Source organism: Dipodomys merriami, unplaced genomic scaffold, assembly GCF_024711535.1.
Source record: "Dipodomys merriami isolate MVZ:Mamm:240054 unplaced genomic scaffold, mDipMer1.0.p SCAF_12, whole genome shotgun sequence".
NCBI classification, from domain to species: Eukaryota; Metazoa; Chordata; class Mammalia; order Rodentia; family Heteromyidae; genus Dipodomys; species Dipodomys merriami.
The window spans coordinates 5882835-5954923 of record NW_027202493.1 but is presented as its reverse complement, the minus strand read 5'-3'; the positions used below and the strand labels follow the sequence as shown (position 1 = coordinate 5954923).

Here is a 72089-nt window from a genome sequence, read left to right as displayed (position 1 = left end):
GGCTCTCACAGGCCTATTGTTGTTGTAAGGATCTGGTTGGTTCAGCTTAAAACAACAATAAAGGAAAAAAAATATCAAACTGTAGGAAATTAAAAAGACAAAGTCGTCCACTGAATTGTGCCCAGATTCTGTGGATCTCTTGAGATTGTGGTGGTGTCTCGTGGGAAAGAGGAACAGAGTGCCGTGTCCTAGGAAGTCTGACACGACAGAATTTTGAAGTTGAAAAGGACTTTCAAGTTCAACTTCTAAGAGCAGAGGATAATAAAGACCACACTTGGAAAGCATTTTACAGGGTTCCCAAGCTTTTCTCTGTTCTCAATTGATCTTCCAGGCAATCAGTCCAGGTAAGCTATTATATTATCTCCTCATTACTAAATGATGGCTTTCCATTACAGTTCCACATTGGTTGAGTCGAAATTTCAGGTTGTTTCAGACACAGTGTTTAAAAGCACATGGAACTCAAAGAGATTGCTGAGGGTTGCCATCACTGCTTTTCCAGAAGCCTCAAACTCAAAAACAAATAAGGTTCTAGGAAGTCCAGTGACCCAAGAGTCTGGCAAGTCTCATGCTGAACGTCTGGGGACTTTACAGAGGTCCACAACACACTGCATTGTACTTGTACAGCATCCTTGACCTACCCTCTGAGGCTGCCTGGTTTAACACTGTTGCGGTTCATCCAGTTTGGTTATGTATGGTCCATGTCTTTATGACAACGAAGTTACAAAGTTACTGGACAGCATATGGAATCAGCACAAGTCACACTCCAACCTGTCTGTCTTCTGACATCTCTCTCCTTAGAGGCAATGATGCCTCCAAGTACCTGAATGTATAGGTCACCAAGGGCCAGCTAGTCTCCCAAACTGCCTCCCTGGAGGCCACCACAGCTGGAAGCCATGTCACAGAGAAGTGACAGTGAGAACAAAACAAACATATCCAAGAACGGGTTGCAAAGGTTCTACAAAGCCCCTGTCTCTGCACAGAGTACCTTCGAGCCCTGTTGCATGCCTTCCCATGACCTAGGAAGACCTTCCCGTGAAGAGGACACACAATCCCAAGCCTCCAGACTCTCAGCCAGGAAATATTCTGCCTGGATTTCTCACACTGGAAGGACCACCTAGAGCCCATGAAGAGGCCCCATCACCACCCACTCACCCTTCTGGGACAGGAATCTGCCATGAGACATTGAGAGGTCTTCACAGAACTCAGGCTACACTGTGCATACTTCAATTCCAAATTCAACTGCTTAAGCCAAGTGCTGGTGGTGCATGCCTATAATCCAAGCTATTTTCCAAGGGCTGAGGCCTGAGGATCAAGGTTCAAAGTCAGCCTAAGCAAGAAAGCCCATGACACTGTTATCTCTGATCAACCACCAAAAAGCTGGAAGTGAAGCTGTGACTCAATTGGTAGAGTACGAGCCTTGAGAAAAAAGAAAAAGAAATCTAGGGACAGCACCTAGGCTCTGAGTTCAAGCCCCAAGACTGGAACACATACCAAAAAGAAAAAAATTCAACTGCTATTTTTTCATTTGTTTTAGTCTAGTTTTTTTGTGCCAGTCCTAAGGCTTGAACTCAGGGCTTTTCATTCTCACTAGACTATGACACTCATGGCTGACACTCTACTTCTTGAGCCATGCGTCCACTTCTAGCTTTTTGCTGGTTAATTAGAGATAATAATCTCTTAGATTTTTTCCTGCCAGGGCCGGTTTCAAATTGTGATCTTTAGATCTCAGCCTCCTGAGTAACTAGAATTCTGGTTATGAGCCTCAGGTGCCTGACCCAACTGCTTTTTAACAATGAGATTTTCTGTCTATTTTGAGCCTCAGACATCAGCAAGAGTGAAAGAATCATCTTCTGTCTACCCAAATGTGGAAGGAAATGTAGCTGCTATAAAGAACTTCCTGTTTCCAGAATTACCTTTCTTTGTCCACATATTCTGAACACTCCCATTGCAAGCTCTCTTCCTTGGGAAAATTGGAAGCAAGTTGCTGTGCATGGCATAATTTTTTAAAGCAAGCTCACAGGGACATTTGGTGGGGATGGCCGGCTGGCTGGAGGTGTTTGTGGGCCACAAGCCAAACCCCCAACTAGCCACTCATTGCCTTTTCCTCCCTGAGTTTCCTGAAGTTCTGCTGAATGCACCCCAGAGGCTTGGCTCCTCCTCAATATCACATGGGCTCACATAGCAGCCCTGCGTGTGCGTTAGCTCAGCAGAAGAACCTCCACTGAGCCAGTGTGCCTGTCTACGGACAAGGAGACAGGCTGGGTTCCACCTTTTCACAAGACTTTTTCTCAAGCAATGTGACTGAGGGCTGGAGATGCCCCCTGCCCACTCTGCTTCTGCAGTATAAAAGAAAAAGAGTACTTGAGCCTGGAAAAGAGATTGTCACAGGCTAAAGCCAAGTCCAGACAGCAGACACCTAGGCATCCCTCCAGGTATATATTGACATATATTGTCTGTAGACAGAGGCTGCATCCAAAACTTGAGGTCATGAAGGACCCACCTCAAAGAAAAGTCTGGAAACATCACATTACCCGGGCAGAACATGCTTAAATCCCAGTCCCCATGCAAGAATGTTGCATGGGGACTGCACGCAACTGTATCTGACACACACAATCACATCAGCCACAAGATAAATGCGCCATCTCTATGGAAGAGCCTTTGGCCAATGGCTCTGAATAAGGAAAGCAACATCCCACACAGACATCGGCAAATTCAGTGAGTGGGGGTTGCATTGTCTTTGCAATGCAAACTGGCCTTTGGAAGACAGGAACCAAAGATGCTGAGCTTCCACTACAGCAGGAAATAACTGCACAAAGAATTGCCTTACCTAAAAATGCTAGTGGTGTCCTTGTTGAGAACACTGTTTGCCTACAATCCCTAATTCAGTGTAATTCTCAGCCCAGTATGGTACTTGTGAATACATTTTATGTTCTCCTGGGATTCATTAGCATACATGGGACAGCATTGTGATGCTGTGCCATACAGTGGTCATAGACTTCTAAGGTCAAAATCCTGCCTGTGAGACAGTGGTCATTTCCCCAGGGTACATGCAGATAGTCATTTGTCCTTCCCTCATAGAGTGGTTAAAAAGATTCAATGAGACTCTACGTATACAGTTTTGTGTTGTTGGATGTAGGGACTTCTACTATTTGGAAAGTATGAATGTTTGCCCAAGAATCTGGATTGAAATTTCTCAGTCACACGAACACAGAATGAAGACTGAGATTGAAAAGGCCAGAGCTGGAGCTAGAGTTTAAGTGGTAGAGCCCCAGCCTTAAGTGAAAAAGCTAAGGCCCTGAGTTCAAGCCCCAGCAATGAGTAAATAAAACTGAACTTCAGAGCTAGAAGCACAGCTCAGTAACAGAGCAAATGGCTAGCATACATGAGTCCCTGGACTCAATACCCAGCACACTCCCCAACGTTGAAAAACAAATAAGAAAGAGAAAATGGAGCTTCCGATCCCAGATCATCATTTCCACCTTTGATTGGTAGATCACTGGCCAGTTAGCTGACCTCCCTGCGCCCCATCTTTTCACACCTGAACATTATCAATAACAGTGAACCCTTGAAGGGGGCTGTGACTGTAGGAAGTACAGAGGTCTGACAGCTGTGCTGAGTGCCCCAAATACAAAGCATTCATCAAATGTTTGTCTGCAGAGGTGGAACCACTCACAGTAAAAATATCACGCCCATATGTCTGTGTTTCTCCTTCATTTAGGATGACATCATTTCCTCTGTGATTAAAAGTAATCAACACAATAACCTATCCAAAGCTGTGCAACCTCACTAATAATAAAAGATGCAAATTAAAATATCAAGAGACCATGTTTCACATAACACTGGCAAAGATTCAAAAGGCAGAGGATGCTCGGTATTGATTAGGGAAATGGGCTTCATACACACTGTGGGTGGGAATATTAATTGATACAATATTTCTAGATGACAGTATGGCAAGATATACCAAAAATATATGTATACATGCATGCATGTGTGTGTGTGTGTGTGTGTGTGTGTGTGTGTATATATATATATATATATATATATATACATGCATATGTTTAACTGTATACCTATACATACATATGCGAGAAACAATTAGGGCTTATGAAAACAAGGCTTTATCAAAATGTTTATTAAAGCATTCTTTATGATGAATAAAAATTGAAAATAGTTTAAATGTTCTTCAGTTGGAAATTGAGTGAATAAATCATGGCATATCCATACAGGGGAATATACACAGTCATTACAAGACATTAAGCGAGAGTTAAATATGGTCTCATAGAAAAACGCTGGTTAAATTATTACATAATAAATAGTAGATTACTGAACATTACTGTGACATGCTCCTGTTGTTGCAAATTTTAAAAACAACAGATATTTTATTGATACATGCCAAAAATGTGAAAATATATACATCAAACAGACTCTTAAGTCCCCATAGCTATTTCTGGAAAAAGGAAAGGCTTTGAAGAAAGAAGAGATTTTTCACTTTGTACATTAGAGGTACATTATAGCTAAATGTCAAATATACAAGTGTTGAAATTCAATGAGGAGGAAGCCAAAGCCAATGCAGAATTTTCAACAAAAACGGGACTAGGAAGTAGCTCAGTGGCAAAGTGCTTGCCTACCAACTGCAGTGTCCTGGGTTTGATGCCCAGTACCAAAGAAAAGATGACAAAAAAATCATTTTTTTACAAACAACTGTACTATGACAAATTTATGTTAAAACAACACTGAAATTTTAAGAACTGGCATAGGGTGCTAGGACAGCTTTTCTTCTCTTTTCTTTTCTTTTTTTTTTTTGGGGGGGGGGGTGGGGGTTCCGGTCGTGGGGCGTGAACTCTGGGCTGGGCCCTGTCCCTGAGCTCTTCAGCTCAAGACTAGCACTCTACCACTTAAGCCACAACGACACTTCCAGGTTTTTTATTCTTCTTATGTGGTGCTGAGGAATTGAACCCAGGGCCTCAAGTATGCAAGACAAGTGCTCCACCACTGAGCCACCTTCCCAGCCCTAGGACAGCTTTTCTGGACTGTATTCTACATCCCCTAAGCTACCTGCTGATATCATGAGACATGGTGGCCTTCATCCACGGTAGTCAAGGAGCAAGACATTTTGAGAGACGCCTTCTCTATGTTTCTCCATTCTTCAATTGTCTTGTATCGAGGAACATGATTTTGGATGCTGTATGTGTTTTCCACATGCTTCCTCTATTTGCAGTCTGAAGATGGCAAAATTGAATTGGTCTTTTTCTCCTCTTCCAGAGATATGGAAGATTCTGAGACAAGACTCAATCTTGAAAGATCTCTGGCCTAAGGAGAATTGAATATTTAAAAATTAAAACTAGTTTAAAAAGGTTGTTTCCTCTAACACCATGAATATGATTACAAAAATATAAAAAGTGACTTTTAATGGCATACTCTAATCTACTTTATATCTTGTTTTGTAATATTGTTGATTCCCAAACAGGATAAACAGATACAATGTTTTTCTTCAGGTGTTCAAGCTAACATAGTCTCCTAATCATGCACATTGCAGTCATCTTTTCTTCTGTTGGCTTAACTAGTTGAAAGTCCACAATGATTTTCATATACGGCATTTACAATTTTCACACTCATACCCATAGCCTTTCAGTCTTGCAGTTTTTTGTTTTTGTTTTTTTTTTTTTTTTTTGGGTCCGGTCGTGGGGGCCTGAACTCTGGGCCTGGGCGCTGTCCCTCAGCTCTTCAGCTCAAGGTTAGCGCTCTATCACTTGAGCCATAGCACCACTTCCGGCTTTTTTCTTTTTGCTTATGTGGTGCTGAGGAATCGAACCCAGGGCCTCATGCATGCAAGGCAAGCACTCTACCACTGAGCCACATTCCCAGCCCCCAGTCTTGCAGTTTAAAAAAAAATTGGTGGTACTGGGACCACTTGCTTGCAGGACAGGAATTCTACCACCTAAACCATGCTTCCAACTCAATATACAAACATTTTTAACTTGAACTAACTCGTGAAATTTCCACACAAAAGGATTCAATCCAAGTTTCACCTAGAAGGCTTGCTCCATTCCAGCATGAATGTCTAACTGTTAATAAATCTGAGTGCCATGCCTTGTTCCGATTACTGCTGCTGTTATAATGATTAGATACAGTGCCAACACATGACCGTTGATCACACACAAGTTCACAGATGCCAGCAATGGCAGACATTGGCATCAACATTGCAATCTTCCAGACCCAAAGTTGAAGCCAGATAGTGGATTGGGGCCAAAACAAAGGTCAAGGTTGGTATGTGGTCTACATTGAATTCTTCTATTATATTAAACAGATATTCCCTCTGTGTGTGTGTGTGTGTGTGTGTGTGTGTGTGTGCGTGTGTGTGTTTGAAACAAGATTTCCTTCAGTAATCCAGGCTGGTCTCTTAAGTGCTGGCATTACAGACAGGCATATGTCACCAAATTGGCATAAAAAGATATTTTTATTAAAATCACAGATTTTTAAAAATTAGTACCTCTTATGGGTTAGATCCTAAGTTCCCACCAAAGGCTCATGTGCCAAAGAATGGTCTCCAACTGATGGCACTGTGAGAAAGTGGTAGAAAGTTCAGCAGATGACCTAGTTGGAGGAAGTTGGGCTACAAAGGGATGTGCCATTGCAGAGATCCTGGGACCTACTCCCCAGGCTGCTTCCCAGCCACTCAATGTGACCAGCTGTGCTCTACCACACACTCCCTGCTATGATGTTTGGCCTTACCGTGGGCCCAAAGCATTAAGCCCAAGTGACTGTGGACTAAAACCTCTGAAACTGTGAGCCAAAACCAGCCTTTCCTCCTTTTAAGTTAATTGCCTCGGGTAGTATGTCACAGCAATGGAAAGCTGACTAACACAGTACTCAACTCTAAAAAGAAGAAGAGAGGCCAGCATCAGCAAGCTAGGCTCCTCAGCCCAGCTACATGGGAAGCTGAGTTCGCGAGGATGGTGCTTCCAGTCTGGGCAAAAAAGTTGATGTAACTCCCATCTTACAGAAAAACCTGGGCACAATGGTATACACCTGTTATCCTAACTGTGGCTGGAAATATAAATAGGTGGATCAAGGTCCAGGCTGGCCTGAGGGAAAAGGAAAACCCTATCTCAAAAATAACCAGAACAAAAAGCAGTAGAGTACCTGCCTAATACATAGGAGGCCCTGAGTTCAAACCCCATAACTGCCAGAGAGAGAGACAGACACAGACAGACAAAGAGAGAAGGTTGGAAACATTAGATTGGATCTCTAAAGAGTTTCCAGTCTTTTTGAATAGTGCTTCTTTTGTTTGATTATGGAGTGAATGTGATCAGCAAGTTTCAGGCTTTGCCATCCCTCCCAGAGGTACTGAGTCAGCTGAGACTCTGTCCCACATGGCTCCAAACATCCTGTGACATCTTCCAAAGGCCGCTGGTTGTGCCACCATTGCACTACATCCAGCCCCTGCACAAAGCTTTCTATGATTTCTTTTGATAAAACCTCACCCCTTGAGGTAACATTTAACATCCTCCAATATATGGTTTCGACCCATATTTATAGTCTTCTTTCAAGACACCCCCCCTTGCAACTCACACTCCTGGCATCTTGGACTTTGTCCGTTCTGTTCCTTCCACCTAAAGCACCCTTGCTGGTGAACTTGTACTTGGCCTTCCCTCTGTAGATCCCTTCTGTAAAGCTTAGCTTTTTTTGCTCAAGGCTGGTGTTCTACCACTTGGCCACACTTCCATTTCTAGCCTTTGACTGGTTTAATTGGAGATAAAAGTCTCTTGGGTTTGTCTACCTAGCCTGGCTTTGAACCATGATCCTCAGATCTCAGCTTCCTGAGAGTAGCTAGGATTACAGGCATGGGTCATTAGTGCCCTGTTCATTGTCCTTCTGCCAATACACAGAGTGACACTGTTATCAATTTTCCAGTACTTAAAAACAGAAACCACATCATCATATCTTCATCGTCATCATCATCACCATCAATCCCCAGACTCCTGAGCAGGTCTAAAAAAATTTCCTTTCCACAGGTAGAAGAAACTCAGCAAATAACAAAAGAGGAAACAATTATTCACAATTAGTTCCAAACTACTGTGTACATTTCATACCTACCTTTGATATGAATGCACTGTTCAGAATAGGTCATAAAGCCAGAGCTGGAAATGCATGGACTGGTGATTTTCTAATCTCATTCTCTGCAGAACTCAAGCTTGCAGGAGACCAAGACCATTCTGGGGTGCCAGGAAGGGCAGGGCCTTTCCCTACCCATGCTATAGTCAGTAAGTCCTTTATATCCCTTCACCCAGGTTCTGAAGGGAACTACAAAGAATTTAGGCCACCGGGAAGTGTTAAAGAGCAGTGCATCAGAACAGGACACCACCCACAGTGAGCAGGTCCAGTCTCAGAAAGCCACCATAAAGTGAAAATGTCACGAGATCGAACATGTTGGTTTGAGAATGGAACTGGAGTATCCTCTGATTTCCTTGGGCAAGCTGGAGCCTTGGTCTCCCCACTTGTGCAGCCAGGCTACAGTGACTACCCTCTGTGTATGACCATTGTAGGGGCAGGAGGGGGAGCTGAGGTGTAACAAATGCCAAGTTTGTAAACTGCACTAATCCTTAAATGCACAGCACAGTGGTTTTCACTTGTGGATACTCTGTGTTGCTTAGCATTCAGACCAAGGCATGGAGATTTTCTAGTCCCTGCTAGACACTCTCTCAACAACCCTCAGTCTTCTGCCTGCTGTCCCACAGGTACTTTCTGCCCCTCTTTACATCTTCCTACATGAATCCTACCCTGTGTGTTCTTTGCATCTGGTTCTTGCACTGAACATTAGAGCCTCATCCATGCTACTATGGGTTTCACTTAGTCATTGAAATAGGCAAATAAAATACTAGAAAAGGAAATCATTGAGAAAGCATAAAAGATAAACATGCATAAGGTGTCATATAATTAGCTAAGGCTCGGGCACTTGTGGACTACAAGGTTCTTGAAAGTAAAAAATCAGATTTAAGCACTGGCTTTTTGTTTTGTTTTTGTTTTTTCTGTTAGTCGTGGGGCTTGAACTCTAAGCCTGGGTGCTATCTCTGAGCTTTTTTGCTGAAGGCTAACACTCTACCGCTTTGAGCCACAGCACCACTTCCGGTTTTCTGATAGTTAATTGGAGATAAGACTTGCACAGACTTTCCTACCTGGGCTGGCTTCAAACCATGATCTTCAGATCTCAGCCTCCAGAGTAGCTAGGATTACAGGCATGAGCCACTGGCACCCAGCAACACTGGCATATTTCTAATCCTTAAATATGATACTTCATGCTTCATTACCTAGAAGGCTGAGATGCAAACTCTGAAAGACCTCCATCTCTTTAATAATGTAGCAAAAAGCAGGGTTGGGGGTGTGGCTCAAGTGGTAGAGCACCAGCCAAACAAACACAAGGCTTTGAGTTCAAACTCCAGCACCACTAAAAATAAACCCTAATAATGCAAATATTAATTAAATTAATAATACCCATATCAAATAGCAAGCCTTTTCTGCCCACCTATATGGCTGTGTGTGTAGGGGTGTGTGTGTGTGTGTGTGTGTGTGTGTGTGTGTGTGTGTGTGTGTGTGTGTGTGTGTAGGTGTGTGTGTGTATAGGTGTGTGTGTGTTGGTTTTATCCACAGCCTGCTTGGCCTCCCTCTCCATTCCCTGCTGAACTCTGCCCTTTCTCTCACCTCGCATTTTACCCACAAGGTCTGCCCAGTTTGTAACTCGGTTGCCTCCTCCTCTAGAGACTGGAATGAGTCACAGGGTGGAGAAAAGGAGCTGGAAGGGAGCAAGGCTGAATGCCTCAAAGACCTAGACAGAAAACTGTCAGAAAGGATGGTTCCCAGGCAAGGAAAAGAGCTTCATGCATCATGCCTAAACCCAAGGGTCAGAGAGGAACAGCAGCCTGCCCTGGGGGACACCGACCCGGACTGGAGACCTGAGAGCAGGAAGCCCACGAGTCCTGTCTGTAGCCCTTGACCTTCCCCACCCCCTTGGAGGTGCACTGGGGCCAAGTTATAGCTCACCCCAGCTGTCGGGGCACACTGTCACTCCAGCTGTTCCTGAGCAATGGATTCCTGTTGCCAAGATATGGATTTGGTTTTAATAACAGTTAGTACAAACACTGTAAATTTACTGCTGTGAGAGAGAGTTTTTGAAAACGTCCACTCTGGCTATAATTTTTCAGCCTCGCCAGCTGTTTGTGCTCAGTTCATACCTGACACGGTGCTTTGAAATAGCAATCACTGTATTTATAAGAAGGCAAGGACTCATAAATATGTCACAAGTGGAATATACAACGCCATATTTCACCATTTTCTATTTTAAAATTGTGAGTTATGGCTGCAGAAATGCACGCCCATTAAAGGTGATATGATGTATTTTCTGCCCTGTTCAGGAGTCCATCCATCATCGAGACAATAAAGAAAACCGCACTTACTTTTTTCCTGTCGTCTGTAATTTATGATCCCCAAAAAGCTGTAACCTTTTGGCAGGCTTTGCAGAAACCACTGCACTGTTAGCAACTAAATAACCTTTTATAAGGTTTTAAATGTGTTGCTACAGTCTCCATGCACTTGCTGTATTGATCCAAAGATCTTGGCTGGAGTGTAGGGGGGGAGAGAAAGGTAGGGGGAGGAATGGAAGAAGATCTATAACAAGATCGATAACAGCATATAGATTGTTGAAAGATGCTTCTAATGATTTTTGCCAGCCGTCATCTTTCAGCATGCCACACCCTATCTCTTAGGCTCAGTCTTGGCTCAAAATTGATTGACCTTGCTTTCCAGCTGCCTCCCTCTCCCTCCTCACCATCAGAGGGGAAACAGAGAATATATCGGCCGCCACAGGCAATCCACGGAAAAGCTCAGAGAAACCGCACAGCTGGAAGATATGCCTGAGACCATCTCCATGAAGAGAGGGAGAAACTGAGGCCCAGCCCACAGCTGTGATCTGCCCAAGGTCAAATGACAACTTAGGATCTTAACAGGCATCTGGAGGCCTAGTTTTACATCCACCATGTTTCCAACTCTAGTCACCCCATTTCTCTTGTTTGTCCCGAGAAAAGCGGTGGAACAGAGGAAGTCTTTCTGATGAGCTTTGCAGACCCAATAAAAGTGTCTGACGATGATGACAGTAGGAAGATAATGAGTTTGGGGATCCAAAAAGAAGGAAGTCAAATCCTGCCTCTACATCTTGCTGCCCTGGGCAGATAAGGAATCTCTCTGGGGCCCTGTTCCTGCACTTTAAGATGCCAGTGATCATCTAGCTAATAGGATGGAGGAGTTGAGATCTGTGTCACAAGCCAACAGGAACAAATGTCGCTTGTGCTGGAGGGATCCTCAGGAGATGTGACTGGCTGTGGTGAGACCCTATTCAATCACCTCCTTCCCTAGCATCTCTGGATTCTCTTCCTTTCCCTTTGCCCCTACCTTGACCCCAGGACCATAGCTAAAGACTCTCCACAAAGTGCCAGCTGCTGGGAAAAGTAGGCACACGATCTTTGGTGCAGAGGTTCTGCCTGGCTATGGCAGATGAGAACAACTTCGGAGAAGATGATTTCTTTTTTCCTTTCTAAGCAGAAGCTGAGCCAAGCTCCCAGGGTGGAGAGACCAGGCCTAAGCCGCTCCCTTTGGAGGCGCCCGCAGGAGGCCGTGTGTAATTGAGCTGGATCTCAGGAGTCATAATTTGCAGTTTGAAAGGAAAAAAAAAACAGTTCTGATGAAGCAACCAGACTGTGGCCCAGAGAATGTGTCTCAGCAGATCCATGGTTGAAGGATACTGCTACAAGACAGCCCCAAGATATCAAATCAGAACTGGGGTGCTGGGGGTGGGGGGAGACTAGAGGAAGGGCAGCAAACTGCAGCCTGCAAGACAAAGCTGGCCACAGTCTGTAGTGGTAAATAAAGTTGAAAACAGCCATGTTCACTCAGTTAGGTATTCCGTGAGGCTGCTTGCAATATGTGTCAGCATAGCTGAGTGGTTCCAACATAGAACTCATACCAGCCAAGCCAAAAATACACATGATGTGCCCTTTACCACTGTGCCAGCCACTGTTCCTAACTCCAGTGGCAATAGGGCAGAGGCCTCTCAGGAGGAAGCAAGCCATGGATACGCCAGGTGTGAAGGTTTCTGGTTTACAAGTGGCCCGGTGAATATGAGCATGGGGAGGTCAACCAGATATCCCTTGAAATGGTGATTCAACAAGAATCACCAGGCAAGGCAGCCCAAGAGCCCAGCTGTAACTAGTGTTACATCTTGGCATGACACGATTTTGTGTGGTGTGTGTGTGTGTGTGTGTGTGTGTGTGTGTGCGCGCGCACGCGCGCACGCGCACACGCCAGTACTAGGGCTTGAACTCAGGGCCTGGGTGCTGATTCTTAGCTCTTTAGCTCAAGGCTGTTGCTCTCTACCCCTTAAGCCATGCCTTCACTTCTGGCTTTCACAGGCTTTCCTGCCTGAGCTGGCTCTGAATCTTGATCATCAGATCCCAGCTTCCTCTCTAGGGGTCCAGATGTGAGTCACCAGCACCCAGCCACATCCTGACAAGAAAGAACCTTGTGTCTTCTGCAGAGCTACCACTTCTTCCTGCAAACAAGCCAAAGAGAAGTCGAGGAGGGAGGGAGGCAAATGGGAAGGGAGGAAGGAAAGAAGGAAGGAAGGAAGGAAGGAAGGAAGGAAGGAAGGAAGGAAGGAAGGAAGGAAGGAAGGAAGGAAGGAAGGAAGGAAGGAAGGAATGGAAAGGAAGGAATGGGAAGGAAGGAACCTGGATTGCTATTCCTGCATCAGGCCATGGACACATTCCTCATAGGAACAGAGAGGCTGCCCAGCACCTGGCAGGCAGCCCTGGTTCCTAGGTCCTCTGCCTCACTAGGGAGCCATCTACAGAACCACAGAAGGTCCCACCACCTCACTAGTTTGGCTCCCAAAGGGAGGCAAAGGGGCCAGGATCAGGTAGGAGGAGTTAGCCCCTCTGTGCTGATGTCATTTTCTCCCCTCCTTTCCTGTGCTCTTCCAGAGCACCCTGCCACCAAATCATTATTAACATTATAAATAAAAAGAGAAGCAAGTTATTAAATGTAAAATATGCAAAGTTCCTCCCAGAACTCGCCGGGCAGTTCATAAATGTGACGGCTTAATTTTGCTGCTGATTCAGGCAGCTGATGAAATGTCTCCAGCTCTTGGGCTAATTGAAGTTGTTAACGAAGTCAGGGAGAGGGATGAAGATGATGAGCAACTTCTCTGCAGGTTACAGGCTCAACATTGCAGCCAGGACCAAAGTGGAGCCCACAGTCCTCATCCCGTTAATGTGACTACCCATGCCAGGGCCCAGGACATTCCCTATGGGAACCCCTTCACTATACTCAATCCAGTTCTGAGCTTTCCTACAACCAAAGTCCCTGTGAATGACTGTCCCTCAAAGGCTTGTAGTCTTACTGGTGGGAGGTGGTAGAGCCTTTAGAGTTGGGTCCGGTAGGAGGAAGTTAGGTCATTGGATACGTCCTTGAAGTCTCTTTGCTTCCTGGCTGTCATCAGGTGAGCAGCTTCTTCTTCAGTGTGCTCCCATCCTGCTGCTCTACTTCACCTCAGGTCCAGAGCAGCAGGGGAATTCTACCACAGGTTGAGACCACCAAAACTATGAGCTAAGATAAATCTTAGCCCGGCTCATGCCTATCATCCTAGCTACTCAGGAAGCTGAGATCTGAGGATTACGGTTCAAAGGCAGCCTGGGCAAGAAAAGTCCATGAGACTCTTAGCTCCAATAAACCACCAGAAAACCGGAAGTGGTGCTGTAGCTCAAGTGGTAGAGCAACCACCTTGAGCTGAAGAGCTGAGGGACAGCGCCCAGAGTTCAAGCCCCATTACCGACAAAAAAAAAAAAAAAAAGATAAATTTTATCTCCTTTTAAGTTGATTCTCTAAAGTATTGTGTTATAGTTACACAAAATTGACCAACGCATCTAGAGAAAAAAAAATTCAGAGATAAGGACTGGGTCTAAAAAAGAGTTGATTTTAGGATGATTAAAAGGATTCTGGCTCTCAGAAATTTGGGCTGAGTAGAAATGACCCAAATGTTTATCAGTTCATGAATGGACAAATACATTAGGGCAGATACATACAATAAATGGAATATTATTCAGGTATGAAAAGGAATGACATCCAGACACATACTATAATGGATAAACCTTAAAAACATGGTGCTAAGTAAAAGCCAGGCATGAAAGGTCACATAGTATATGATATTCATGTATGAAATATACAGATCAGGTAAATCTATAGAGACAGAAAGTAGATAAGTGGTTGCCAGGGGTGGAGGAAGAATGAATACTTAATGACTGTAGGGTTTTATTTAGGAAGGTGAAAATATTTTGGAGCTTTGTAGGTGTTGGCTGTACAATATTGTGACTGACCAAATCTGCTGAACTGTTTGCTTTAAAATGCTTAATCTTAGCCAACCGCTGATGGCTCATGCCTATAATCCTAGCTACTCAGGAGATTGAGATCTAGGATTGAGGTTCAAAGCCAGATTGGGCAGAAAAGTCTCTGTGAGACTCTGATCTCCAATTAACCACTCAAAACCGGAAGTGGGATTGTGGCTCAAAGTGGTAGAGCACTAGACTTGAACAAAAGAGCTCAGAGACAATGCCGAAGCACTGGGAGTTGAAGCTCCATAAAAGATCCCCCCAAAAGGGCTTAATTTTGTTTTATATGAATTTCATCACAATTTAAAATAACACTTGGCAAATAAAAACTCACAACAAGTTTTATTTCATGTCTCCACCTCTTGTGAAGTTAAGCTTCTCTTTATGCACTTCTGACTTTTCCCCATCAGGAAGCATAGTCATGACACAGTTCTGTGAACTTGTCCCCGGATTTCTACCTCTTCAACCCATCCAAGGGGAAAAAGAGCTACCAGCCTCTGTCTCAATGGGGCAAGGGAGGGCAAAGGAGCAAAGCCAGCTTTAGGGAGAGAGCTCGGTGTAGCAGAAAGAAAACAGGAAGACCTGAAGTCAAAGGAGCTTTATTAAAATCCTAGTTCTGCCCATTTGGGGGTTTATTCTGAGTAAACCCACTAAATTCTCCAATCCCCACTTTCCTCATCTGAAACTGTAGTGATCATCACAGATTTGTTCTAAGCATCAAATGAGATACTCTCTATTGCCATTGCATAAGAATTAGCTTAAAAGTCCTCAAAAGTCCTCAAAGATCTCTCTAGTTTTAAAGGTCTGATATTACACAATATTAAAAGGCAAAACCAGAAAACTATTTTTAACAAACAAACTTGGTCTTAGATTTTAGCTGTACATGATGGTGCATGCCTATAATCTCAGCCCTCAAGAGGCTGAGGCAGAAGGATCATGAGTTCAAGGCCAGGCTGGGATGAATAGGGAGATCCTACCTCAAAGTATACAGAATTTTATTCATAAGTTTTCTTTCATTGAATACATTCTTTCTTTTTAAATTAAAAACAATCTAAACTCAAAGTAGAAAGAATTAGTTTTCATTTTACTCACAGGTTAATCCTATTACACAGGGATATGTAATTAAGGTTTTCATAGCATTAATGATAGAAGAAAGTATTCAAAATAAAAGAGTGAAATATGAAAAAAAAAACTCAGGATCCCAGTTTTGTTTTTGTTTTCTGAGACAAGGTCTTACTATATATCCCAGCCTGGCTAGGAGGAAGGGAAAGAGGGAGAGAGGGAAGGAGGGAAGGAAGGAGGGAGGGAAGGAGGGAAGGAAGGAGGGAGGGAAGGAGGGAAGGAAGGAGGGAGGGAAGGAGGGAAGGAAGGAGGGAGAGAGGAAGGGAAGGAAGGAAGGAAGGAAGGAAAGAAGGAGGAAGGAAGGAAGGAGGAAGGAAGGAGAAAAGAAGGGGAAAAGAAAAGAAAAGAAATTCATAGAGAGATAATGATAGGCAGAAGTTAACAAAAAGATCCATACCAAGAGTTCATACTAGGGGTTTCTGAGTATTGGTTAATCATCTCATTTCATTTCTCCTTTATAAAACTGTGATGTTTCTCTGTAACTGGCACATTGTTGTCTACTGTAGAATAAGTATATTTAATCTGTGATAACATAGAAAAGTAAATGTAGAGTTTTATATTCTGCTACATTAAAACTTAACCCTATCTTGTATACACATTTTTTTCTAATTTGAGTACGGGAAGGGAAATAACAAAATGCTGAAATAAGGATACAGGCTGACCCATTGTAACAATGAGATGTACAAGACACTATGTTGAAGATGAACTTTACAACTTGGGGGTAGGGTGAGAGGAGTTGGGGAAGTGAGAAGGGAAGAGATGGTAGGGGAAAAACAAAGGAGGAGGTAACAATGCTCCATAGAAAATGTACCCATTACCTTACTCATGTAATTATAACCCCTCTGTACAGTATTTTTACAATAAAAACTATATTAAAAAAGAGAAAAAAACTTGACCCTAACCCCAAAATAATTTAATAAATTTTAAAGGCAATTAAAGGTGATCTTTATTTTCCTGTATCTATCTTGATTAATTATTGATTAGCCTACCTATAGTCTCAATTCTACATGAAACCTAGTAGTATGTATTCACAGTTCCCAAATGCTGTAAGCAACACTCAATCATGTTTGTTGGTAAATGGAAAGAGCCAAAAGATGACTGGTCTGAAAGAATTGGGCAGGAGGTGGTCTTAAAGGATTGTAATTGTGAATATTTATAAGCTCTTCCTTCAATTTAGTGAACCTGCTTGACCTGTACTATACTGGGTACTTAGGGTCCTGAGCTAAAATGTCAGAAAGCCTCACTGTAAGAAAGGATGGAGCCAGATGTGCAAAATGTTGGAGATCAGGGGGGAGGGGGAGTAGGGAGGATGGGGAGGGATGGGAAGGGGAAACAAAGGAGGAAGCTACAATGCTTGATAAGAAATGTACTCATTATCTTGCCCATGTAATTGTAACCCCTCTGTACAGTATTTTCACAATAAAAAAAAATGTTGGAGATCAAATAGTCTAGTAGTCTCACTTCCCAGTTTCAATTATGTGTTGTCAACTGCAGTCCAAAAATAAGAAATGGAAATAACCCAAAAATAAAGAATTCAGGGAACTGAAATCATGATGATCAAGAGTTCAAGACACACTGGGCTATATAGGATGTTAGTCTGAGCAACGTAGAGTGTCCCTTCCTCCTGCTAGGACAAAAATCATACCTTGTGCAGTGTCCCTGCTGTATATGCTATCTGCCCATTTGTCACTTAGGGGCCATCCTGGTGATTAAATCAGCTGTTGCAGTGTTTCAGGGCATCTGTATTATATGGTGCGAGGCTTCAGTCATCTACCAAGGGCCTTGGAACATCTTTCTTTGGGTAGGGAGGCCAACCATGAAACTAGAAAAAGGCACAGAAGAAGAAGCAGGTCATCATGCTGGTACAAGAAGGCAGGAAGAGACACATAGGAGAAAGCATGAGACCATAAGAGAAGGAATAATAAAGGCTGCGATGCTGGGGCAAGAAGGTGGGGCGGGGAAGACAGACAGAGAAAGGGGCGGGGGCAGAAGAAGACAAAAATTCAGATTGCTCTAAACTTCCCCATCAAGCACTTCACACAGAGTTCACAAGGACAGAAGCCAGGACAGCTACTCATCCTCACACTTGAGCCCAATCTGGGGGCTGAAGTCCAGGCGACAAAGCCCAAAATGCTTTTCCTGTGACTAGTGTCTTAGACTTTAATCCCAAAGTCAGCAGGAATCACATGGCCAACTCCATCTGGGAACTGACTTTAACTTTGAGGAGAAATGGCCCTAAAATGAGGACTGTCTATGACACAATGCCATAATCAGTTTGGCTCCTTGATTACAAATGAAGGTTCCTATAGCTGGTGAGCTGGGGGCCCTTCCCCAGGGAGGCCCTTGAAAGCTCATGGTCTCTCCCTCCAGACACCAGAAAGAAATTTTGCCAATCTAGCTTAAGAAACACCAGCTTCTTACTTCTAGCTGTTGGGGTTCTGGTCTGGAAGGCATTATATGAGCACGGGAAAATGTAAATTAATGTATAGTCATCACATTTAGCTCCCTGGCAAGGTAAGAAAATGTTGACATGAGACTTAAAGTCAGGCGAAGCTCTGCATTATGTGGTGTGACTGGAGGTGTTGACACATCGGCGCTGGCCTTCCAACCTTCAGGAAAGAAAGTAGGTGATTGAGAACAGAACTCCTGACTTCCCAGACCATGAGAAGAGATGGGATGGAGAGAGGTCCAGGCAGGGCAGATTGTGGGGTGACATCATCCCTCCCCAGGGGCACAGGCAGGATGCTTTCAGTACTTCTGATGATGCACAGTCATGAGCTCCAGAGGCACAGCAGATAGAGAAGCAGCTATGAGGTCTGACAGGACCAGTGTCACCTCCAAAACCATCACCGGTTCCTCCTCACCTCCTCATCCTATTCCACAGCTCACTGAAGGCCACCACTGCCCAGCAAGAAGCACCAGAAAGTCGCCATGGCATCCAGGCTAGTGATGGGATCATTCCTCTTGTTAGCTGACCATCGAAGGCTGGCACTGTTAGTGAGATCACTACTTCTATTCACCCTGCTCTTATCTCTGTCATGACTCTTTTTCTAGTTTATTTGTTGGGCTGTTCACTTGTTTGCTTATTTATGGTAATAATGGAGTTGGAACTCAAGGCTTCACACTTACTGGGCAGGCATTCTACCACATAAGCTATGTCCCCCAGTCCTTTGTACTTTAGTTACTTTTGCAATCATATAACACCACACCTGCTTGTTTGTGGAGATGGAGTCTTACGAACAGTTTTTTCAGGTTGAATGAAGCCACAATCCTCCTATCTTCACTTCCTAAGTAGCTGGGATTATGGTCATATGCCACCATATCCAGCTTCTCCTATGGTTCTTGTACAACCTTTCCTGACATATACTTTCCCTTAAATTATTCAAATCTCCCCCAACTTTTACAACTGTGGAATCCAAACTGTTGACTAAACAAATAAAATACCTTTTTAAAAAAAAAAAATTTTATGTAGCAATGGTACTCACTGGACACTATGTTGAAAATGAACTTTACAATTTGTGAGTGGGATGGGAGGGATAAACTGGGAGAGAGTGAAGGAAGGGTGACACTACCCAAAAAAACATGTATTCTTACCTGACTTACATAACTGAAACCCTTCTGTATATCACCTTGATACTAACAATAAATTTTAAACCCTTTTCATGATCCAGCTTCTTCCAACCTCTCCAGAATCCTCTTCCTTCATTCTCCTCTCTTGGTACACAATTTACAACAACCCTATAATGTGTATAATACCCCCCGCAAGTCCTGTGCTGCCTCTTGCCACAGGTATGCCTGCCCCTTCCCTTGGACTTTCTGGTTATCCACCTGGTGACCTTCCCAGATCTTGAGAACCTACTCACTTACTGCTAGCCCCTCCCTCCTTATGCTGCATCCAGCCCTCCTGTGGGCTACCTCTGCTCTCAGGCCTGTGTTGTCACCATTTATGCCTTCCCACCTGGTTCTAAACCTCTAGAATATAGATTCCTCTCTTCATCTCCAACTCCAGGCCCAGGACCTGGAGCCTAATCCAATTTTTATAATATATTCTGAACACCTGAAGGAGTTTTTATATGTGTGTGCATATGTGTATAATATATACATATATATATATATATATATATATATATATATATATATATATATATATATATATATATATATATAAAATCTGTAGTCAACAGAACAAGTGCTTCCACAAATACAGTCCTGCTCCGGGAACTGCAATGTGTTCCAGTGCATAGCAAAGGCACTGGGGCTGCAGGGGACATGACTGAGGGCCATGAAACAGGGGCACACTCCAGACTATGCAGGTGGGCTCAGTCTATCATGTGTCTCCAATGTGGAGACACCCAAGCTATGGTTTTGAACAGACAACAATGGAAGACGAATCAAAGAAACACACTACTACTGGCTGAAAATGAAGGGACCACTAGCCAAGGAATGCAGGCAGCCTCAAGAAGGTGGATTCTCCCCTAAGCTTACAGAAGAACCAGCCCTAAGACCTCTTGATTTAGCCAGGAAGTCCATGTTGAACCTCTGGCCTATGGAACTCTAAAATAACACATTTCTATTAAGCCACTTGCTTGGTTATAATTTGTTTCAACAGCAATAGGAAAGCTAATACCAAACAAAAAAATGGGAGGGGGGGCATTATACAAAAACAAAGTGGCCAAAGCACATAGGTAAGATGCCAGGGGTTTGGAGCCTGGGCATGGCACATGCCTATAGTCCCAGATACTGGGGAGGCAGAGGGGAAAAGACCTCAGTCTGAGGCAGGCAGGGAAAAAAGAACAAGACCCTCATTGGAAAACAAACTATTTAAAAAAGAACTTGAGTGATGGAGTGTTTGCAGGCCTCTCCTTAATCTCTGGTTAGGTGCTGAACTTGAGAAGAGCAAAGGTTGTCCTAGGCTGTGGAGAGCAGGTCCAGTGTCCAAGTCTAGTTGTCAGGAAGTATTCAGAGGCCAGAAGAAAAAATGAATTCTCAGCATTTCTGAGGAAGTGGCAGGCTGGGGGGGTGGGGGTAGGGCCAGACTCAATGTTAGGCCTACACAATTTGAGCAAGTTCAGGTGACAAATAACTTTGACATGGTGGCCACAAGTCAGTGCATAAATAAAAGGCCAAATATCATGTTGATTAAATAAGACCAAAGTCCTCAGTTTGAAGCACACCAGTGGTTTATATCTATAATCCTAGTTATCAGGAGGCTGAGATCTAAGGATCACAGTTTGAAGCCAGCCCAAGCAGGAAAGTTTGTGAGACTCTTATCTCCAATTAATCACCAAAAAGCTAGAAGTAGAGCTGTGGCTCAAATGGAAGAGCACTAGTCTTGAGCAAAAAAGCTCAGGGACAGCACTCAGGCTCTAAGTCTAAGCCCTAGCACCAGCCAAAAAAAAGCAGGGGGAGGGGGGCAGGGGGCGGGGAGACTCTGCTTTTCTTTTACTTTCCATGTTGATGCATATCCTAGATTGGGCTTCGGCTTTCTTCTACTTGCACAGATAAACAGAACCATGACATATTCCCCAATGTAACTTACACAATGATTTCATGTGCCTTTGACTTTTGGAGCCTGGCATCCTGCTGCTGGACTATGTCCCTTTCTGGAAGAATGAAGAGCAGTACGGATCATTTGCACCAAAGGCAGTGGCCCCCGTTCTCCTGGCTGCTCCTTGGAGGCAGACAATACTAAGCGGTAAAAGCATGTACACCCTCAGGTCCCCCAAATCTCCAGGTGCAGAAGAACGGCCCCTCCTGGGACACCACCCTCTCACACCCTCCTCCAGACACCTAGAGAAGGCAAAACCCATGCTCTGACCAGAGGCCAGGTGACCAGATGGACTCTTGTAGGAACACAGGTAAGGCATGGGGGTAGGGGCTATGTGGAGAGCCCCAGGCATAGTGTTATGTTTGAAACCACATGCCGTTTCTCCAGACTGGGTTATTAAATTAATTCAGAACTTATGCTCACACTTAAAAGATTTCTGTCATATTTTATGAACACGATGATCTCAGAGTAATTTGCACTGGAAATGTGTCCTATTAAATCAGGGGCACTAATAAACTTTATGACTGAAACTCCACATGGATCAGACATGCCAGGTAAGCCATCTGACTTTGGTACTTACATTCATGCCTCTGAAATATGGCCCTTCCTGTGGAGGAAAATGGAATCAACTTGATAATATTTCCCCAGCCCCCACCAGGCATGTGCCCATCTGGGTAGAGGCCTCCCCTGACTGGCTACTGCCACACAAGGAAGCTGGATGCAGAGGAGGGAAAGATGAACCAGACAGAGATTTCTTCAGGACTTTAACACTGTTCCAGGCATGGTAGCTCACACCTATAATCCTAACTACTCAGGAGACTGAAATCTGAAGGTTGTGCTTCCAAGCCAGCCTGCACAGGTAGGGCTTATCTCTAATTAACCAGAAAAGGCCAGAAATGGGAGTTGTAGCTCAAGTGGCAGATCATTAGCATTGATCAAAAGCACTTAGGGACAGCATCCAGGACCTGAGTTCAAGCTCTGGGCCACACACACACACACACACATACACACACATACTCTCTCTCTCTCTCTCTCTCTCTCTCTCTCTCTCTCTCTCTCTCTCTCTCTCTCTCTCTCTCTCTGATTTTATGTCCTTATCTCTTTGCATTCACTGCTATGGCATAGCATAAGAAGTACTGGCTAGGCTAGGGGTGTAGCTCAGTAGTAGAATGCTTGCCTAGCATGTCCAGGGCCTTGTATTCCATCTCCATTCAACAGCTCACAGAGGCTGTCCGGTGTGGTAGCTCAAGCCTGTAATCCTAGCTACTTGGAAGGCAGAGATCATGGGATTACAGTTCAAGGACAGCCAAGGCATAAAAGTCTTCAAGACTCTGTATCAACAAATGGCTGAACACAGTTGTATGTGACTGTCATGCCGACTGGTACACAAAAGCACAAGTAGGAGGATCATTACCCAGCAAGGCTAACCATAAAGTAAAACCCTACCTAGAAAATAACCAACCCAGAAAAAGGGTTAGCAGTGTGATTCAAGTGGAAAGCACCTGCTTTGCAACTATGAGTTCCTGAGTTCAATTCCCAGGACTATCAAAAACAAAAACAAAAACAAAAAACAGGCATGGTGGCTCATACCTGTAATCCTAGCTACTCAGGAGGCTGAGATCAGAGGATCACCGTTCAAAGTTAGCCGGGGCAGGGAAAGTCCATGAGACTCTTATCTCCAATAAACCACTCAGAAAACCAGAAAAATGGCGCTGGGGCTCAAGTGGTAGAGTGCTAGCCTTGAGCTGAAGAGCTGAGGGACAGTGCCCAGACCCAGAGTTCAAATCCCACAACTGACCAAAAAAAAAAAAAGAATTGGCTGGCAACTGTGCTTGGTAGTGCCTGCCTGTAATCCCAGCACTTGGGAGGCTGAAGCATGGGGGTGCTAAGTTCAAGGCCAGTTTGGGCATTCTTGACTGCATAGTAAAATCTAGTCTCAAAAAGCAAACAAAACCAAAAAAAAAAAAAAAAAGAATCAGCAAAAGTACTGACAGACAAGTTATGAGACCCAAATTCATCCATTCTGCTACCAGCTAGCCTTGTGCTTAGAGCACAAATCTAACAAGACATTGGGATAGAAACATCATAACCATTGGAATCACAATCTTATTTCCATTTAACACATGTTTTTGGTGGGGGTTTTTTTTTTCTTGAAAACCTAACAGGATCCAGCCCCTTGGCAAGGCAGTAGAAATATAAAAATGAAAAAGAAATCAATTTGAATCCCAACAGGGCTATTTGGGACATTAAGTTAAATTATTATGAAGTATGCAGAGAGCTGTGCCATTCTACACAATTGAAATACCTTTGCAATTTTTTAATTCTTATTAAAAATGTCTAAGAAGAGCCGAGAAAATTAAGAATAGTGAGAAGAGACCTGACTCGCCAGATATTAAACTCAAATCCTGTGTGTTCAGATAGATTATGGTGTTGGCAAGCTCATAATCTCATTTAAAAAAAAATAAAAATAAAAAAAACAACTTCCTCCACCACCCCTATGGGCGTGCATCTTTGTATGCAGAGCAAGAGGCCTTCCCTGCAGACAAGCTTTCCACCTTTTCCAACTACTCAGGGAGACTGGAGGCCTTTTCCCAGGAAACACGAATAAATAAACCAGAGCTTCTGAACTCAAGGGAATGAGTCCATCAAAGGACAGGAGCCAAGAGTTGAAAGAGGGAATTCGGTGAGATGCGAGTCTGCAAGGTGAAGCATCAGAGCCTGTTAGGTGTGCCAGGGAGACCAGCCCCTCCCGCGTTCCTCTTCACCTGCCTGAAACCAGTAAAGGATCCCGGGCTCTGACATCACTTCCTCATCTGCTGAGGCCACTTCCTGAACCACCCCAGCCACGCCTCCCTTTGATAGTGAGAGGGTCCCCAGGGCTCTGAGGTCACTTCCGCATCCGCTCTGGCCCCGCCTCCTGCCTTTCCCTATATAATCCCGCTCAACAGGAACACCCTTTTCGCTTCTTCTCCTTCCGCTCTGTTCCATGTGCCTCTGTCTTGGGAGGTCTGCAGTTTGCCCTCCCTCCACCATCCCCACCCCGTCCTGCCGCCCCCAATAAACTCTTTTTCTGCCTGAACTATGTGGCGGTTTCCTTTCCCGCCAGTCTTACAGAGTTATCCTTCCCGTCTGTTTCCAGAAGGAAGTAGGAACACCACCAGATTCTCCAGCAGGTAGGAGACTGGGTGATGCTAAAGGGATGCTGATTGAAAAGCCACTTTGTTATCTCCCAGCTGAAGTCCCCCACCTCAATCTTCAATGAAGAAGGGATAGAGAGGCCAGGAACCTCAGATCCCGGAGGAAATAGCTTTCATCAAAGACAGAATGAAAACAAAACATCAGGAAAAGACTTTGGAACACAGGCAAGGTACTCAAAGAGAAAAAAATTATTTCTAAGTCACAAAAGAAAAAAACTATTAGAAATTTTTAAAAATGATAACCGGTCTGGGAATGTGGCTTCATGGTAGAGTACTTGTCTAGAATGCGCAAGGCCCTGGGTTCCATTCCCACTACCACATTTTAAAAAATAATAATAAGATTAAGGGCTGGGAAGGTGGCTCAGTGGTAGAGTGGTAGAGAGGTAAATAGGATTCCTCAGCACCACATAAGCAGAAAAAAAAAAAAAAAAAAACAAAGTAATACTATGGCTCAAGTGATAGAACGCTAGCCTTGAACTGAAGAGCTGAGGGACAGCACCTAGGCCCAGAGTTCAGGCCCCACAACTGACCCAAAAAAAAAAAAAAAAAAAAGATTAAAAGAAAAAAAAATTTAATGATAACCAAGCCAGGTGCCAGTGGCTTACATCTGTAATCCTAGCTCCTCAGGAGGCTAAGATTTCAAGACTGCAGTTGAAAGCCAGCCTAGGCAAGAAAGTCTATTGGACTCATCTCCAATAAACTAATAACAACAAGCCATATGCAGAGCTGTGGCTTAAGTGGTAGAGCACGTTTCTTGAGCACAAAAGCTCGAAGACAGCACCTAGGCCCTGAGTTCAAGTACCAGGACTAGCATTAAAAAAAAAAAAGATAACCAAAATAATATTACTCAAAGGGGTTAAACCTAAAAGTAAGGAAATCTCTTGTAAATTAGAACTAAATAATTCTAAATAGCTAGGAAAAATATCATTTCTTTGACACACACACACACACAAAAAGAGACAGCTCTCAGAAATTAAAAATGATAGACAAAAGAATGTTCTTCAAAGGGAGTAAACTTTAAAAAGGGAAAGAAATTTCTTATATAAATTAGAACTAAATGGCAACAAAATAGAAAACAGATGTAGGAAAGATTTAAAACCTATTGTGAATCCAAATGCCAAAATCTAAATGAGAATTTTCCAAAGGTGAAGAAAAGTAAGAAGGAAATGATTGATGGAAAAATTAAATATACTTTCCCAGAAGTAGAGGCCATGGGGTTCTTCAAGTAACGAGTATGGTGAATGAGGAACCAAGAACCTTCTACCGGAGGTCACTGGGATGTTTCAGACAGCCAAAGGTGGAGAAATGGGTTCCACACTTCCAGAGTCCTGAGACAAGGGAGGAGGTGCAGGCACTTTCAAAGTTAATGGAAAGGGAATGAAACAAAAGCCAGGATACAAACTCCAGACATCAAGTGAAAACAATGTCCTAAAAGCTATAAACACAAGAGAAAAATAGTAGCACTTCTCTGCAGGGACCATGAATAATCCAAAACAGAAATTAAGAAAACAATCCCATGAACAATAACATCAAAAAGGATAAAATTCTTAGGAATACATTTAATAAAAGGACATGTACCCTGGAAACTATAAAATGTTGCTAAAAATAAGCTGGGGCCAGCTGGCTCATCCTGTAATCCTAGCTACCAAGGAGGCTGGGAGCTGAGGATTGCAATTCGAAGCCAGTCTGGACAGGATAGCCTTTGAGACTCTTATCTCCAACACATTAACAAACAAAAACACATAGAAATAGAGCTTTGATTCAAGTAGTAGAGTACTAGCCTTGAGTAAAAGAAGCTTGGGGACAACATCTAGGCCAAGTTCAAGCCCCAAGACTGGCACTAAAAACAAAAACAATGTTTTAAAGAAACCTCAAAGTGAGGGCTGGGAAGGTGGCTTAGTGGCTTTCCCTGCATGAAGGAAGCCCTGGGTTCAATTCCTCAGTACCACATAAACAGAAAAGGCCAGATGTGGTGTTATGGCTCAAGTTGAGCAAAAGCAGCTCAGGGACAATGCCCAGGTCCTGAGTTCAAGCCCCTGAGTTCAAGCCCAGGAGTGGCAATTAAATAAACCTCAAAGTGATTTTAAAAAAAAAAAAAGCTTAACCATAGAGAGAAAACTATAAAGCTCTTAACAGAAATAGAAACTAGGCGCAGTGGCTTACATCTTTAATTCTAGCTACTCAAGAGGCACAGACCAAGAAGATGGCAATTTAAGAATAGTCCAGCTGGGTACTGGTGGCTCACACCTGTAATCCTAGTGATTCAGGAGGCTGAGATCTAAGGATCGAGGTTCAAAACCAGCCCGGGCAGGAAAGGCCATGAAACTCTTATCTCCAATAAACCAACAGAAAAGCAGAAGTAGCGCTGTGGCTCAAGTGGTAGAGCAATAGCCTTGAGCTGAAATGCTGAGGGACAGTGCCCAGGCCCAGAGCTGAAGCCCCATGACTAACCCCCCCCCAAAAAAAATAGTCCAGATAAAAAATTAGCAAGACCCATCTCAACAAATAAGCCAAGTGTGATGGCTCATAACTATACCCCCAGATACATAAGAGGCATAGCTAGAAAGATCATGGTGCCAAGACTTTTTCTGAGCAAAAAAAAAGAAGAGCCTGTCTGAAAAAATAATTAAAGCAAAAGGCTAGAGGTGTAGCTCAAATAGTAGAGCAGCTGACTGAAAATCATAGTGCCCTGTGTTCAAATTGCAGTAATAAAAAAAAAAAAAAAGGAGAAGGAAAGGGAGAAGAAAGGGAGAAAGAAGACATGCATCTTCATGGCATCAGAGATGTGGCAATGGTTTCTTAATGCAGCAAAGGACACGATCAACAAAGTAAAAACTCAATCCATAGAAGGAGAGAACATATTTGCAAGTCATTTATCTGATAAAGGATTGATATCTACAATACATAAAGAGCTCCTGTAACTCAACAACAAGAAATTTAACTTGAACTTCGTTGAAGTCAGGGCCTGAGCACTATCCTTGAGCTCTACGTGCTCAAGTCTGGTGTGCTACTTCTTAAGCCATGGCTCCACTTCTGGCTTTTTTGTTGGTTAATTGGAGATAAGTCTCATGGACTTTCCTGCCTGGGTTAGCTTTGAACCGCAATTCTTAGATCTCAGCCTACTGAGTAGTTAGGACTACATCACACCTGGCCCAACCTGACATTTTTAATTAACAAAGGACTTAAGCATTTCTCCAATCAATATATACAGTATGCATATGAAATAATGTTTATAATCATTAGAAAATTAAAGTCACAATGATATATGTATGATTTCCTACACACTAGGCAGATAAAAAAGAAAGAAAATAATAGATGTTGATGAGGATATAAGAGATGTTCAAACCAAAGTATAGAAAAATCAAAACACACCTATCAGCCTTGCTACTCAGAAAACCAGAGTAGCACTGTGGCTCAAAGTGGTAGGGAACTAACCTTGAACTGAAGAGCTCAGGGACAGCACCCAGGCCCAGAGTTCAAGCCCCATGACAGACAAAAAATGAAAACCATTTTTGTTTTGCCATGGAAAACAGAATGGTGACATTCAGAAATAATTAAACATAGAATCTTACTGTAAGATCCAGCAATTCTAATTCTAGATATTTACCTAAGAAAAGTGAAAGTAGAGATGGAAACAAATATTTTCTCATGTTCGTGCAGCACTGTTCACCATAACTAAAAAAAGCAACCCAAGTGTCTACAAAAGGATGAGAGTATAAACAAAATGGGATGTAGCTATACAGTGGAATACTATTCAGCAATGAAAAAGAGGAAAACATTGTCTTATGTAATGATTAGATGAATTTCAAAAAAATATGCTAAATGCAAGAAGCCAGGAAGAAGAGTGATATAAGATATTTCTGAAGAGGAGAGTCAATAGATATAGAAAGCAGGTGGGTGACAAGGTTATCATAAAGGCTGTGGCTGGTCGCCATGAGCATTTTGGGGCAAAAGAAATGTCTTAAAACCACCAAAGATAGCTGCACACATATGTAAGTTTTCTAACCTGCTCAATGTGCTTAAGATGAATATATATATATATAATCATAAATTTGGGTTCTTTAAAAAAAAGTAACTTGAATGTGTTATTTTTCCAACACTATATTACCTAAGACTTTGCTCTGAAACCCAGAAAGCGAACATGAGGAGTTGCATGGATGCAGCAGGCAGAATGAAAACAAGCACTTTGTCCACTGACGTGTTTGATGACTCCAGAATAAAGTCCCATGAGCTCTGAGAACGCTGTCACAATCAAAAAGTCTATAGAACACAGATCCCAAAGATCATTTTCTGCTCCCACTTCCTCAGTGGCTAGCACCATATCAGATTAGCCTGGTATTTGTGGAATTTCTGCCTTCCCACTATCCTCTGCAGACAAAGGGTGTGTTTAGTTTGTTTGGAGAAGGCTCACTGAAGCCAAGACCTACACATGTACCATGCATTACTTGGCCCAACTTTACCATGCAGAGTGTGATTCCTGCCTCTCAAGATGGCTCCAGGATTAAAGAATGCAATGTCTGCAAAGCACTTGTCATAAAGACCTCCAGAAAATGGTAGCTCTATTCCATATGATTCCATCCCAAACTCATTGTTCACCATTCTGCACATGCATACATACACATACACAATCATCACATACACATACACAATCATCACACACACTTCACAAGACTTTTTCTCAAAAGTATCACTATCATATCCCATGGAAAAAAATTAAAGGAATTGTTTTGAAAGACAGGGCTGGGGACATGTTTCAAATAGTAGAGTACCTGCTTAGCAAGGGCCAAGTCCTAAGTTCAAATCCAGTATTGCAATAATAACAATTTAATAATAATAATAATAAATCCCAGTGTACAAAGATGTCAAAGGGTGGGTGTCTCTTCTCTCAGGGAAGAATTGCTGGTTAGTGCAAGCAGCTATGAGACACCCACCTCCCACACTTACCTAGCAGAGCCCAGTTTTGTCTGAGCATCTGCGGCGGGAACTCAGCTTACCATGAGGTCATGATTGCATATTGAAGTTCTATAAGGAGATTGGTCCTGGCAACAAGCTCCCAGCCAAATAGCGGATATGTCCTGTCATCTTAGAGGACCTGTGTCAGGGTTGGGAAGGAATGAAAACTAAATACAACCCACCTTTATCATCATAAAAATAATAATTAAAATCTCAAAACATGAGTCATTTTGGGGTTGGGGTAGAACAGATGTCCACACCTAAGAAGGATTGCAAAGCTCAGGCTCTGGAACACCATAGAGAAGCATAAAGCTTAAGAACAACATGCAGTTGCTATAGCAGAAGTCAAAATAAGAGTGGCTTAAATGTGATCGTTTATCTCTCTCTCACATAAGAATTCAAGTATAAATAATCCAGGACAATACAGCCTTTTTCACCATACCAAGAACCCAGATTCCTGGAGATGTGGTTCCCATTTTGTAAGAGAGCTGCTGCAGCTCCAGCCTCTGAGATATATACATCCATCCAGAAGACAGGGGGGAAGCTAGGAAAAGATATCACCTTCCCTTTGAGTCAGAGACACAGCTAGAAAAATGTACAATAGCAATATACACCATAGCCAGAACACAGAACCAACTGAGGTATACATGGATAGATGAGAGAATAAATAACATTTTCATTTTGTGGAATATCATTCAGCCATAAAATAATTAATCGAGTTGGGCATCAGTAGTTTATGCTGATAACCCTAAATAATTCAAGAAACTGAGATCTGAGGATCTTGGTTCAAAGCTAGCATGGGCAGGAAAGTTTGTGAGACTTTTATCTCAAATTAACCTTCAAAACACTGAAAGTGGAGCTGTGGCTCAAGTGGAAGAGTGCTAGTCTTGAGTTAAAACAATCTCAGGATACTCAGGAAGCTGAAATCTGAGGATCCTAGTTCAAAGTAAGCCCACGCCAGAAAATCCATGAGCCTCTTATTTCCAGTAAACCACTCAGAAAACTGGAAGTGGTGCTGTGGCTCAAAGTGGTAGAGCACTAGCCTTTAGCCAAAGAGCTCAGAGACTGCACCTGTGCCCTGAGTTCAAGCCCTAGGATCTGAACAAAACAAATTATTAAGATGATTAATAATAATATTACTAAACAAAAATTTAGGTGTGGTGATTAGAGGCTGTAATTTTAGGTACTTGGAAGGTAGAGATCAGGAGATCAAAGTTCAAAGACAACCTGAACAAAAAGAACTTTGTGAGACTCTACATGCCTGTTGCATCATCCCTAACAATATGGGAAATCACAGGTAGGAGGATCTCAGCCAGGCCAACTTGGCATAAAGCAAGACCCTACATCAAAAATAACCAGTACAAAAAAAGGGCTGGGAGGCAAGACTCAAGTGGAAGAGTACCAGCTTAGCCAGCATAGATCCTTAGTTTAATTCCCAGTACTACCAAAAAAAATCTTGTCATTTATAACATAGTAAATGGAACTGAATATAATGGTATGTTAAAAGTAAGTCAGCTGCAAAAAGACAGAAAGATACTACTGCATAGTATCACCTATGTGTGGAAGGTATAAAAGTTAATCTCATACAAGTAGGAGAGCTAGCAGTACCACAGGCTGGGAGGAGAGGTAGAAGGGGATAGAATGAAGTTGGATACCATGAACCAAAATACAGTTAGACAGGAAGAGTAAATTCTAATATTCTGCAGTACAGTGAGGTGATTAGAATTCCCAATTTGCTATATATTTTTTCTAATTTGCTAATTGTTATTATAAAGGTCATATACACAATGGTTACTGTTATGTAAGTCAGGTAAAGAGTATATTTGTTTTTGGACAATGTCACCCCTCTATATGTTTTATAAAGGACTAGAAGAGTTTGAATGTTATCAACACAAAGACATGATAAACATTTCAGAAAAAAAAAAGGTTAACTAGCCCTGTTATCCCATGGTATACAAGGATTTAATTACAACACCGTACCCCATAAATATGTAAATTATATGTTATTTTTTGGTCAGTCATGGGACTTGAACTCTGGGCCTGGGCACTGTCCCTCAGCTCATCAGCTCAAGGAAAGTGCTCTACCACTTGAGCCATAGCACCGCTTCCAGTTTTCTGGTGGTTTATGGGAGATAAAAGTCTCATGGACTTTCCTACCCAGGCTGCCTTTGAACCTCAATCCTCAGATCTCTTGAGTAGCTAGGATTACAGACATGAGCCACCAGCACCCAGATATGTTAATTATTTTTTGTGTGTATTGGTACCAGGGCTTGAACTCAGGGCTTTGTATCCTCACTAAGTTTGCTTGCTCATGGCTAGTATTCTACCACTTGAGCCATACTACCAGCCCTGTACTATGCCAGTTAATTGGAGATAAGAGTCTCATGGACTTTCCTGCTGGGCTGGCTTTGAACCGTGATCCTCTGATCTCAGCCTCCTGAGTAGCTAGGATTACAGGCATGAGCCTCCAGTGCTCAACTATATGTCAATACCTTTAAGTATTGTACGGAAAAAATGCACACATTATTTAGATTCACATCCTAATATTAGAACTAAGTATCTGAGATCTTAGATGTCTAGCTGCAAGAAAAGCTGGGATTTATAGTCCTCACTCCAGTGACAGTGTACCTAGTATAATTCAAGTGATGTGTCCGTTTCCTACAACTGACATGGCAAAGCTCCACAAGATAAGTAGTTTAAAACAACAGAAATCTACACTGTCTTGAGCTCTGGCTCAAGGCACTAAGCAGACCCTGAAGCCTGAGATCTAGGTGTCAGCAAGGTTGGTTTGTTTGGCTGCTCTGGAAGCTGCTGGTGACAGTAGTCCTTGGCTCATAGCCACGACACCATGACTTCTGCTTCCCATGACCTCTGTGTCCTTGAATCCAAACCTCCTTTTCCCTCTTCTGTAAAGACAGCCATCCACCTCAAAGCTTGGTACCTCACCTTAACTTCAGGACCCCCCACAAAGAGGGTTGCAGTGACAGGTCCCAGAAGTTAGGACTCAAATCTGTTGTTTTAATAATGTATATTAGTTGTACAAAGGGGGTTCACTGTGGCATTTCCTTTTTTAAAAATGTGTTTATTGTTGGGGCTGGGAAGGTGGCTCAGAGGTAAAGTGCTTGTCTTGCATGCCAGAGGCCCTGGGTTCAATTCCTCAGCACCACATAAGCAAAAAGCAAAAAAAAAAATTGTTTATTGTTATATAAAGGTGATGTACAGAAGAGTTACAGTTTCATAAGTCAGGCAAAGAGTACATTTCTTTTTGGACATTGTCACCATGGTATTTCACACACACACATTCATTTATATCATATATAGTGTAATGATCAGACTGATCCCTCTATCTTTTGCCTGTCCCCTGCTCCTATTATTCAACAGTTTTCAGTTAGTTTCCTCATTCCAGCATTATACATGGACATGATGTATTTCACTATTATTCACCCTCCATCATTCCTTTTCCCTCTTTCCCTCCCCCTTGTCCACTCCAAACAATTATGAACCCTGTTTATTTTATACATGTATGTATGTATATACATATGTGTATATGTGTTTATAGTATATCGGTATTTTGTATATGAGAGAAAATATGTGACCTGAATGTGGCTCATTTAGGTGTAACATAATGATCTCCAGTTCATCCATTTTTCCTGCAAATACATACTGTCACTCCTCTTTATTGCTGAGTAAAATTCCATTGTATACTATGTTTTCTTTATCTATTCATCAGTTGTAGGGCACCTGAGCTGTTTTCCATAGTGCATATCATGAATGGTGTTGTGATAAACATCTATGTTCAGGTATCTCTATCGTATGCAGATTTAAACATTCATTCAGCTAAATCTCCATGAGTGATATTACCTGATTATATGGAAGTTCTTTTTGTGTATGCCAGTACTAGGACTTGAACTCGGTCTCTCTCTCTCTCTCTCTCTCTCTCTCTCTCTCTCTCTCTCTCTCTCTCTCTCTCTCTCTCTCTCTCTCTCTCTCTCTTCCTCCCTCCCTCCCTCCCTCTCTCTCTCTCCTCAAGACTGGTACACTACCACTTGAGCCACATCTCCACTTCCAGCTTTTTCCCAGGTGGCCTCAAACCACAATACTCAAATCTCATCCTCCTGAGCAGCTAGGATTACAGGCACAAGTATCCAGCCTATATGTCTAAGTTTTTGTGCCAGTATCATATGGCTTTTGTTACTATGGCTCTGAAGTATAATTAGAAGTCTAATAATGTGCTACTTCCAACATAATTTTTCTCCCTCACTCAGGAGTGCTTTGTCTATTTGGGTTCTTTTATGCTTTTATATTAATTTCAATATTTATTTTTTTATTTCTGTGAAGAATGTCATTAGTATCTTGATGAAGACTGCAACAATGAAAACATTTTTTTATAGAGTAGCAATTAGTGGAAAGTTCTGGAGGCTGGTGCTAAAACTCATGTGTGCCCCGACCAGGTCTCCCTGCTCTCATAGTAATTTCAGAATGGAAGGGAGTCTCTGTGGGTCCCTGCTATGGTTTGGATGGTGTCCCAAAAGCCCACACATACTTGGTCTCTAGCTGCCACCATTGGGAAGTGGTGGAAGCTTAAAGAGACCTACCCAATGGGAGGTCTTTAGAGCATTGGAGGCGTGGCCTCAGCAGGGACTGTGAGACCTTCATCTCTTCCTTCCTCATTTTCACTACCTGGCCGTGAGGTAAATGATTTTATACCACCTGTGCACATGCTATGATCTGCTGCTTTGACACAAACCCAAAGCCACAGGGCCATTCAATCACACGCTGAAAACTCTGACATCCTACCATTTGTCACAGTGACAGAAAGCTGACCAACACTGGCAGCTGCTTCTTTTCTGGGATCCCTGGAATGCTTTCTTTTGTTAATATTTAGATGAATTGCAGAAGGAGAAAGAGAATGCAGGAAGTGGTTAAAAAAGAAAGAAGAGAAAAAAGAAAGGAGGGAGGGAAGGAAGGGAGAAGGGAGAAAGGAAGGAAGGCAGGAAGGCAGGCAGGCAGGAAGGAAGGAAGGAAGGAAGGGAGGAAGGGAGGGAGGGAGGGAGGAAGGGAGGGAGGGAGGGAGGGAAGGACCTGTTTCATTACTGGGTCTCATTCCTAGAACGTGGCTAGGGGGGATCTAAGAATCACTCCTGCACACACAGCTGGGGTGATCTTGATGCATGGAGTTGGTCTACCACACTTTTCAAGACTCTGGATTAGGAAAAGCTGTGTCAGCTGCTTCCTCCCTTATAATAAGTAAAGCAGAACCAGAACACACCAAAAGGAGGAGGAAACAGAGTGCAGCAATGAAGCTGATGATGCATAGTTTAGAACTTTTGGTATCTAAAAAGCACTTTCTCATAAATCTTGACATGACCAGAGTATATAGAGCAAAGCCTATAGGGTTAGCCCAGGTAACTGTATTCACACTAAACACACATGCTATGAAATGTGTAGATCTATGCAGCTGTAATATGTATAAAAACGATGCACCTAGTTAGATCACATTCAATCTATGATGGCCTTAACACAAACAGAGATGGCCCACAGCTCATTGGATGTAGGAGCCCCCACTTTGGGCTACATGGGGTATGGTTTAATACACACACACACACACACACGCGCACACACACGCACACACACACACACACACACACACACACACACACATAAGTGTGCCTATTTAGATCACATTCAATCTATGATGGCCTTAACACAAACAGAGATGGCCCGCAGCTCATTGGATGTAGGAGCCCGCACTTTGGGCTACATGGGGTATGGTTAGGACTAGAGTTACAGATTTAGGGAGTTATCTGCATACTGCCACTAGAACACAAATAAAACTCAAGTCACAGGAGCTAGAGTTTCAAAAATCAGTCATTCACAGCCCCCAGGGAGCCTAGCAGACAATCTAAGTTCCCAGCAGACACACAGAAACTACCAAAATTTAACCTTGAATAAATGAAGATTAGAATATCTTTGTTCATCAGCTCAGGACTCAGCTCAAAAGCAACATATAAAACTCTTGTTTTCTCAGTGTAAAAACCCTACTTTAAGTTATCCCTCAGAACAAAAATGTAGAGGTCCCTGCACAGGTCTCCATTGCCTGAAAACAGAAAGAGAAAAAGTTCTCACATAAGCAACCCCAAGAGAAAATGCACCAAGGGTCCAAACCACACTATATAATGAAATTAGAAATCAGAGCAAGCAAGTTACAAACACTATGATCTCCACCCCCAACCTAGAAAAGGAAGAAAATACATGTGTGGAAGTTAAAACAATCAGACTTTGAAATCAGTGCAGCTGGAAATAGAAAGCCATTTGACTGAATGCCAGTAGCTCAGACCTATAATCCTTACTACTCATGAGACTGAGATATAAAGATCAAGGTGCACACCCAGATTAGGCAGGAAAACCCATGAGGCTCTAATCTCTAACTAAGTACCAAAAAGCCAGAAGTGGAGTTGTGACTCAAATGATAAAGCACCAGTCTTGAGTAAAAAAGCTGAGGGACAATGCCCAGGCCCTGAGTTCAAGCCACAGGACCAGTGGCACATTAAATAAATAAATACAACAAAGAAAACAGAAAGCATTTGAGGGTTATTAAGAAAGCAGAATGTACTAGGTTGGTGTTTGGGGATGATTAGACGGACAAGGACATGGAGGCTGGACTAGAGAAGGCTGCAGCAGCCAAAGCAGCCCAAGGCTCCACCCCGTACCTGTGTGGACTTCCTTCCCCTTTTCTGAACTTCCATAAAATTTCACTGGCACCACTCTTAGGGCCTTATGATCTCATCACTTCCTCCCTGTTTTATAGTTGTTTTCACACATATAAACCACATGAAGGAATTTGCTGAACTCAAAGTGCCCTGTAAGGGTGTGTGTGTGTGTGTGTGTGTGTGTGTGTGTGTGTGTGTGTGTGTGTGTGTGTGTGTGTGTGTGTGTGTACAGATATATATACACAACTTTCTCTGTCCTCCACAATATCTACCTAACACATAGTAGACTGCACATGTAAGGGATGCTCCATGAAAGTTTAACAAATAAATGAAATGAATTAAAGCTGTGTGTGTGTGCGTGTGTGTGTGTGTGTGTGTGTGTGTGTGTGTGTGTGTGTGTGTGTGTGTGTGTGTGTGTGTGTGTGTGTGTGCGCGCCTTACTGGGGCTTGAACCAAGGGCCTGGGTGCTGTCCCTTAGTTTTATTGCTCAAAGTTGATGTTCTGCCACACCTCTTGAGCCACACCTCTACTTCTGGCTCTTTGGTTGTTCGTTAGAAATAAGAGGCTCATGGACTTTCATGCCCAGGCTGGCTTCAAACCGTGATCCTCAGATCAGGTATGAGTCACCTAAGCTGTTATTGAACATCTAACATTTACCAGGTTTTCCAGGTCTCTACAATGTAATTGCTATATAATCCTCACAAGAATTCAGTGAGAAAGGTACTAGCATGGTCATTTTGCAGGTAAGGAAACTAGAGATGAAAGTAGTTATCTAAGTTATCCAGTGCAGAAACTTACTAAGGGACAAGGTCAAGATTCAAACCCAGGGCTAGCTACATGCAGTTTGAATTCTTTGCACTTGAGCCTGCTGTGTCCACTACTAATACCCACACTCCCACAAAGCAGCCAGTGGCACTGGGGCACTTTGAATAACTGCCTCAAGGATTTCAGATAAACGTGGCTTTGGGAGCTGGAATTGTTTCCCAGGAGACTGTAAGCATACACAGGCATTGCTTCCTGTGTTTTGATGCCAATCTCATTCAGGGCTTCAAGGGAAGGACTAAATAAGTCCAGTCTTACCGTGTTGCTTCCATTCACTCTAGAGAAATAAACTGATCCTATCTGGCTCCTGATTTCTGTGTCCCCAGTGTGATGCCAGCTACTCACCCACACAGCCAAAGCAACTACAAATACATAGCACTGAAATGTGAATGGTTTTCTTTGGGAATAGAGCTCAAAATAACTACAGAAATGATTCTTTGAAATGTTTTCAAGAAGCCAAAGATGAATGGCTGTTTTAAGGTGATTCTAATAAACCACATGACTATTAACAAGACAACAGACAAGAGAAATAAGACTGTGGTTCAGTCACATGATGGAATATTATAAAGTAGAAAAAAATAGATGGATTCAAATCGGCTACCAATGGCTCATCCTGGTAATCCTGAGACACTCTTATCTCCAATTAAATAACAAAAAGTTATAAGTGGAGATGTGGCTCAAATGGTAGAGAGCCAGCTTTGAATGAAAAAGCTAAGCAAGAATGTGAGGCCCAGAGCTCAAACCCTGACATTGTCATCCATTTAAAAAAAAAAAAAAAAGATGGATTTTAGCCACTATATGGATAAAGCTTAGAAACATAATGTTGGGTGATAAAGCAAACCCCAGAAATCTACCTAGCATAAATGGTAGAAACACCTATTGTATTTTATAATTGGAGAGTAGAAAATGGGATAGATGAAACTTTAAAGAAATACTGGCAGAGAATTTTCCAAAAATGCTGAAAGACATCCAGCCATAAAATTAAAACATTTCTACTACAAGTCCCATGAAAGATAAATACAAGAGAGGGTGGGAGGAACTTAGCTGTTGTGCACTGGTGGCTCACACCTGTAATCCTAGCAACTCAGGAGGTGGAGACCTCAAGATTGAGGTTCAAAGCCAGCATGAGCAAGAAAGTCTGTGAGACTCATATTTCCAAATAACCATGAAAAATCCAGAAGTGGAACTGTGGCCTAAGTGGTAGAGTACTAGGCTTGAGAACAAAAGCTCAGGGACAGCATCCAGCCCCAGGACTGGCACATGTACATGCATGTGAGTACACAGAAACACACACATACACACACACACACTCACACATACATACCACATAACAGATATGGCAGTAAAATAAAAATTTTAAAAACAATAAAAAAGGGAAAAAGCTTTAAAAAAGCATCCAGAAGGGTGAAAAGAGCACATCATTTCAAAAAAGCAACAATCAAACCTACAGCTAAGTAGAAGAAATAGAAACTAGAAGAGAGCTAGCAGAAAGTGATAAAATGCTGAAAGAAAATTAAAATTCAGATTCAGTGAAAATATCCTTTAATTATGAAGTCACAGCAAAGACAAGTTCCAGCAAACAAAAGCTGAGAGAACTTATCACCAACATATTTGTATCAAAGAAAGCATTCAGAGGACTTTTTTAGGCACATGATCCCAGATGAAAACACAGTCATGCAGGAAGGAAAGAACATCACCACAACTGTAAAATTAATGGATAAATCTTAGATTAATATATTAACTTGGAAAATAATACTCAAAACACACAATTGATGGAGGTAAAGAATTATAAGATTTCTGCATTATAAGGTAGACCATAATAAAATAGTAACATGTGTTACAATCTCCAGGGTAATCATTATGCTCACGTCAGCAGTATATACACCAAAATTGGGCCAATAAAATCCAGTGAAGATTAGCATGGCTCTTATGTAAGAGCAACACACAGATTATAACATAATTACTAAAGAATAATTTTTAAACATACAAATAACAAACAAGTCGATGACAGATATGCCAATTGTTAGATTCACAGTTAATTCAGGTGCCAGCAGCTCAGCCCTATAATCCTAGCCACTTGGGAGGCTGAGATCTGAAGATCACAATTTAAAGCCAGAAGGATCAGGAAAATCCATGAGACTCAAGAGTCTCTACCAGAAGTAGTACAGTGCCAGCCTTGAGTGAAAAAGCCAGGTGAGAGCATGAGGCCCTGAGTTCAAGCCATAATTCTGACACACACACAAAAATATGAGCTAGATAAAAAAATCAAATCCAATTATACATTGCTTATAAGCAATACTTCCTGAACATCAGGATATAGAAAATAAGGTATGTGGTAGTTTTAAAACAGCCACTTCTGTCATTATCTGAACTAGTTTGTACTTTCCTCAGCCCACCGAGTATGACAAAACTAATGCTGTGTGAGCCTGGTCATGAGGTAATACACAGCTTGTGATTGATGCCATGTTTGGTGAAAGTCACCTTGATGCTCAGAGTCACTGTGTGGGAAGTCTGACTATTGAGGCTGCCATTCCATCAGGAAGCTCAAGCTACATGGAGAGGCCATGTGCTGGTAGTCTCAGTAGTTAGACTCAGTAGACTCAGTAGACCCAATCTAGGAACCACACATGAAAATGAAGAAGACTGCAATGTTTCTTCTAGCCCCTCAATCATCCAAGTCTTTATATTCAAGATTTCACACAACATAGAAAAACAGTATGAGATCCCTTCCATGCTCTGTCTACATTCTTCACTCACAAAACAGATGAGCATAGTACAATTGTTATTGTTTTATGGACATACATTGCAGTGGCTCATTGTAAAGCAACAGAAAACTGAAAAGGTTGGAATGAAAAGGACAGAAAAAATACACCTGCCAAACATAAATTTAAAAATAGCTAGGTTTGCAGCACACACTTTTAATTCCAATAATTGGGAAACTGAGGCAGGAAAATTGAGGCCAGCCTGGGCTACATAGTGAACCCTATCTCAAGAAAGAATGAAAGAAAAGAAAGAAAGAAAGAAAGAAAGAAAGAAAGAAAGAAAGAAAGAAAGAAAGAAAGGAAGGAAGGAAGGAAGGAAGGAAGGAAGGAAGGAAGGAGAGGGAGGGAGGGAGGGAGGGAGGGAGGGAGGGAGAAAAGGAAAGAAAGGAAAAAGGAAAGAAAGGGAAAGAGTGAGTTGGCTAACTAAACAAGTATCAGACAGAGTAAACTTTAATACAAATAGTGTTACTGAATGACACAGCAATTCTAAATGTGTATACACATAATAACGTAGCCTCAAAATATATACAGTAAACACTAAGGGAGGAAAACACAAACATACAAGTAGAGTGGAGATTTTAACACACTTATGTAAATATTAAAGGACTAAAATCATTTAGCGCATATTCTCTGATGACAGTGAAGTTGAGCAAGAAGTCCAAACCAGAAAAGTAACTAGGAAATCTCCCAACTGTTTGGAAATTAAGTAACATGCTTTTCTAAATAACTATGGGTCCAAGTTTTAAAAATCACATTAAAACTCCAAGCTTCTAATCAACAACTAGGTTGACAATAGATGCAAAGGAGAGAGAGAGAAAGTCACTGAATGAATGGGAGAAAATATTATATATATTATATGTATTATAGTTATATCATCTAGACTACATATATAAACAGAAACAGAGAGAGATTAGAAAACGTTTAATTTTGTTTGCAATGCTAGGATGGAACCACAGCCTCATACATGCTAGATAAGTACCCCATCACTGAGCCACACACTCAGCCCCCAAAATATTTTGAACTGAATGCCAATGAAAATAAAATACCAAAATTATTGGCTGCACTAAACCTAAAATGGACTACCAAAACCTAAAACTTTTTTCCCATCAGGGGTTTAAATTCAAGGCCCTGTGCTTGTTAGACTGGCATTCTACCACTTGAGCCACACCTCCAGAGCTGCTTTTTTTGTATTTTAGAGATGGATTCTGGTAACCTTTTCTGCTCAGGCTAGCCTCAAACCACTATCATCCAGTTCTTCGTCTCTTGAGTAGTGAGGATAGTAGATATAAGCCCCTGGATTCCAGCTTTAAAACCATTGCTTAACTAACAATTGCAAGTGTTGGCAAATATGTGGAAGAACTGGAACTCTCATAAACTCTCATAAGCACTGGTGGATATGTAAATTAACCCAACAGCTTCTTATAACATAAAACTGCATGTGTACATATAGCCTGTCAGTTATACTCCTGTTATACCCAGCAGAAATGACTATGTGTTTGCACTGAAAAATGTGAACAAGAACACTCACATTAACTTTATTTATAATAACCAGAAAAGAGACACGGCATAAGTGTCCCTTAACAGTAGAACAAATTGCAGTGTACACATGTGAAAATGTGACTAAGTAAATTGGAGGGATGAGTGGGATTGGGAACATGAGGAAAATTATGGAAAGGGTGACATTGATCAAGATGCATTATATTCATAAGTTGACCTGGAAAATTGAAATCCCTTTGTACTAATACTTAAGGACAATTTTTAATTAAAAAAAAAAAACAGGATAGGGGCTGGGAAGGTAGCTCAGTGGTAGAGTGCTTGCCTTGCATGCATGAGGCCCTGGGTTCGATTCCCCAGCACCACATAAGCAAAAAGAAAAAAAAAGCCGGAAGTGGAGCTGTGGCTCAAGTGGTAGAGCGCTAGCCTTGAGCTGAAGAGCTGAGGGACAGCGCCCAGGCCCAGAGTTCAGGCCCCATGACCTGACCCCAAAAAAAAAAAAAAAAAAAAAAAAAAAAAAAAACAGGATAGATTTATAAACTGTAAAGCTTGTTCATGTAATTGACTACCTACCCTACCATAAAAATCAATGAGCTACTACTGATACATATAACACACACAGATGAATCTGGTAAAATACTAATATATACTTAATGACTATCAAACTAATCTATGGTGACCTAAATCAGAAGTGTTCCATGCATTAATTCAGATGTGGTTGCATAGTGAATACCTTGTAGAAAATTAATCAAGCAATACAATTAAAATTTGTGTGCTTTATTACTATGCATAATATGCTTTGAAACAACAACAAGCTTTTCTGCAAAAGCTAGTGGAGTGGGTCAAGTGGTTAGATCACCTGCCAAACAAGTGTGAAGTGTGAGCCCTTGAGTTCAAACTCAAGTAGAAAGGAAGAAAGAAAGAAAGAAAGAAAGAAAGAAAGAAAGAAAGAAAGAAAGAAAGAAAGAAAGAGAAGGAGGGAGGGCGGGCGGGCCTGGAGGGAGAAAGGGAGGGAAGGAAGAAAGGAAGAAGGGAGAGAAGAAAGAAAAGGAAGGAAGGAAGGAAGAGAGGAAGGCAGGAAGGGAGGGAGGGAGGGAAAAAAGAAAAGAAATAATAATAAACACAAAAATTAAGCTATTGGGGGCTGGGAAGGTGGCTCAGTGGTAGAGCGCTTGCCTTACATGCATGAGGCCCTGGGTTCGATTCCTCAGCACCACATAAGCAAAAAGAAAAAAAGTCGGAAGTGGCCCTGTGGCTCAAGTAGTAGAGTGCTAGCCTTGAGCTGAAGAGCTGAGGGACAGCGCCCAGGCCCAGAGTTCAGGCCCCACGACCGGACCCCCAAAAAAATAATAAACTAAAAAAATTAAGCTATTAGAGGAGAGAGAAGGAGATACAAGAATAAAGATGCCAAGATTTAAGTATTGTAGTTCAAAGCCAGTCTGAGCAGGAAAGTCTCTGAGACTTCAGTTAACCAGCAAAACCCAGAAGTAGAGATAAGGCTCAAGCAGTAGTGTGTGAGCCATGAACAAAATAAACTATAACTAAGAGAGAGCCTGAGGACTTCAGTTCAAGCGCTAGTACCAGAATAAAAGGGGTGAGGGGCACACAGAGACTTTACACTTACACAGACAATGTGTACACTCTTTTGTATGTGTCAAATACTACATTAAGTGCTAATAAACACATCACTTTAGAAAAAGATTATTCAAATATTTACAACCTATGTGCTGAACTTAAGAAGAATTTTAAAGTAAAATTAATGTAAACAATTCTCACCAATATTTAAATACAGAAAGACAATTGCATTCATTTAATAAGGGCCCTCCAAGCACCACACTGATTGTACCTTCAAGAGACCACTTTGCATGAGGTACAGTAATAATCATGACAGGCATTATTGAGTATAAACTATCTGTTGGACACTGTTGTAAATGCTTTACATGCATTTAATTGTCATATAACCCTATGAGGCCAGGACTGTTATCACCCCAATTTAACAGATGGGGAAACACACACAGGGAGTTCAAGTGATTTGCCTGTGGCCTCACAGCAGGCAAGCAGTAGAGCCAGTATTTGAAGCGTGGTTTGGAATTGCAGTCTTCTTTCTGAGCCTCTGCTCCACTCTGCATCTTGAAAGGAGCACAAGTCCCATTTCTGGGAGTCCTTAGCCATAGCCCAGATCTCTGTGGAGGCCTGGAATGCAATTCCAGAGTGTCACCTACATTGGCTTCATTGACAAGGGCATTGTGGTGCGGCTGTAATTACAGTGACAGTGAATTACATTGTCATTACCACCAATAACAATATTCATTAAGCCCATACAGTACTATATTATACAGTATATTAAAAAGCCATCGTGATTGAATAGTTAACATGTTACTTAAATTCCAGACCTCCACTAAGAAGTAACCTGGATAAATTGCCTCTCTCTCTGAACTCTCCCCATCCTTTTTCCCAGCATTTGGAACTACCACTTCATACATTGCTGTACCCTTATTCATAAGCTGAGACTTTCCTCTCCTACTTGTGGTGCAAATTAATGAGACACAGTAGATGCTGTGTGAGTATCTGAGCAATGAGGGCCTACATAGCAAAAAAATAAAATAAAATAAAGATGAGTCAAAAATCTGAGTTCTTTGTAAAAGCTTCCACATTCCCCTTGACCTGACCCACCACATCCACTGCTGTGGGCCAACGGTTCAAAAATGGGCCTGCACAGGGTAAGAACTCACTAAGTACCAAAAGTTTTTTTTATTTTTTTTATTATTGTGAAAATACTGTACAGAGGGGTTACAATTACATGAGCAAAATAATGAGTACATTTCTTATCAAGCATTGTAGCCTCCTCCTTTGTTTCTCCTTCCCATCCCATCCTCCCCCCACCCACCCCCATCCAACCCTCCTCCACCCCCTACCAAAGTTGTAAAGTTCGTTTTTGACATAAGGACTTGTACCTCTCATTGTTGCAATGGGTCCACCTGTATCCCTATTTAAACGATTTCTTTTTTCCCTTCCCCTCCACAAATTATACCAACATCAAATACAGTGAAAGCAGGGGTTATACCGTGGGGGAGGGACATACAAAGCAACAAAGAAATACTCTTATAAATGTGTTAGAAACAATCGCATGAAAGAAAAAAATTTGAATATGTATCTTAGGGTTCATTTCCCTAACATCAACTTATCTGACCTTTTCTGCTTGACTCAGACATATACTAGATATTGCATATAAGGGAAACCATGGGACCTATGTTTCTTTGGGCCTGGCTTACTCCACTTAATATAATTTTTTCCAAGTCTTTCCATTTCCTAACAAATGGGGCAATGTCATTCTTTCTGATGGGGGCATAGAATTCCATTGTGTATATATACACATTTTCTTGATCCATTCATCTACTGAGGGGCATCTGGGTTGGTTCCATATCTTAGCTATGGTAAATAATGCTGCAATAAACATAGTTGTGCTGGTAGCTTTAGTGTGGTCTTGTTTGTGATCATTTGGGTAAATGCCCAAAAGTGGGATTGCTGGGTCATAGGGGAGCTCTATGTGGAGTCTTTTGAGGAACCTCCATACTGCTTTCCAAAGTGGTTGAACAAGTTTACACTCCCACCAACAATGAAGTAAGGTTCCCTTCTGTCCACATCCCCTCCAGCATCTGTTGTTATTAGAGTTCTTGATTATAGCCATTCTAACTGAGGTGAGGTGATATCTCAGTGTTATTTTGATTTGCATTTCTTTTATGACTAGAGAGGTTGAGCATTTCTTCATGTGTCTATTGGCCATCCTTCTTTCCTCTTCAGAGAAGTTTCTCTTTAAGTCTTGAGCCCACTTATTTATTGGGCAGTTGTTTCTTTGAAGATTTGTTTTAGGGGGATTTAATTTTTTGGGTTCCAGGTATATTTTAGATATGAGACTCTTGTCTGTTGTATGGCTAGTGAAGATCTCCCAATCCGTGGGCTTTCTATTGATCTTGCTAGCTATGTCCTTTGCTATGCAGAAGATCTGCAATTTCATGCAATCCCATTTGTCCAACGTTTCTTTGATTTGTTGTGTTTCTGGGTCTCTATTAAGAAAATTAAGTATCAAAATTTTGTTGAAGGCATAAAGGATAGATAATTCTTGCCCAGTGTGAAGTATTTCCATACAATTGCTCCTTATCTCTGCAGAAGGCCTCTTTCATACTTGGATGGCTCAACTGTACTGATCAGCCTGCAGAGTCTTGGTGATTAAATGAATGAATATGCAGCAGAGTGGTGGTCAACTGGCTTGAGACAGAACCCTTGAGAGGAAGTACACATGTGCATTTGTGGTGCTGGTAGCCTGTGGTATAATTTGGATGTCCCACAACTACCCACAGGTTGAAGGTACAATCACCAGCCTGTGGCACAATTGAAAAGCAATGGAATCTTTAAAAGGTGGAGCCTAGTGGAAGGAAGTTAGGTCACTGGGGACAGGTCTGTGAGAGAAATATTGGGATCCTGCCCTTTCTCCTCTCTGCTTACCAGCTGCCATGGCACGAGCAGTTTTTCTTTACCACGTGTTCTCCATCATGAGATTACTTTTCACAGTACCTGAAACAATGGAGTCAAATGATTACGAACTGAAACCTTTGGAACCATGAGCCAACATAAAATTTTCCTCCTTAACGTTGGTTATCTAAGGTATTTTGTCACCAAAACAAGAAGCTGACTAACATGGCTATCCGCAGGATTTGCAGTGAGCAGTTCTTACAACATTTCGGGGAGAAGAGGGAGAAGTATAAATGTCTTCAGTATCAGTGAGAGCTTTCTTCCTTTGCTCTGTTAAGAGTTCACCACAAGCTGGGCACCAGTGGCTCATGCCTGTACTCCTATCAACTCAGGAGGCTGAACATGAAGGTGATGGTTCAAAGCCAGCCTGGGCAGGAAAGTCCTTGAAACGCTGATCTCCAATAAACTACTCAGCAAAAGCCAGAAGTGGTGCTCTGGCTCAAGTGGTAGAGCATTAACCTTGAGCAACAAAGAAGCTCAGGGCAGTGCCCAGGCCACTGAGTTCAAGCCCCAGGACCAGCACGAAAAAATTTAAAAAATAAAAATAAAAATCTCACCACAGCCTGCAAGGCTGGGCAAGCAGAGCTCCTGTTCAAAAGCTTTTCTTCCCTTGGTCTCCCTTGTTCTGCTCTAGTCTCTTGCTTTCTTTGGAGATTTCTTCTTTCAGTACTGGGGAAATCATGTGCTGGTCATTTTTCAATATGGAATATCAAGAGTCAGTGAGCTATTCTTTGAGTCACCTCTGAGTAGCTCTTGGATAAAATATTGGGCTTTGTTTCCTTTCTCAAGCTCCTCTCCTGTCTTTCACCCCTCCAAGCCTTTCTTCAAGCCCAAAGCTTCCATTGGTCTGGTCTCCTTTTCTCCCTATCCACTCTGTCTTTCTGATCCAAAGAAGAGAAAGATAAAAGCTTGATCCTGGGGCAGAAAGAACCTACAAACCACCCCCACAGAGCCAGCCAAGAACACCCCTGGAACAAAGTGTTTCTCAGAGTCTGTCCAAACTTGTGCCCTGGTCAAATATGTCTCACAGATCCTTTTGAGCAGAGCAAGTCAAGTTCTGGACTTAAGGTGTTCTGATGCCTGACACAGGTTATCAGTAGCAAAGTCCTGAACTTCTGTCCCCTCCCTGTCACCAGCTCCTCTGCTATGTGGCCCAGGTGGGGCAGATGTAGAAGTTGGAGAACTGAGGAAATATCACCTTGACTCTGACCTTGACCACCCAGACTCTAACACTCAAGATTTTACTAATTAAGAATTTCATCCAAAGACCTCCTGGTCTTCTAAAAGTATTTATTCATCCATGACATTTTGAGTGTGCTTTTCTCCTCTTCCAGGTATTTCTGTAATGGCCTATTTTCTCAGGATTAATCTCAACACACACACACTCACAGAGTCATCTCTTTTCTCTCCAAGTCCTTCATCCCTTTATGTCTCTTCACATGACCCTGCCTCTCAGTGTCTCTTCTGTCCCTTGGGCCTCTTCCTCCGCCCTCCCTCTAGGGACTCTGGGAAATGCCTGAGTGCCTTGTGTGTTACACCACGGCTTTCATCCCGATCCAGGTGGCTCCAATCCAGTACAGGATTTACACTGCCCTGACCCTGAGCCGTCAAGAAGGAACAGCCAGATTAATGGGGTGGGCGGGCTGGGGTAATAATCGTTTGTTTGATGTGACAAGCCTGATAGGCGTTGATTTACTTACAGACTGATGGGCTTTTAATTGAGCACCTCCATCCCAGTCACTTCAAAGGCAGGGGAAGTTGACAAGGGGCCCCTTTCACAAGGGCTCGGGTGACTGACAGGCCCCCTCCGTTAAGGTTCCCTCTAGCCAGGGATTGGCCCAGGCCGCCCTTCCCTGGCCCTCTGGCAAAGTAACACATTTTCTATGTAACTCCGAAATGGCCTTTTGTCTGCTGCCAAGGAAGGCAGGCCCTGCTCGGAAGGCCCTGCGCGTTGCAGTAGGGCAAGGAACGTAGAAATGAGGACAGAAAGCCATCCACAGAGAGGTCTAGGAGGTGGGCCCATTCCAGGCCCTCCAGCAAACAGCTGTTGTGTTCTCTCCCCGGTGGCTGGTCTGGCTCCTTCCACAATGATCTCCTTCTGTGCCCTCCCCCTCCCTCTTTTTAAACTCTTCATTTTGCTTAACACCTCCCCCCTCCCTGCTCCCAGGCCCCAGGCTTCTCCTCCTCTTTCTCCTCCCACTTCCTCCTTCCTCCTTGCTCCAAAAGAAAGGCCAGCAAATGGGAAGTTGTACTGTCCTGTGTTAACACCTGTGTCTGGCCCCCTCTCAGGTTAAGAGCTGGAAGGCCTTCAGACCAAACACCCTTGAACTTGGAGGCAAGGCCTGGAGAATCCTCATTCCTCTAGGTGACACTAGAAGTATCCCGTTCTCTGCCCTCTCATTTCCTTTCTACAATCTCAGTGACCTGTGGTCACCCTCCCTCTGAAAATATTAAGTGGAAAATTCCAGAAATTAACAATTCATAAGTTTGAAATAACTTCTGTGTATTGCTCCTGTTGTTCTATTAGTCATTCAATATTGCTGTTCATCTATTATATTTCTAATTTATTAAAGTCTTTCAAAGATAGGTATGCACAGGAAATAGTATAGGGCATATGGGATTTGGGACCTTCTGGAGTTTCAGGCACCCATTAGGGAGAGGGGCAGGGCTTGGAATGTATTCTCCATGGATAGAAGGGTGTCACTGTACAATGAAGGGGGTTACAGACACCTGTACCTAAACCAGGGATTATGGCCAGTGGAATTTGCGTCCCATTCTTATTTGGTCTAGAAGATCAGATTTTATTCTGTCTGAAAATTTAGACACAGTTGTTATCAGAGAAGTTCTGTTGGAATGAGTTTGGTTTGGTATGGTTCGGTAAGTTCTTGATGTCACTGGCTGCTGAACTTTCTTTACTCTTGGGGAGAAGCTATGACCCAAACTCTCCTGCTGGATTCCCTAGCCCCCCTGCCAACCCCAGTCAGAAAGAGCTCTGAGCTCTACATAAAACTTCCTTAGTGGCCACCTGTGACCACGGGGCAAGTCTTATCCAGGGTGTTCCTCTCTGTTCTCTGTAGGAACTTGTTCAAGCACACAAACCAGTACTTAGCTAGAAACACAGGGATAACAACTCACATTTGATAGCACTATTTCATTTGGAAAATACTTGCACAGGTATTCTCTTAATTAATCTTTCAGCAACCATATGAGGTAAGTCAGTGGGATGTTATGAGGCCCATTAGCCAGGTTAGAAAAGTGAGACTCAGAAGATAATGCATGCTAAAGATGCAAAATTGGGCTTCAAACTTGGAGATCCTCCCTCCAAGTTGGCTGGTTCCTTCTTCCCTTACCCAACTTCTGCAGCCCAGACTATTGCTTCATAACATGATTTGCTTGCTCTGAGAGGTGAATGCCGCAACTTGAACATGCTCTACCATTAAGATACACTTCCAGACTGTTGTACCATTTCTTTTTTGTGTGTGGTGTGGTGTGTGTGTGTGTGTGTGTGTGTGTGTACTGGGGCTTGAACTCGGGGCCGGGGCACTGTGTCTTAGTTGTTTTTTTTAACTCAAAGCTGACATTCTACCTCTTGAGCCACAGCTCAACTTCTGGCTTTTTGGTGGTTAATTGGAGATAAGAGTCTCTTGGACTGGCCTGAAGATGAGCTTCAAACCTCAATCCTCAATTCTCAGCATCCTAAGTAGCTAGGATTGCCAGTGGGAGCCCCCAGCACACAGCTTTGTTTCATTCCTTTTGAAGCTGCATTTTCTAACTCCAAATGGTCAGTGGCTCATTTCCTGTCCTCTTTTCCCCTCTGCAGGTCTTCACTTGACTTGCCACACTTGGCTTGAGTGTACCAGAACATAGCTTCCAACCCTAACTTTGGAAGGCCAAACCTGTCCCTTTTTCTCTGTTCCAAAAGTCACTCCCAAATCTTGAATGAAAGCACCTACTACCAGTTTTCAAATAGCAGTAGGTGAAGCACTTGAGCTTTGTCTACAAGGTTGTCCATAGGCTATTGTTTGAAGATTTGCCTGACATATTTCTCTTCTAGCCAATAAAACATGATTTCTTTCACCCACAGGAAGGGCATTTCCTGCCACAGAGCTAAGTCCTAGTGCCAACACCTGGGAAAATTAATCTTTCCTTTTCTGTTCCTATAACTTATACCATATTTCCACTGATACACGAACATCTTGAGATGTTCCCACTTTTTTACATGTTGGTCCCCTCATTGGAAAGTCAGAACCTTTAGGGTTAGGACTTACTTTTTCATCTTTTGCATCCAGTACTCCAACAATGTGGAGTGTAGTAGTGAGGTCGCAGAGATGAAGGTAACAATCGCAGCTCCGTTGTTAGCCATCTACAGCTCTCAGACAAGCCATTTTTATATTTCCTGTGCCTCAGTCTCTTCAGCTGCAAAAATGGACAAGATAGCACCTATCTTATAAAATAACTGTGGGCTCAAATAAGTTAATGATGCATTTAAACCCATTCATAATGCAAATGTTATTTTAGGTCCAACCAAGAAAGGAAAAATGCTACTAAATAATCTTTGACACATGCTTTTTTAAAATAAAAAGAAAGGTGTTTTTAAAAAGTGAAAAAATATATCTTGGAATTGATTAACTATGTGTATGTGAAAAACTCTATGAGAATTGTAGCTGCACGTGAGGCATGCTAGCAGTGAGAGCAATCACTGTCACGGTTATATTCTCTACCAAGAACCCTGCCATGAGTGAGCTAGTCCTTATTTTACAGATGAGGAAACAGAAATTCAGAGAGATGAAGCATCCTGACCAAGCTCTGGCAGCCAGGGAGTTGTCAGCAGGCATTTAAACCTGCCTTTGAGGTGTGATAATCTATAGTGATTACAATAGCTGGCAGCCGCCCACCAAGCTACCGGGGGAGTTTGGAGCTAGGTTTTGTTCTCAATTGCATTAGCTTTCTTTAATCTAAGTTTCTTTTCCCCTCTGGTATAATTACTCTCCTTTGCCCTCCCCCTCCTCCTTTGTGCTCAGCTCTGATCTTTATACTTACTCTTCTCTTAATGGCTCCAAGTTTTACTGTATCTTGCATTTGGAATTGTAAGCGACCTCAAATCTTTTATGATGGGAGGAGGAATATAAATAAATAGAAAGGTTAAAAGTCAGTTTTGAGAGAAAGATGGCGTGTAGCAAGAGGGAAAATGAGAGAAATGGTGCCCACAGTCTCACGGTCTTATGTAGAGGCTCCACATGGCACCCCCAAGGAATGGGGCCCAGCAAGTGTCCATGGCTACACCCCACTATCTGACTCCTACCACCTGTCACTGAGAGCCCCGGATCCTAAAGGTCTTAAGGAAACTCAACAAATCCACTGGTCCCTCTAGCTGGTTGTCTGGACCACCAAGTTCTCTTCCCAACACCCTGTGAAATGCTACCCACTGAAGGGAACTTGGGAGATAGGGAGAGACTAAAGATGCATCTACTTGCAGGAGTGAGGTTTTAGCTCCAGACTGGGTAAGTCTGAAGCCAGGGAGGGAATTCTATTAGATCCAAATGGAACCACTGTGAAAGACTATCCTTCTTTTGGTTTTGACCCTAGCTGGAATTTTGCAGTATTCTCTCTATCTGGGAGCAGCCCAGGACCCACAACTATCAGTGTCATCATTTCTCCCAAATAATTAGCTGCCTCCTCTGTGATCAGATTAATAGACAATTAATAAATGCAGCATCAGCTGCTGGGAAGGTGGCTCAGTGGTAGAGTGCTTGCCTTGCATGCATGAGGCCCTGAGTTCGATTCCTCAGCACCACAAGCAGAATAAAAAGGAAGTGGTACTGTGGCTCAAGTGGTAGGTAGAGCGCTAGCCTTGAGCTGAAGAACTGAGGGACAGCGCTCAGGCCCAGCCCAGAGTTCAGGCCCCATGACCCACAAATATATATATATATATATATATATATATATATATATATATATATATATATATATATATATATGCAGCATCAGGTTCTACTGGTTCTTTGCTCAGGAGCAGGGAGGCTCCAGGCTGGCTAGAAGGTCACATTTGTGAACATTATGGGTTTTGTCAGGATGGAATCCAAGATTATAAAGGTGGAGGGAGATTTCCAAAACTTCTCTCAGCTCTGCACATCTGGGGAGACCTATTTGAAAAAGGGCAGAGCTGAAAGCTAGGGATCACAGTAGATTTTTTAATTTTTATTTTATTTTTTTAAAAGACAATCATAGCCAGGCATGACAGGCTCATGCCTGTAATCCTAACTACTCAGGAGGCTGAGATCTGAGTACTGAAGTTTGAGGCCAGCATGGGAAGGAAAATCTATAAGACTCTTATCTCTAATTAACCAGCAAAAAGCTGGAGACAGAGATGAGCTCAAGTTGTAGAGTGATAGTCTTGAGTGAAAAAGCTAAGGGACAGTGCCCAGGCCCTGAGTTTGTGCCAGCACACACACACACACACACACACACACACACACACACACACACACACACACACACACACACACACACACGAACAATTACACTAGAATTCTTTTTTTTTTTGGGGGGGGGGTCCGGTTGTGGGGCCTGAGCTCTGGGCCTGGGTGCTGTCTCTCAGCTCTTCAGCTCAAGGCTAGCGCTCTACCACTTGAGCCACAGGGCCACTTCCGGCTTTTTTCTTTTTGCTTATGTGGTGCTGAGGAATTGAACCCAAGGCCTCATGCATGCAAGGCAAGTGCTCTACCACTGAGCCACCTTCCCAGCTCCTACACTAGAATTCTTACAGAGCTGAATAAAATGTACTCCAGTCTCAGATCTACCAGAGGATCTGATACTAGCTGAGAAGAAAATGATGAAGAGGGAGCTCCTCTCTTCATTCACCTATGTGGAGTTCCAACAAAGCAGCCATACACCGAATCTCACTCAATGAGTCTGTGTCTGAGCCTCCTGTGAGATAATGGAATATTTACGAAATCAACTATAAGTCACCAGCTTTCTATCCCATATGCAGTTCACATACCACAAGACTCATAGTGTATGCGTCTCTCTATATACAGACATTAGCAGGTGCCTTTCTGAGTGGCTGGTGCTGTATTTTTTTTTTCAGATTCTGTCAAGCAATTTACTTTTTCCCAAAAGAGCACAATGTGGTGCAGTATTCTTAGGTTTGATATGTTTTTTAATATCTAAATTCATTCTTTCCCAGAGATAGGGATGCAAAAATATGAATTTTAGATTACAGAGACTAGGAAATAAATGGACCTCAAGATGTTTCAAAATTAAAGCATACATCCCTCTGGAAACCTTTCTTGTCATTTGTAACCACTAAAAATGCCTATTGTTATTATATGCTCATAAATAACTTGATTTTGGCATATGCTTTCATACCAAACAAAAAATGAATAAATTAAATTTGATTTACAACCTTTTTCATTTTTATTAGCACTGCTCTGAAGAGTTTATGTAAAAGATGTGCCAAAGCAGTTATGCCAAATGTTTTAAGGCGTCGGTATTGATATTATATAAATTAAGGTGTTTTAATTTGCATTCTTTAATTAACTAAATACTGGCAGAAAAATAAAACACAAGGGCAGCCCTGACTTATTGCCTCTATTAAACTGCTGACATCTCCAAAAAGATGCTTTAAGTAATCCAATTCATGCTGGGTGGGGGAGGGTGATATTAACATGTTGTATTTGGCACGACATACAAGGCATTAACCAACCAATATCCTGCTTTGGTGGCAGAGTGGGAAGGGTGGGGAGAGGGGTGTTGAGAGAAGGTTTGTATTTGTGTCCTGGAAGGAAGAAATTGACCAAACATTTGAACTACCCATCCTGCCCAGAACTGAACTGACAGGTCCCCAAGCACTGCTCCAGGCTGCAGTGTGACTCCTGCCCTTGCCACTCAGGGCTTTACTGCTGCCCAGCTAAGAAGAGATGAGTTGGTTAGATTTCTTCAGGTATATCCTGGATTGGTGTGATCACACCAGAATCCAGGAAGAGGAAGAGAAAGACCTTCTGGAGGAGCTAACTACTTCATTCATCCTCTCCACCACACATGAATCCAACCATGAGAAAGAGTGTTCTACAGAGAAGATCCAGGGGTATCCAGCTGCTTTCCCAGCCCAAGGTTTCTCACCATCTCCAGAAACATTTTATTATTACCATTATTGCTGTTGTTGGTTGTTGCTACTGTTGTTATTATTATTATTCATTATTATTATTCAGCATTTCAATGCAGCCAATGCTGGTGGCTTAGGCTATAATTCTAGCTACCCAGGGGGCTGAGATCTGAGAATCATGGTTCAAAGCCAGCCCCAGAAGAAATATCCATGAGATTCTTCTCTCCATTAGCCAGCAAAAAAAAAAAAAAAAACGCCAGAAGTGGAGCTGTAGATTGCCAACCTTGAGCAAAAATATCCAAACCAGAACTTGAGGCCTTGATTTAAAGTTACAGTAACAGCACAAAAGAAGGAAATAAAGATCACTATGAAGACAATAGCTTCCTTCCCATCTAAGTACATTCTTTCTTTTCCCCACTTCCCTCATTTGTTCTGGATTTTTTTGTTCTCGCTGTCTCCCCTCCTGCAAGCAGTGAATGCTATGACAGTCTGTCTGCAATTTCCACTCCCACTCCCAGACTCTCAGAGAGGCTCAACTATGAAAGGGAGAGGACAATTCCCACCAGTAGCCATGGGAAATGGATTTCTCCTCAAGCCCAATCTGAGACAATTGTATTTCTTCTTCCTTAGCTCACGAGGTCCTCCACCAGCCATCTGTTTACTGTGCTTTTGCCATCTGAGAACATCTGCCTTGCATCATGGCCTATCTGGGGAGTGTCATAAGGAAAGAAGAGATCTAGAGGCCTATTAGATTTCTGTTGAGTTGACTGGAGCAATCACACAGAAATATGGCACTGGCTGCCCCCAACTCTTACACAGCATTCTCTCTATTAACAAATCACTTCCTGAGGACCCATGAATCAAATTGCTCAGGTCTCTGAGTACCATCATTATTCGATACTCCTGCCCCTGCTTCCTTCCTGGATGACTTTCTTTATTTGCTCAAGGAAAAAAAGGATGATTTCCAATTTTTAATAAGGAAAATACTACTCTCCTTTGCCAGCCACCCCATTCTCCCTCCCCCTCAAAAATAAAAAATAAAAATCGCACTTTCTTGTCGTTTCCCATCTTGCGGCTCTGTCAGTTGTTTTAAAACAACTGTTTTAAAACATGTCTCCTGTCATAAATAAAATCGTCATTATGCATTTTGACTGCAGTGGTGAGAAATTCACCCAGCTCAAAGGAGGAAGGACACAGACCTGGGAGAACACGCTCAGTCCTGATGTGGAAGGAGAGTCAAAAGAAGAAAAAGAACACATGATACTTTTTTTGGGGGGGAGGGGAGGTTGAACCTGAACTCTGGGCCTGAGCACTGTCCCTCAGCTCTTCAGCTCAAGGCTAGTACTCTACCACTTGAGCCACAGTGCCATTTCCTCCTTTTTCTGCTTATGTGGTACTCAGGAATCAAGCCCAGGGCCTCATGCCTGCAAGGTAAGCACTCTACCACTGAGCCACCTTCCCAGCCCCACATGATACTTTTTACCTAATGGAGCTTTTTCAGGTAGCTTTCCAGGTCCCCGAGGCATGATATGTTTGGGGGCTTGGTACTCAAGAGTCTTGATGTAAAAGTGATGGTACCCACAAAAGGCCATCTAGTAGGGCGTTGTTATGTTGCTGTGGGACTACTCTCATCTCTCCCTGGCTTCCTGTATAAAACCATGTAGTAATCTCTCCTCCTCACACATATTCCTCACCATTCTGCCATCGCCCTGCTGTCATGCAGCCAGAGCCATTATTTGGATTTTCAGACTCAAAACTGTGAGCTCAAGACACCTCTTCTTTTTTTTTTTTTTAAGAAAGTTACCCAACCTAAAATAGTTCAGTATAGTAACAGAGAATGGACTAACATGGCTGCCCATGGATTTCGTTTATCTTGTCTTTCATCATGTCTACATTGGTTTAGTTAAGAAAATGAATGAGAAAAACTAAGACAGCCTGGCAGAAAGAAATTGTATTGAACTATCAATGCCAAGCTTTGTGAGGTGTGGGAAAAGTACCTAAGGATGCCTGAAGAAAGTTCTTCAGAACATGTAGGAAGAAAATCAGAGCAATATACTCAAGAAGCAATTACTTTTGATATCTTGGAAATTCACTTTATCTTGACCCCAGAAGCCTGTCAAGACTGACCAGTGTTGGTCCTTCTACCCAGCGCAGAAGGCAAGAGCACCAACAATGAGGAAGCTCAGAGACTCAAAAATACTTGAGACCAGAGTCTGCAATGAGAAGCTACATAAGCCAAAATGCTCAAGAAATGAGATGCTTTGCCTATTTTGTTTTTCGTGGAACCCAGACTTGAACTTAGGGCTCAGAGCTTGCTAGGTAAAGTATTACCTCTTAAGCCACATACTAGTTTCATTTTTATTCCATAGCAAATGGTTAATAAATACTTACTTGAGTATGGTAGCATATGCCTGTAATTCTGGATTACTCAGGATATGGAGATAGGAGGATCATGGTCTGAGACTAGCCTAGACAAAAACTCTAGACCCTGTCTCAAAAAACAAGCTAAAAGTAAAAAGGACTGAAGGCATGACTCAAATGGTAAAGCAGAAGTGGCACTGTAGCTCAAGTGGTAGAGCGCTAGCCTTGAGCTGAAGAGCTGAGGGACAGCGCTCAGGTTCAGAGTTCAAGCCCCATAACCGACAATAAAGAAAAAAAAATGTACTCAAATGGTAAAGCACTTGCCTAAAAGCTTGAGATCCTGAGTTCAATTCCCAGTTTGAAAAACAAAACAAGCTGGGTACTGGTGGATCACGCCTGTAATCCTAACTACTCAGGAGGCTGAGATCTGAAGATCATGGTTTAAAGCCAGCCTGTGAGACTCTTAGCTCCAATTTACTACACAAAAACTGCAAGTAGAGCTGTGGCTCAAAGTGGTAAAGCACTAACCTTGAGGGGGAAAAAAGGCACAAGAACAATGTTCAGGTACCAATTCAAGCCCCACGAATAACAAAAAAAAAAAAAAAATCACACCCTTAATGCACTGGGAAGGAAAACTAGACGGCCAAGAAGTTGGTTTCCAGTGTACGTGATTACAGCTTTAGAATTTGGTGCCCCAGGAATGCACTTTTCAACAAAATAACTTTTTTTTTGTCAGTCGTGGGGTTTGAATTCTGGGCCTGGGTGCTGTCCCTCAGCTCTTCAGCTCAAAGTGGGGGCTCTACCACTTTAGCCACAGTGCCACTTCCAGTTTTCTGGTGGTTTATTGGAGACAAGAGTCTCACGAACTTTCCTGCCCAGGCTGGCTTTGAACCACAATCCTCAGATCTCAGCTTCCTGAGGAGCTAGGATTACAGTTGTGAGCCACAAGTTCCCAGCTAAAATAACAAATTTTAAGTCAGCTTTCAATGGGGACCTATTTGGAAAATCCTGTGTCTGCTTGGGGCCTCAGTTGGGATGAGATCCTGATCCTGTTTCCATAGGTTCTTCTCCAGAGAGACTGGCAGGAGTCCACTAAAATGAACATTGCTTACATTTTCCTGACATCTTGGAATCAATGCAACCAATGTATCTTGTAACAATCAAGCCACTATATGAGCAGCTCCTTCATCTTTATTGTTGTTTTTGTTTTTGTTATTGTTGTTGTTATTTGAAATAAGTTTTTTGACATGTGTCTGGAGCTGGGCATGCCAGTTGGTTAGGAGGCTGGACTAGGAAGTAAGGAACACAGTTGGGGCAAATTTCATGGCTGATCTCCCAGAAGGGAGCTTCACAGATGAAGCTCATGGGAAGGGTCAAAAGCAGGTATGGCAACAGCCTGTGTAACTGAGACACACACAGTCTACCACCCATGATTAGCCTCCTGAAGGCCCAGGCTTCCCATTGATTCCAGTCAGCATAGCTGGGTGATGGGGACAGGATAATAGAAGACACCATGCCAATGGAGAGCTGAGGTCACTCTTCCCCAGTTCAGAGGTCTTTCCCTTGCCTCCTCAATTCCCCTCATACCCAAATGAGAGAAATCTCAGCATGTGACTGAGTCTCACTCAGTAAATGTGACCGGAAATCAGAATTTAACTCTGAGTAACTGTATTTAAGAACAGTGTGAGCTGGGTACTAGTGGTTCAAGCCTGTAATCCTAGATACTCAAGAGGCAGGAAAGCAAGGTGCAAAGTCAGACCAGGCACAAACGTCTGTGAGACTCTATCACCAATGAATCAGCAAAATGCTAGACTAAGGCGTGGCTCAAGTGGTAGAGAGCCAGCTATGAGAGATGATGAGACCCTGAGCTCAAGCCCTAGCACAGTGTAAGTGTATTTATGGAATTACAGAATTAATATTAAGCAGAATTTAGGTTAGGGTCTCCTAATTTTTTGTGTGTGTTTTATAATCTGCAAGGGCTGAAAGTAGATAAAGGAGATGGAAGTTCTGGACTCACTGGCTCTCTGTCAAATGCACATGGCATCATCTCAGACCTGCGCCTGCAAACACTCATTTACTATATGGTTAGTTGACTTTATCAATCTAATCCAACTAATAACTGGATGAATGAGGTTTCCCCTTCTTTCTGTGCCTCAGTTTCCTCAGCATCATATATCTGTTTTTCAGAGAGGACGACAGGAAATCCGACTGGAAGTGACAGCTCTCTAGAAAATGACTACAGTGATTTATCCTGTGTCTCCTGCCACTTTCTTCCCACCTTAAACAACTTCCCCTTCGTGTCTACATGCTAGACACAGCTCAGGAGCCAATTAACTGCCTTACAATCCCAGCTCTACCACTTTCTGGCTGTGTCACTTGGTAAATTGCTTAACCAAGTCCTGAGTGCTTCACCTATAAAAACAAGCATAGCCAGCAGGTCACCCTTGGCTTATGCCGTAATCCTAGCTACTCAGGAGGCTGAGATCTGAGGATCACACTTCAAAACCATCCTGGGCAGGAAAGTCCCTGAGATTCTTATCTCCAATTAATTGCTAAAAAGCCACAGATGGAGCTATGGTCCAAGTAGTAGAGTACTAGCCTTCAATATAAAAAAAGCTCAAGGACAGTGCCTAGGCTGAGTTTAAGCCCCAGGACAGGCACCCCCCCAAAAAAAAAAAATTACATAACCATGAAGTCTACCTGGTTGGTTTGCTGTGAGACCTCTGTACTCAAGGCTCTAAGAATAGAGTCTGGCACACAATAGGTGCTCAATAAATGTCTATCATGGGTGGAACACATTCTCAGTCTGCTTATCCCAGCTGAAGATAACAAGCATGAGACGCCTCCAGCAATATTTGCAACTTGCAACTTAAAAGGATCTTACTGAAACTTAGGGAACCAGAAGGAAAAAGTGGTCAAGGGTGAGTGCCCAGGGCTAGTGGGGTATATCACAGAAAGGCTGGAGGGAAGGGCAGTCAAGGGAAAGAGAACTTCAAAAGCACACCTACTGCACCCCCAGGCTCAGGCCAGCTTGTCCTGTCTCCCCAGGGGCTGATAGGAGATAAATAAAACTATTTCTTCAAAGCCCTTTGCTCAAGGACCCAAATCAAAAGGCTTGAAGATAAGCTTCAACCCACATTTCCTTTTGTCGGCTCTTCCCACCGCATCTCTAAAGGAAACTCTCCAGTAGGAAAAGGAATTAATTCCCCTTCTTTTTATCAAGAGTTACCTCCCACAACACAGGAGGTGAAAAAAGTTAATAGACCTAACTACCAGGAAGAGAGTTAAGATAGCCTCACTCCCAAACTCTACTCTGCAGCTGCTTAAGGTGGCTTAAAATTCTCCCTTGAGGTCTCAGAGCCTGATTCTTCATCTGATAAACATGGGTAATAAAACTCATCCAAAATAACTTCAAGAATTGGTACAAGACCAATATGCAGTTGGGAGAGTGAAGCAAGAGGATGCTGAGTCCCAGGCCAGCTACAGAGAAAGACACTGCCTCAAAAATAAATAAATTGCATTTGGGAAAAGATACTTGCGAATGGTTACATGGCCATCAGTTTGAAAAATATAGTCATCCATCTTAAATCTTTCACTATATTATTATTATCTTTAAACAGTTAATACAAAGAGGTTTCAACTCAATGTATCAGTTTATGAGTACAACACATCTTGAGTTTACTTGCCTTTCATCATTTTCTCCATCTCTCCCAATCCCACCCCTCCCCTCAATTTACCTTCTCCCAATTTCACATATGTACACTGAATATTATGACTGCATTCACTAGCCCCACCTTAAATCTTCTGTTAAGTATGGTGAGGTGAGACATGAATAAATAACCCTCAACACGTAAAATCCATATGCATTAGCAAACATTCATGGACACTTATTTCATTGTCAGCCCTCTCTCTGTGTATATCAGCTCAGACCTAGGGGAAGGGCTCAACCACTCCATTCCATTTCCTCCTCTGTGAAGTGGGATCACCAATAGGACCTACCTCTTGGGTTTCTTTAGGGATGGAGTGGGATACAGCACATGCAAAGTGCTTAGATGGATGCCTGACACACCCACACACTGCTAAGAGGATAAAGATAGCACCATAACATCCACAGTTCAATGGGGGATGAAACCAGGAAATGATCAAGGCAGAGGCCCTAAGAACAAAACACAATAGGAACTCTGAGAACACAGAGCTCCTTGGGTCATTGGCGTGGACTTCTTGCAAGGCTGAGTGGCCTGGATGTCACCTATTTGCTCCCTGGGAGCCTCAGTGACCTTGTCAAGCCCCAGGTGTTGTCTGAAACCAGGGATGGAGCAATCTGAGGAAATGCCTCTGAGTGCCCTGAGCACAGAGTGCTCACGTAAGGCTCTTGGCCAAGGTGGAAATTGCCAGACTCTGAAAGATATTAAACACAGGGGAGAAAAACCAAGTTCTCTAGGAGACAGACTTTTCAGACTTCTTACAGCTTGTAAAAAAAAATGTAAATAGTTACCCAGTGAGATATTATTTCATGTTGCTGCCATTAGGGTTTGAGTGTTATGCAGAGAGGCGATCATTCAGGCAATTCTACCTCAGTGAGGAGTGAAAACTACACATTAACCCCACATAACAAATCTACCACCTCTTCCTCTCAACCTGACTCAGGCATTTTTTTTTCCTGGGTGGTGAATTTTATGTAAATTGAAGTCATGAAAAAAAAGTCTATAAATATTCACAGTTTCCTAAAGGTGTTTCTTGATGATGTCTGAAGGGCATTTTTTCCTAAGATGCCTTAGACTAAACACTGGAGAAGGGGTTACTCTCATCCTATAGACTTCCAGGTCAGTCTAGGCTCTTCCTGTGGATCCTCCAAATTCAAGTGCTGGTGTGTTTATTCCCCGAGCAATTGTCCCAAGATGGAGATGACATAATGTGTCTCAACCATCATTTACCTGGGACTTTCTTTGTACCAAGCACCCCACGTGTGATATTCATTACTGGCTTGTGGCCACCAGGTTCTGGGGTGCTGATCTTAGGTTTTATGCATGAGGAAGCTGGCATTTAGAGAGATCAACTTGCTCAGAATCACCAAGGCATCATGGTTACCTACCTGGCGCCCAGAAACCCAAGACCCAACTTCAAGTAACTGCTCTGCCTCTCATTCTCTTGTGACTTCGGGTGTCTAATGTTTATATTCCTGCAGCTTTGGCTGGGCTGCTAACAGCACCTGATGTGTATTAAACACCTGGACTGCAGAATTGTTCTCCACATTCTCAAGAAGTCCTCACTCCTGTGGCCACCCATTCCCAGGACAACTAGAGCATACAAGGCCCCTTCATCTGTGTGTGTGTGTGTGTGTGTGTGTGTGTGTGTGTGTTTGTGTGTCAAAAGAAGGACTTGTGCTGTATGCCCTATGCAACAACAGCCTATATGGCCTTTTCAACCACACACACAATGTTCTGCCCACAGCTGGCCCTCGGTCCACATGGTCCAATTGAACACTGAGTCATTCTCTGCCAGGTGACAAGCCATTCCTTTGAAAACTACTCCCTTTCAAGCCACTAGGGCCCCATTTAGGGCTCTGTATAGGTTAGCGTTTTAGCTAAGTGAATGTCAAATGCTGATTGTAACAATCATCTGAAGTGTTTTAATTAGGCCTCTGGCCTGGCTAAGTATGGTTTTCCATTTTCTCTCTGAAGGCGTCAGTAGATGGATCCAGCTAAAGAAACCCCACTGCCCTTGCCACACCCAGTAGTGTCACTAGTCTCCTGTTTTTCCCAGTGTGTTCTACCCCCTAGACAGTCAGGCCCTACTAACAGCAATGCAGTGATGAATGCTGTAAGCTGAAGGAAAGAGGTTTCTTAAAAGGTCAGTAGTTTATTACCTAAGTAACTTCCCACCCATTACACACACACATACCCAACCTGGCCATCCAGTCCTCACCCCTCTTATCAACCTTTCATTCATTCATTACCTTTTCTCCAAAGAGAGGGGAAATGCCCATTGTCCTCCTCTCTGCTGACTCCTGCCCCCCCTTCTCTTCTACATTCCTAAATGCCTCCTCTCTCCCTCCTCTTTTCCTCCCGACTTACTTCCCATTAATCATTTCTAACACACATCTGCTTGAGTCCTAGAAGGATTTCTTGGCACACTCTCACAGCTGTGCTGGTTACAATAATCAAGGACTCTTTCATCTTTTACTGTCTCCTAAGTCTCCCCTTGTCCCAGTCAGCTCTTCTGTACTCTGGCTTTCTTCTCTGTCTGTCACCACCCTCCCCCTTGTCCCCCAGCAACCTCCTGAAGGCCAAATGGCCTTGTAGGTTGGAGCAGTGTCTGCAGTGGACATTTAAAGGTGGTGCTGGCCACGACAGTGAAGTCAGAACGCAGGGTCAGGGGCACAGTTATATTAATGTGATGCCCTTCCCATTCTTTCCATTCCAGAGCCCCCCTTGCTGGTTGACAGCTCCCACTCAAGGTATCCTTTACCACTCAGTTTAACCTAATTTTTCCAGAATTGAAGTGGAAGGAGGAAAAGCCTGGGTAAGAAGTCCATATACTGTTCCCCAAAATAGCATGGCTCCAGGGAAGTACACCCAGCGCACCGTGACTGACAGCCTCGGAACCAAGCCTGTGACTTTTCTAAAGAACAGGAGAAAGGTCCTGGCTGTGTTTTGGGAGTCGTTTCCTTTGGTTTCAAGAACCGCTGAAATCTTCTGTCCCATCTTGAGTTCTCTGCTGGTCAGCATGCACTCAGGAAGAAGTCCTGGAGCCATACGCCTTGAGTGACAGGCCTGACAAGTGGGGAGATGGATCCTGACTGGGAAAGTGGTTCTCAAAGCCAGACGGTGACAACAGCGCGCCTCCACCGGCCGCTGAGAGCTCAGGGAAGTGGTCACTCCGGAGCCCAGCTTCTCTTCTGACCAGCAGCCGACCTACTGAGAACTTTAAGGTCAGGAGATGACTACGGCAGATCTCTGCCAAGGGTGAAGGTGGCCATATTCGCGTCATGCAAGGGGTACAAAGCAGTCGGACAGGGTATGGTGGTTGCTTTTATTAAGAAGTTTGTATTCAGACACTTCCCTGGGAAAAACTCATAATTTTGCCCCCATCCCCACCCCCACCCCGCGTGGGAGATGAGGACACAGCTCTTAAAGTTGGTGTCCCCTGCGGACTCCCGACCTCCAAGATAACGGCCTCTCGGTGTAACATCCAGATTTCTCCCCCCACTCGACACCCCCCAAAATAGTAGCTAGCCACGGTACAGAGAAGGAACATTAGGCCTCCAAACAGGACGCGACGAGAAACCAGAAACGCACCCCAACCCAGGCAGGGCGCTCGCCGCCCGGGTCCCGCGCTTGGGTCCCGCGCTTAGCCCCCACGCTCACCCCAGCGCCGAGTCCTTCCACTTGCGAGCTTCGGACCCGACTGCCTGAAAGTGGTTGGAGCGATCCCGCCGCGCCCCGAACGTCGTGGGGCGTCCCGGGAAAGGCCAGTTCGAGGAAAGCAGGGCCGCCGGGGTGCGGCGGAGACGGAGCCGGCCTCAATCCTAGGAGGCCCCTGGGGGAGGCTGGGACCCATCGCGACCCTAGCGGGACGCCGTTCGCCCCCACCCCACCACGCCCCAGACACCCCGGGTGGCCACCCCCACCAGCACCACCCCCCAGCGGCCGGCAGGGAGAGAGGGGTCAGCGGCGGGAGGAGGGCGGGAGGGCGCAGGGCCTAGGATCCCCACGAAGCCCGGCCTCTGGGGGGGGGAACCCCCGAGCCCCGAACGGCGTAGTGGAGCAGGGAGGAGGGGGAGGGAGGAGTCCGGGCGGTAGGGCCGGAGGCCTGGAGCGGGCCCTTTAAGACTCTCCCCGCCCACCGGCGGCGCCGGCCTCCGCCCGCCCCTGTCTCCGCCCCGGGGCCCCGGCGAGAGCAGCGATTGGGCGGGTGCGGCGATCCCTTTGAAGTGTGGCCGCCGCCGGCCGCTATTTGACGCGCGGCTCGCGGAAGGCGAAGGTTTTTGTGTGGCTGGCCGGGGCGATCGCGGCGGCGGCGGCGGCGGCGGTGGCGGCGGCGGCGGCGGCGGTGGAGGAGGGGAGGCTGCGCGGAGGCGCAGCGACTGCCGCGCGGCGACCGACGCTGCGGAGCGAGCCTACCCGCCCCGGAGCTCGCCTCCCGGCGCTCGCCCTCCCTCCCCGCCCCCCCAGCGGCGCTGCCTCCTCCAAATGAGCGATTCGCCCGCTGGATCTAACCCAAGGACACCCGAGAGCAGCGGCAGCGGCAGCGGCAGCGGCGGCGGCGGCGGCGGGAAGAGGCCGGCGGTGCCGGCGGCCGTGTCCCTCCTGCCCCCGGCGGACCCTCTGCGCCAGGCGAACCGGCTCCCGATCAGGGTCCTGAAGATGCTGAGCGCTCACACCGGCCACCTCCTGCACCCGGAGTACCTGCAGCCGCTGTCCTCCACTCCCGTCAGCCCGATTGAGGTCAGTCTCCCGGGCCGCTGCCCTCCCCGCCGCACCCACCCACGTCCAGGCCGGGTCTCCCTCCTCCCCCGGCCACAGGGCGACACCCGAGGCTGGACACACTGGGGGGACGGAGCGGAGGAAGGACGGGAAGTCGGGGCCTGGCTCCCCGGTGGAAGGGTCTCCCTCCCCGCTCGCCCTTCGGAGCGACGTGTGTTTTCTGTCTTCTCCCGGGTTGGGTGTGTTTCTGAAGTCCGCACTGGGCCCTTTACTTTTCCTCGGGTGCCCACTTTCCTATCTAGGGGTGATCCGCCGAGGACTCTCCCTACTCCCCTCGCCGGTTTGTTCTCGTTGGAGACGCGGGTGGGGTGGGGTAGGGGGGGTCCCACTCCGCCTCTTTCCCCATTAACCTACGCCCCGGCACTCCCGACCCCGGTCTTTCTTCCTCCCATTTCGGGTGCCTCCCCGGGAGGGAGGGGCCACGGAGAGCGCCAACTGCTGCTCGGCCTCTAGAACGCGCCTCTCCCGCTCCCGCCCGCGGCGCCATCGCCCGAACCCGTCCCAAGCGAAGTTCCCCCAAACTAAATCCCTAAGTTTGGGGGTCGGGGGAGGGGGAGTTGGTTGGTTTTGTTGTTTTTCTTCCTGAGCCCAAGGGAAAGGGGAAGTTGGGGGAGAGAAAAGAGCGAGTCCCAGCTCCCACTCCGAAGAAGTCACCTTTCCCCCGCGATGGCCCTGGGCGACCCCCCTCCCATTGCCCGCTCAGGCCCGGGGCCGGTGGCCCTCTCGGGGACCCGCCCGCACCCCGGCGCAGCCCCGCCCCGCCGCCCCGCCCGGGCCTCCGGGCTCGCCGACCTCCTCCGCTAGGCCCAGGCCCTCCCTCCCCTCCGCCCCCCCCCCCCCGCGCTCCTCCGTGGTCTCCCAGCCTCACCCCCTTCTCCCTTCTCCCGGCCGCTGTCTCCCACAGCTGGACGCCAAGAAGAGCCCATTGGCGCTGCTAGCCCAGACCTGCTCGCAGATCGGCAAGCCCGACCCGCCGCCCTCGTCCAAGCTCAACTCGGTGGCAGCGGCGGCCAACGGGCTGGGGGCGGACAAGGACCCCGGGCGCTCGGCCCCGGGCGCTGCCTCGGCGTCCGCGGCTCTCAAGCAGCTGGGGGACGCCCCGGCCGAGGACAAGTCCAGCTTCAAGCCCTACTCCAAGGGCTCCGGAGGCGGCGACTCCCGCAAAGACAGCGGCTCCTCCTCGGTGTCCTCCACCTCCTCGTCGTCCTCCGCGTCCCCGGGAGACAAGGCGGGCTTCCGGGTGCCCAGCGCCTCCTGCCCTCCCTTTCCCCCGCATGGAGCGCCCGTCTCCGCCTCGTCGTCCTCGTCCTCGCCCGGCGGTTCCCGCGGCGGTTCCCCGCACCACTCGGACTGCAAGAACGGCGGCGGCGGCGGCGGGGAGCTGGACAAGAAAGACCAGGAGCCCAAGCCCAGCCCGGAGCCGGCGGCGGGGAGCCGCGGGGGCGGCGGGGAGCCCGGTGCCCACGGCGGCGGCGGCGGCGGCGCCGAGGCGGGGGGCTCCGGTCGCAAGTCGGAGCCGCCCTCGGCCCTGGTGGGGGCCGGTCACGTGGCCCCAGTGTCGCCCTACAAGCCCGGTCACTCGGTGTTCCCTCTGCCACCCTCCAGCATCGGTTACCACGGCTCCATCGTCGGCGCCTACGCAGGCTACCCGTCTCAGTTCGTGCCTGGCCTGGATCCTAGCAAGTCTGGGCTCGTGGGAGGCCAGCTGTCGGGGGGTCTGGGGCTGCCTCCCGGCAAGCCCCCCAGCTCCAGCCCGCTCACCGGGGCCTCGCCGCCCTCCTTCCTGCAGGGATTATGCCGCGACCCCTACTGCCTGGGAGGCTACCACAGCGCCTCGCACCTGGGCGGCTCCAGCTGCTCCACCTGCAGCGCGCACGACCCGGCCGGGCCCAGCCTGAAGGCCGGGGGCTACCCGCTGGTGTACCCCGGGCACCCGCTGCAGCCCGCCGCGCTCTCGTCCAGCGCCGCCCAGGCCGCGCTCCCGGGCCACCCGCTCTACACCTACGGCTTCATGCTGCAGAACGAACCGCTGCCGCACAGCTGCAACTGGGTGGCGGCCAGCGGGCCGTGCGACAAGCGCTTCGCCACCTCGGAGGAGCTGCTCAGCCACCTACGGACTCACACGGCCCTGCCGGGCGCGGAGAAACTTCTGGCCGCCTACCCCGGGGCCTCCAGCCTGGGCAGCGCCGCCGCCGCGGCCGCCGCCGCCGCCTCCTGCCACCTGCACCTCCCCCCGCCCGCCGCCCCCGGCAGCCCGGGGTCACTGTCATTGCGGAGTCCACATACTTTGGGGCTAAGCCGGTACCACCCCTATGGCAAGAGCCACCTCTCCACAGCCGGGGGCCTGGCTGTGCCGTCCCTCCCCGCAGCCGGACCCTACTACTCACCGTACGCGCTGTACGGACAGAGACTCGCGTCAGCCTCGGCGCTCGGATACCAGTAACCACAGCTCTGCCCCCACCCAGCCCTCCTCTCCCCGGCCCTGTCCCCACTGCCGTGGCCGCTGCAACCTCTGCTAGTCCCTGCCAGGATCCCGCCCAGGCCCTCCCCGCCGGACTGTATTTATTTACTATAACGTTAGCTTACAAGCTGGGGATGGCTATGTGTATTAACAGCCCACACGAGTCAATGGTATGCAAAAAAAGGTCCACGTTCCTCCCGAATAATATTAACCGCACCGATGACTACCTGACCGCCCGCCCCCACCCTTCCTTTTATTTTTCTTAGATATGTTTTAAATTTTTGTTCCTTTGGGGTTTTTTGTTGTTATTGCTGTTTGTGTTTGGTTGTTGGGGGTTTTTGTTGTTATTTTGATTTGTTGGGGTTGTTTTTTTTTTGGTTGGTTTAGTTTTCGGAAGAGGAGGGAAAGTTGGGGTTTTGAAGTTCTATATGTTTAGTTTTCTTGTCCTGGGGAGTTTCCTGCATGAGTCTTAACTGTTAAAACTACATCTTCCCCCTTCTCTGATCCCCTTCCTTTATCCTTCCCTCCATCCCCTGCTTTCCTTTCATGTGAGGTTCTGGTTGTTGGTTTGTTTGGTTTTTTTTTTTCTTTTGTACAAGTAACTGATTTTTTTTATAACCATGGGGAGGGGGGGAGACAAAGAACGACTTTGGTAGAAGTTTTGAGCTTTATCAGGGAAATTCTGCTCTGTGATCTTCCCCTCCTTGATCTCGGCCCTGCCCCCCAAATTACAGCCTTGCTCCCCAGCCTCGCTCCGAGCTGGGAGAGCCTCACCTCACCGGCAGGCTTCCCCCTGGAGGAGCCCAGGGCCTCGGACCGAGCCAGGCGTCCTCTCTACCTTCGAGCCCCCTCTCTGCTTCACAGGCTGCAGTGGCTGCGCGCTGCTGGGGGCCTGTGGGGCTACTCGTACTCAGTTTAAACGTCCCAGAAGGCCCCGCTGGCGCGAAACTTTACTCTTTATATTTGCGAAGTACTTTCTAGTCGTGTTTTTTTTTTTCCTCTCTCTAATTGGGGCTGTGGCCCCTCCCCTGGCGGCAGGGGCGGGGCTGCTGATCCTTGCTGGATCCCGCCAAAGCCGACCTGCGTCGCAGACAGCTTGACTGCATGACCTTGTTAGCTCCCCTGGGGACAGGTGGGGACTCCAGGAGCAATCGGGTCGCAGAGCAGTCTCCCCCCCCCCCGCCCCTCTCCCCAGGCCTGACCCAGCAGTGCCCAAAGGTGGCTGTGGTTTCGGTGGGCTCCCGCGGTGGCTGGGGTCTTCCCCCACCCCTTCCCTCCCTCCCGGTCTCCTGCCGCAGCGCTGGGCTGCGGGCCTGTTTGGGGTGGATAGAGCTCTCCCTTGGTAAGACTTATTTTGTTAATAAATGGAATACTTGGCTATATTCACACCGTGGTGTTTCTCTCGTGCCTGTCTCCGTCCCGCTTCCAGACACCTAATGACCGTCTGCTTTCACTTTTGTTTAAAATGCCCTAGGGATTCCTTCTGAGAGTGCTGTTCCCGGACAGTTTAATGCCTTTCCTCAAGAAAAGGAGGAAAACTCCTGCCAAGCCATTGCAAATGACATAAAAAGCAACTTTATTTCCTCTCCCCAACTTGGTGGTTTAGCTCTCAGCCGCACGTCAATGACCTTGGCATTTCCTGGGGCCCGGGTGGAGAGCGTGTGTGAAAGTGGATCTTCCTCTGGGCCCAAAATCGAGATGCACGGGGCTGAGGAGGGAACCAGGACCCGGAGCTCAAGCCGCAAGACTCGCCCCCGCAGGGTCCGGAGCCCGGAGGGAGGGCGGGCCGAGACGACGTGCCTCTGGCGCCACCTGGTGTCAGGAAGACGAGCGACCGGCGGAGAGAAGCCGCGACGGGCTCCGGCCCCTGTGACGTGATCGGCGCTTGGGGTCCCCAGAACGTGGAGGATTTGCTGCGCTCGCGAGGCGCTTGCGCTCTCCCCCGACCTCACGGTAAATGCACCTAATGAGCAGAGGGCTGTCTGTCGAGCGAGGTTCGGGAGCACTCCTCGGCCAGCGCTGGAAACCAGGCCTGGTCTTAGCGACTTTCTTCACCTGGCTGTTCCTTCCTGAGCGGGACGGTGGATCCCGGCTTCCGCACTCCGGCGGTGGCGGGTCGGGGCACCATTTGTCGGGAGGTTATGTCACTACGGGTGCTTGATACTGCGCGGAGTCGCGCTCAAAGCCTGGTACCCACGCGCTGCCCTCCATCCCCACCTGGGGCCCGCTGCCCGCCGCCCCGCGCGCGCCTGCGCGCGCCGCCACCTGATGGATGCGGCGCCCCCGCCCCGCGTCTCCTCCTGGTCCCGCGAGGGCGCGCCCTGCGACCTGGGCATCCCGAGTGCTGCGCGTGGCTGAGCTCCGCAGACCGCGTGCCTCTGACACGGGTGTAGCCGAGGACACGTGGGGATGCTTCCTCTGCCTGGCTGGCTTTCGCGCGCTCGCCAACTCGACGGCAGAACCGCAGGGCGGCTCCCGGCTGCGGCCGCGCGGACGTCCGCCTCGGGGCGCCACTGGATGGCCACCGAACACGCCAGACCGAATCTTCCCAGCAGGGCACACCTCCTCCGCGGCTCCGGAGAAAGGCGGGGTGATTCTGCAGTGTCGGGGCGGGGAGGTTGCGCTGCCGCTGGCCCCGCGGGGGAATCGGCACGGGCTCATTTATTGGGGTCCAAGTGAGCCCGACTCATTTAAAGATCTGAACATGCAGATACCCTTCTTCGTTTTTTTAATCTTTGCCCCTATTTTGGTTGCTGTTTGTTCCTCCTTTTCAGTCTATCCCTTCTACTCAAGTTCCTCCTCTTTTCTGCAGACCTTTTTTGTTGTTGTTGTTTCTTTTTCCAGGCATTAAAACGGGTAGAAATTGCTCCCTCTGCAGGGAGACTTTAACTTTCCCTGTTTTCCACTTCCTGGTCTTCGGCCCTCTGGAAAGACAGTAGGGCTCTTCTGGTTTAAGAAGCGAGAGGAGAAGAGTAGGTCCCACAAGCAACTAATTCTCCATACACCAGGAGAAGCCTTTCAGGAGCTGCTTGGCTTGCACCTTAGGGGTGAGAATACAGATTAGAAAGCCTTAGACTGGGTTCGGAAGGTGGCTCAGTGGTAGAGCGCTTGCCTTGCATGCATGAGGCCCTGGGTTCGATTCCTCAGCACCACATAAGCAAAAAGAAAAAAGCTGGAAGAGGTGCTGTGGCTCAAGTGGTAACGCGCTAGCCTTGAGCTGAAGAGCTGAGGGACAGTGCCCAGACCCAGAGTTCAGGCCCCACGACCGGACCCCCCCCCAAAAAAAAAAGAAAACAAATCTTTAGACTATGGAGTTTCCCCTTAAAATGTTTTAACAATCCTTGGGAACTGGGAAAGTTGTGCTGGGCCCACTTGAACTAAGCTGCCCCTAGTCTTCAGGATGACACCAAAGGGCAGGTGATGAATCTGGGGTGCGTGCCTTTTGTTCTTACCCAAACCAACAGCTCTCCCCACTCATAAACTGGAGACATTCCTGGGGAGAGTGGCTGTTTTACTTAGTTGGTGGGGTTTGTTACTTTCAATAGCTTAATTCCCTTTAACCAAAGTTCTCATTTTAATAGGGTAGGTACTTTCCCCAACAACTGCTTATTTACATAATTAGTTCATCTAGCAACTCTTTGTTTTGAGAATCACCTCTACCTTCTATTTCTCTGCCTTTTTCTCTCTGCTGCACTCCTCCCTCCTCTTAAATCCTCCTCCCCCATTTCTACTAATCTCTCCCAGGCCCAGAAATGGAGCCTGTGTTCCCAAGACTGCGGGATAGATAACACCAAGCTGGAACTTAAGACATTGGACCTTCCTGGCTCTAGGTCTTGTTTTCACACATCTTACTGTTATTTTTGTGGCCTTTTTGGGCATCATGGAGAGCAAAAGAGAAGAAAGGAAAAACTCACAGAATTGGGTGGTGTTTTTAACTTACCCAACCATCCACCCATAAGCCTGTATCCTAAGAAATCTTCAATCCCCCAAGGGAAGTGTGGGGCAAGCTCATCACCATCTCGTGTAGCCACAATGGCCTCCTCTCTGGTACACACTGTTCTTACAGCCCCCTCTCAATGCATGTCTGGGTTACAGTGAGATTTTTCTTCCAATAATCCTGCACTTTATTATCCATTCCACTGGGGAAGCTGCACTCTACTTTTCTGTTTGATTTCATTTCAGTCATCCTGTCTTTTTGCAAAATAGATGGTTGAGTGCATCCGATAATGTATGGTTTAATTTGGAGCACTATGGGTTTGAATTACCATTTTCATAATGTGCTGTGCATTAATGTGTTACATCATTTATAAAGAGGAATGTGCTGCGTTTCAAACTTTCTTCTGAAAGCTAAAGTCACCTAAAAGAAACAAAGCCAAATCATATCTACCCATCTTCTTACCTCTCTACCAGAGAAACTCTTGCCTTCTCCAAACCCTGGCTAAATCTCCCAATGCTCATAAAAACCCAACGAGTGTGTGTGTATGTGTGTGTGTATGTGTGTGTGTGTTCACATAATGCAGGTTTGTGGGGGACTTGCACATGGCTGCCGGGGAGCCATCAATGGCAGTACAAAGCTCCCCCTCATTATTGCCTAACAACAGCTTTGTAGCCAAGCCCACTTGCGTTTGTGGAGACCTCCAGTGGATGGCTCTTGGTCGACCCTAATCCCAGCATTCCCTCCCCAATGGCTATAATAACACCAGCTGTCTGTTACTCAAAGTCTGACTGAGGAGGAAAAAGCACTGATTATCCAAATACAGTCATTAAAGGGGAAATGTGTTTTTAGGACTGTCAGAGTGATTAATGAGGGCTAGCCGTCTTTGCAAATGCACTTGTTTAGTCTAACTGGCAGCTTCTATTTTCCTATTGATTTATTGCAGCCGTTGCCGGGCCTTGCTGTGTGCGAAGTCAGGGCACTTCACAACTGCGCCCTGTTTAAACAGGAAAAGCATGTACCATTTTGTCCAGGAGGACGGAGGGAGGGAGGGAGCAACCTCAAGTCTCCTCTCCAGGGGCCCAGACCAACAAAGGAGACATTAAAACCAGCAACCCAGAGAGGGAAGGAAACTGCCTTCAACTCACTCACTTCCAAGGTCGGTAGAGACCA

General features: G+C 45.0%; 1 protein-coding gene and 1 long non-coding RNA gene across 2 annotated transcripts; one reads left to right on the top strand and one right to left on the bottom strand.

Annotated features, from left to right (window-relative positions):
- Window positions 1–43955: 43955 nt before the first annotated feature.
- Window positions 43956–63590, bottom strand: LOC138823008 (uncharacterized). The gene is made up of 3 exons (XR_011370709.1): window positions 63403–63590; window positions 49839–49986; window positions 43956–45612 (listed from the first exon to the last, which is right to left on the bottom strand). It is a non-coding gene; the product is annotated as an uncharacterized lncRNA (long non-coding RNA).
- Window positions 63591–64023: 433 nt separating this feature from the next.
- On the top strand, window positions 64024–68364 carry Znf703 (zinc finger protein 703). The gene is made up of 2 exons (XM_070016198.1): window positions 64024–64482; window positions 65426–68364. Exons 1-2 carry the CDS (start codon window positions 64228–64230, stop codon window positions 66962–66964), a joined length of 1794 nt encoding a protein of 597 aa, XP_069872299.1. The 5' UTR covers window positions 64024–64227; the 3' UTR covers window positions 66965–68364.
- Window positions 68365–72089: the final 3725 nt, after the last annotated feature.

Coding starts and splice junctions, on each gene's coding strand:
- Znf703 (XM_070016198.1), top strand. CDS start 64,228: ATGAGCGATTCGCCCGCTGGATCTAACCCAAGGACACCCGAGAGCAGC. Junction 64,483..65,425: donor CTCCCGTCAGCCCGATTGAG/GTCAGTCTCCCG, acceptor TGTCTCCCACAG/CTGGACGCCAAGAAGAGCCC.